The sequence below is a fragment of the Lolium perenne genome, chromosome 2 (assembly GCF_019359855.2).
Source record: "Lolium perenne isolate Kyuss_39 chromosome 2, Kyuss_2.0, whole genome shotgun sequence".
In the NCBI taxonomy this organism is placed as follows: Eukaryota; Viridiplantae; Streptophyta; class Magnoliopsida; order Poales; family Poaceae; genus Lolium; species Lolium perenne.
Genome location: NC_067245.2, coordinates 125,661,114 through 125,733,202, shown reverse-complemented (window position 1 = coordinate 125,733,202; position 72,089 = coordinate 125,661,114). Strand labels below are relative to the sequence as shown.

The 72,089-nt window shown below is 45.0% G+C and overlaps 2 protein-coding genes and 1 pseudogene across 32 annotated transcripts; all 3 read right to left on the bottom strand.

Annotated features, from left to right (window-relative positions):
- Positions 1-21,389: 21,389 nt before the first annotated feature.
- On the bottom strand, positions 21,390-27,747 carry LOC127333494 (uncharacterized). 24 transcript variants are annotated; one of them, XM_071826231.1, is made up of 15 exons: positions 27,724-27,747; positions 27,535-27,635; positions 27,360-27,411; positions 27,140-27,257; positions 26,773-26,841; positions 26,519-26,625; positions 25,733-25,795; positions 25,416-25,581; positions 24,029-24,270; positions 23,893-23,950; positions 23,680-23,709; positions 23,411-23,546; positions 23,155-23,187; positions 22,900-23,022; positions 21,390-22,424 (listed from the first exon to the last, which is right to left on the bottom strand). In XM_071826231.1, exons 9-14 carry the CDS (start codon positions 24,211-24,213, stop codon positions 22,961-22,963), a joined length of 504 nt encoding a protein of 167 aa, XP_071682332.1. In that variant the 5' UTR covers positions 24,214-24,270; positions 25,416-25,581; positions 25,733-25,795; positions 26,519-26,625; positions 26,773-26,841; positions 27,140-27,257; positions 27,360-27,411; positions 27,535-27,635; positions 27,724-27,747; the 3' UTR covers positions 21,390-22,424; positions 22,900-22,960. The 24 variants fall into 24 exon arrangements, 22 of the variants coding, with proteins under 22 accessions (XP_071682332.1, XP_071682330.1, XP_071682329.1 ...); XM_071826229.1 differs by lacking the exon at positions 26,519-26,625 and having other exon boundaries at positions 21,390-21,638; positions 22,180-22,424; XM_071826228.1 differs by lacking the exon at positions 26,519-26,625 and having other exon boundaries at positions 21,390-21,638; positions 22,198-22,424.
- Positions 27,736-34,136, bottom strand: LOC127333495 (uncharacterized). 8 transcript variants are annotated; one of them, XM_071826243.1, is made up of 8 exons: positions 32,156-34,136; positions 29,347-32,049; positions 28,686-29,260; positions 28,576-28,614; positions 28,427-28,503; positions 28,274-28,353; positions 27,929-28,038; positions 27,736-27,794 (listed from the first exon to the last, which is right to left on the bottom strand). In XM_071826243.1, exons 3-5 carry the CDS (start codon positions 29,076-29,078, stop codon positions 28,480-28,482), a joined length of 456 nt encoding a protein of 151 aa, XP_071682344.1. In that variant the 5' UTR covers positions 29,079-29,260; positions 29,347-32,049; positions 32,156-34,136; the 3' UTR covers positions 27,736-27,794; positions 27,929-28,038; positions 28,274-28,353; positions 28,427-28,479. The 8 variants fall into 8 exon arrangements, with proteins under 8 accessions (XP_071682344.1, XP_071682345.1, XP_071682346.1 ...); XM_071826244.1 differs by having other exon boundaries at positions 28,686-29,487; positions 31,761-32,049; XM_071826245.1 differs by having other exon boundaries at positions 31,761-32,049.
- Positions 34,137-45,627: 11,491 nt separating this feature from the next.
- On the bottom strand, positions 45,628-48,709 carry LOC127330173 (glycolipid transfer protein 1-like; annotated as a pseudogene).
- Between the last annotated feature and the right edge of the window lie 23,380 nt (positions 48,710-72,089).

Below are 72,089 nucleotides of genomic sequence, written 5' to 3'. Positions count from 1 at the left end.
TGCTGCAACCTCGGACGGCGTTGCTGCCGGCTGCAGGCGATGTCTCCGTTGATGTCTGAGAGGATTTGCAGCATATGAATAAAAAAAATTGCTACAATTTATTTGCGGTTTTGCTACATCTGCGTAATATGTTTGCTACGTGGTCTCCGGCGAGGTCTCCGGCAAGCCCAGCCTTTTTATTTTCATTTCTGAACGGACCGTTTTTTGCTTCAGTCATTTGCTGCCGGGGGCGATTTTTTGCTGCCGGAGATGTTTTTTTGCTACATGCAAATCTAACCGTCAAAATGGTTGATCCGACGGCTGGGGACCCGGGGGCTGGGGAATCAGATCCCCCGGGGGACGCCCAGCTGTTTCCTTTACAGATATACCAAGTTATCTACTTCTTCATTGATGCGTGTGTTAGCTTCTGCAAAAGATGGTTTCAGTAAGCCTAGCTCCATCCGGGCACAAGAGCATCAGTGGCACCAACATCGGTTTTGAGAAGTTACCTGATCAACTGAATCATTTGAAAGTAAGAGACGATAAGGTCAGTTAAGATTTACTTGAACAAGATGACCCGTTGCGCTATCGCGCAAGTGCAAATGAAAGCGTATTAATATGCCAATAAATGCTGACATATAGGACGGTAATTTAATAAGTAATTTATTTTTGTGCTTAAATCTATATTTTTGGTGATGGTTTATGTCTTGAGTTGCTATATACGCATCAAATATGTCGTTTATTTCTTGTTCCTTTAAATTTTACAGAATTATACAGGGATGTTTCATACCAAAATAGTTGTAAGACGATCTTTCATGTATTGGTCATTCGAAGTTAATGCGGAGAGTATCCACGGTTCTATTAGATTCGCCTTCCATTTTTGCCATGAGATTTTGTTTTCCCATTTTATGCTATTTTCCATTGATATTAAATATTTCACAATTTCTATAACTTATCAGGCTTTACCGGAACCACATTGGTAAGCACCATATGGTATATAACTAAATCATCAATATATCGTGTGGATGTCTGCACAAGTGAACCGAAACACTTGCTGGAAGTAGATGCATCTGTTCTGAACTTTTGATATGATCCATTCACATAATCCAGGGTTAGAAATAAACCGAAATAAACAATGACCAAACCAAAATAAACAATAAATTTCCGTAGTTTGAAAACCGTGCATCTTCCTCAAATCACGCAGGGAAATATACATTGGCAAGAACACAAAACTCGGCATTAGAAATCTTGTTTAGTGAAGATCCTAAATAGTGCCTTTGATATGTTTGTAACTGCAGCCCTAAACTAAATAATCACATGATCGTGTGAACAAAGCAAGAACAAAAAAGAAATATTAGCCTATAATATCCCAAAATTTGGAACCAATACACTCCAGCCTAGTGAGTATGTTAACATGCCAACGTACTATGCAAGATGAAACTATAAAACAGGAGAACCAAGTTCCTAAAAAGGAGATCGAACGCAATAAACAGAACTACCAGAGTGTGCATATATCATATGTGCATTACATCCGATGACACTTACAATTATATAGTTGTTACATAGCAAGAAAAAAATAGATGCATGTGATGTTCAGTTGCTGCAGCTATTTAAACGGACACACACACTGTAGTTGACCGCATATACAACGCCTGCAATACTTGCATACATTATGTAACCAGGTTCCAAACATACCATTCGAATTTTTTTTTTTTTTGAAAGTCATACCATTCGAAATTGAGTGCCTTTAGCAGACACAATTACAGTAACATGTACCTTTGCAATGAGGCTCTGCCACTCATCAACTCCAACAGGATCACATGCAGATGGCGCACGGACGTGGTCCGAGCTGGCCGTGGATGCTGACATATTTCATGAAGAATTTGATGTCAAAAATAAACCTCTTTCAGTTAGATGTCCTCAACAAAACTCTCACTATTTGTAAACATGATGGTTTATACTGAATTTTAATTTGATGTCAGTGTCATATAATCTACAAAGATTAATCTAAGGCCTAAAACCAACAAACGATTCTAGCTCTAGTAATATAGCACAAGTCATCGTTTTCTCTTGCCACTCGCTTGGAGGCGATTGCTGAGCTCAGTTCCTTCAAGATATATACACAAGATGTTAGTCAAGTGGCAATCAAGTACTACCACCCAACAAACATTATTTTCAGTCAGCCAGCAAACTAATTTTTGAAATCATGGTCGTAGCCTGATTAGATTAGTGGTGTAGAGACACAAGTTTGCATCACACTATGTGACCGATGATAATTAGCACAAATCCCTATTGTGTCACCTGGAGCCTGGGATAAACAGCCATGTCAAGATGTACATGCCAAGCTAGGTACATCCCACTTTCAAAACCAAAATCTCAGCCAAAAATGGACCCGTAGTAGTTAATTTTCCACACAGGGGAAATTGTGACAGTGTTGCCTACCAAAACCCACCGGCGAGCAGCGACGAGCAACACGAAGAGCCGGGAGGCTCCCAGGACTGCTGGTGGGCCCTGGTCCCTCGGGCAACGGCCCGCAATGCTCTGGCACACGTCCTGACGGTCGCAAGGGCGTGCCACCTGACCTATACCTGGTCAGGAAGGTGTTGGATCGCTTCGATTAGTTTCCTGCATGGTAGACACGTAAACATTAAATGAGCCTCGATCGGCTCTCAGGTTACCCTGCTAATCGGCTCAAAGAGCCGATTGACCCATGGTTCAATTGGATCTTGCAATAACATGGGTATCCTGCTTCATCAATACTAAGTTAAATCGATCTACGATAGTTTAGGGTTTTCACCGCACAACCGGAACATCCTACACGAAGTTGAGCCTGGCAGATACGTAAGATAACAGAAAACTAACCCTAAAAGAGGCCTAAAAACCAACACGGAGTCGATTCCCGGAACATCCCTTCTAGGATCGGCAAACCATACCTTACGCGCTACTGGATCGTTCAACCCGTTTGCAAGGCCTAACCATACGGTTATTAAACTAATCCTTGAAGAACGAGGAACAACTATAACAGATCGAAACTACTAAATAAAGACAAAGCAAGACGCTGCCCTTACACCTAAGATAGGTGTAAAGGCAGCTAGATATTAAGGGACGGCATAGCTAAGAAAATATATCAGAAAAGCATCAATGCAAGTCCCAAAACATCTACGATAAGTAGTGTTACTCGCCATCAACAAGGCTTCAGTACGAGCAACACCAGATAACGAATAAACCTATACTGCCTAGATCGCAAGATGCGATCTAGGCAGCATGATGCTTACCCGGAAGAAACCCTCGAAACAAGGGGTGGTGATGCGCCTAGATTGTGTTTGTTGTGAACGTGGTCGTCCTCCTTTCTCAATAACCCTAGGTACATATTTATAGTCCGTGGACTTTCTAATTCGGGAATAAACCTAACCGTGTACGAGCTAAACTCTAACTCTTGATTCTAACAAAATCTACCATAATATACAGATACACGGGCAATCTAGCCCAAACTCTCGTACAAGGCCGATTCAGAGATATTTTACGTGCACATCCTCTAAGCTCATCCCAATCACGGCCCATCTCTTGATCCGGTTAAAATCTGGTGATAACACATGCCCCCTGGTTTTGGTAATGATAATTTCAAAACCACTCTGTTTTTTTCTTCGTAGGGTCACGTCTTGGCAGAGCAGAACCGTCACAGTATCCTTTGATCATGATGCCTTGCCTTCTCAACTTCTCTGCACGATTTGACAGTTTTGGCACCATGTCCTCGGAAACCGCCGTAGCATTAAATCTCCACTATATCCCCTTTATTTAACCGCGTCGAGCAGTTCGCTTCTTCATCCCCCTGCTCCATACTAGCCATCGGAAAACCCTCCTTCGTCCCATGGACTCCTCCTCCTCCTCCTCTGCCTCCTCAGGTCTTTCCTCCCTATCCTCTCCCTCTCGTGAGCCGACGCCGGAGTGGGACTCGATGGCGGTGTACGATGTCCTCGCCCCAACGAAGTGGGACGAGGAGGATCATGACTCCTCCGTCTGGTCCGAGGATGACAAGTCCTTGACCGACGGAGAAGACAACTTCCAGTTCCTCGTCGATGGGGAGCTGGAGGCGGAGAGCGAGGACGACTTCTTCTCCTGGGACGACTTCACCTCCTCCAACGAGGAGGAGGAAGAGGAGGATGACACCTCCTCCGACGAGTATCCGCCGGCAAAGTGCTTCCGCGCTGGGTCGGATGACGACGACGACGACGACGACGACGAGGAGGAAGAAGCCCCTGCCGAGGGCTACGGCAGCAGCAACGAGGAGCTCGCCGGAAGCAGCGCCGACGGCAGCTACGACGGCGACGACGAGGGCAGCGATGGCCCTTAGATTAGGGACTACTAGCATAGGACTAGTAGTAGTAATCGGCTCTTCTTTTGTTCTTCCCTTCCTGAGCAATCGGCTCTTCTCTGTACAAGCCCTCTTTATTAATGAAGAAAATGTTTCTATGTCGATTTTGCTTTCATATCAATTTTGCCGATTGTCAAAACAAGTCAACGTGCAAAGAGCCGATGGCAGCGCATCGGCCTTTACCATAAAACACGAGTAAGGCCAAATCAGTTGCCTATTTCAAACGGTAACCTGCAACCCTTGTCTGAAAGAGTAAACTCAGATCCCCAAATCGCCGTTCGAACAGATCCAACTTACAGCCACGCGAATCTCAGATCTCAATCGCGCAGACTCAACTCCGCAGCGAATCCAATGCAGAATCATCCAACGCCAACACTACGGTCTCTGGCCTGAAGGTAATCCTCAACCGCTCCTTTCTATCCGAGCAAAGTGTTAGAATTAATAGCAAACATCTGAATTAATGTCTCATTCCATCATTAATTTTTAGGTATCAGACATTCTGCTGCCGCATCCTTCTCTTCCAAATTCTCTCTGTCTTGGCCCTCGTTCTACCGAGAGTCTTGCCCATTTGATTTCATGCGAGGCCAATAGAATTCCCTTCGTGAACCAGAATTTAGATCTAACTTCTTGGGCCGACTGCTTACGAGCCTGACCTAATCCTCCTGAAAATTGGGTTTCATGGTACAATAGAATATCCAAAACTCACCAAACCACCTGGGAAACCACGGGAATAGCCGATGCTTTAGCTTTATCATTGTCTCCGCTTGAGAAACATGAAAACCTTCTGAAAACCATCGGCTACTTTTGGTCTGATGCTTTGAATTGCTTCATGTTTGGCCATGGCTCCATGACACCAACCCTACTAGACGTGGCCATGATCACTGGTCTAGACATTGCATCCCCAAGCCCCTCTGCTTTTATGTTGCCAAAGGTCCCTTTCACACTCTCTTCCAAAACAGAGTGCACAAACTGGGGTGCTTATCTTCGGCGCCACATGAAAAACAAAGGCCCTGTAACAGAGAAAGAACACACGGCCTTCCTGAATTTCTGGTTGGAACACTTCATATTCTGTGGCCCTTCACTTGCTCCAACCAAGAATTACCTTTCCTTGGCCTATGAACTTGCCAGAGGCACCCAACTTGGCATTGGCAAACTGTTCCTTGGAGAGGTCTATCGATATCTCCAACTAATGTCTGTCAAACTGTTTTCCCAAAAGACAGTCAAAACAGGAGGTCCCTGGTGGTTTATTCAACTATGGGCTCAGCTGTATTTCCAGAACCATGTCCCAAACTTTCCACCTTTGGCCACTTGCACCTTTCCAGATATTAACGGGAAGCCAATCCGGTGCACTAGCTACGGCCAAGCTCTATATAGCCTTCCAGGTAGTAAACTGACCCTCAAGGAGGCATTGGAGTGGTTCAGAATTTTCTACCAAGGTCTGGACAATCCTCTCTTCTTTCCTTATACGGAGTGTGAAAACTTTGAAAATCCAGTTTCCTTCAGGCTAGACAGCTTTGCCGATGACGCCAGCACCCGGCAATTGTATTCCATCATGATCCGTCCCTGCTTCCTTCCAGTTGGCATGAGCACCTCAAACAGGATCATCAAACCTGGTTACGAGTCTTATCAGCCGGTCGTAGCAGCCCGGCAGCTTGGTCTTGGGCAGGTATCTCCCCATTTCTTCCTCCACCACTTAACAGAGAGTAGAGCTGAACTTCCCGATGTCCTCACCGGTCAGAGGTGTTACTCTTTCTTCGATGCTCTAGACATCCCAATTCCTCACAACCTCTCTTTTACCTCATCAACCGATGGTTTTGAGACCTGGTGGTCAATGTGGAAGACTCATGCCTTCAGGAGAGCTCTGGGACCATTGCTGAAACAACTTGATGCTGAATATGATATCCCTGCAGAACAGGTACCACTACTCACGAATTATCTTGAAGTGGCTTACAATGATTTCTTTCTTTTTATAACCCTGCTCTGTCTTCTTGCAGCAACAAGATAGTCCAGAACCTATACATGATGACGGCTCCCCTTTCAAATTCCTCCCACCAGCTCCGGTGGTCCTCTTCTGCAAAAACACACAACCCTTGAAAAAGGTTGTGATGCAGAGCCAGCCGATTTCACCAAAATCGGCTTCCAAGAGCAGAGTATCTTCTGGTCCAGCTGCCCCCCGAGCCTCAGCCAAGGCGAGAACAGCGATGAGGAAAGTAGCTGCCAGGAAGACCTTGAAGCGCCAAAACCCTACTCCAGCTCAAGAAAGTTTGCACGTAAGCTGATCCATGCCTGGGCTGATTTCATCTATCCTCCTAGGCTTCTGCAACATGCTTGTGTTTCTTTTACAGACCTCTACTGAAGAAAACTCCAGCGAGGAGACAAAGTCCAGTCGAAGGGACTCGAGCTCGGGCAACTCTGGGAAAACCACCACGCAGAGCCAGCCAGACTTGCCACCGTCGGCTTCCAAGAAAAGGTCAGCTCCTGAACCTGCTGCTTCCCAAGCTCCAATCAAAGCAGGGCAGGGCAGGTTACACACAAAGAGCCGATGCGTCAAGAGATCTCGCAAGGAACCGCAAACCTCTTCATTAAACCAGGAGATTTCGAATGTAATTACCCTCCATACTCTCCTTGGCTCATATTTCATGCTAACCTACTGCTGTTCTCATCGGCTAACCACTTCCTTTGCAGACTGATGACACCTCTAGTGGGGAAGTCGAGGAAGTACTGGTGCCATCCGCCACCCTGGACCTAGCACCTTCTAAAAGCATAGCTGACAAGGTTGCCAACTTGGCCAAGCCCACAGCAGAAACACAAGAGCCGATCACCTCTTCATCGGTTGTTCCTCTGGTCTTAGGAGAGGTACACTCCCTTTCCTTAGCTCTACCTTTCTCTTTCGCTGTATTCTGACGTTGCTCTTGTTATTTGTCAGGGTTATGACCTCTCACGCTTGCTAACGTTCGACCCTGAATCCATCGAACCAGCTACGTCTAAAGCAAGTGAAGAATCAGGACCCAGCGCTACACATGGTCAACTCCAGCATCTCAAGGCCCTACTCTCCTCCTCAATTGAGACATTAGTTGAAGACCCCGAAGAAGTGAAGAGCATTCTTGAAGACATCCAGCCTCATCTCCCGGTGACGCTGCAGGTGAAACTCTGGCCAGTTGTAACTCTGTCTGCCTACAGGTCAAGGGTGAAATTGGCTCGTCAGAGAATCGGCCTACGCCACGCCCAGCTTCCGTTGAAAGCCGATATTGCAGACAAATGTCAGCGGCTTAATGAGAAAAAGGCAGCTTTGGACACCAAAACTGACACCTCTGTCAGCACTGCTGAACTTGAGACCCTGCGAAAGGAGTTAGAGGACCTTGAAGAGAGGGTCCGGGCAACCAAACAGCTCATCCAAGATAAGGAAGCTCTTATTGCCCACTCCCACGAGGAAGCAGAAGGCCTCAAAGCTGAACTGAAGACTGATCTGGCCAAAATACGTGCCCTGAACAAGCAGCTGGTGACAGGCAAGGACGAAGATGATGAGGCCGAGATCGCCGAGGTGGATCGTGTTCGTGCTAACGCCCTCCAAGCCCTTGAGGCATTCCTTCAATAGAGCCTCTTTATGTAACCTGATAACCTGATCGTAACAGTTTGTACCTTGAGTCGATGGCTGCGCATCGGCTTTTTATTCTAAAGTCGATGTCTGTGCATCGGCTGTACTTTGCCTCCTGTTTGTTTTATATATTTTTTTTTATTGGCCAATTTCGTGCATCGGCCCCCATGTTTCACTGTCCATCATCCCTCATACTTGGGAAATATTTCTCTTGAGATGCTGGCCACTGACAACCACTGGGAACATACTTCATGGCCTCGTATCTTATCCGTTTAGGTGCCCCCCGATCCGAATCTTTCAAGTAATTGAAGATATCGGCTCTTCAGTCATCCGATTCCAGGAACTGTATCTGCAAATTGGCTCCACCTGCTAGCTCGATGTTGTGCTCTACTATGACTACGTAACATGCTTGAAGTGAGATCATTACTTTTTAATTTTTGGGGCTGATCGCAAGGATCGGCCTTGCCACGTACGCCCATTGATTTTGGTCTTGCTACTCTGTCAGGCCGGTGGATAAGACCAGCCTCACCCCGTTTTTTGAAGCTTCGATGCGCTCACAGCCGTCTAAACTGATTCCAGAGATCGGCTCTCGTCTGCATCCGAAATATTCATGCCAGCTAGTGAGATCTCGATCGAGTCGTCTGCATGAACGACCTCCACTTCATCTCCATCCCACTGTATCAGGCATTGGTGCATTGTAGATGGAATGCAGCAGTTAGCGTGAATCCAATCCCTCCCTAGCAGGACAGCATAGGTGCTCTTGCTATCGACGATGAAGAATGACGTAGGGATGGTTTTCCGGCCCACGGTTAGATCTACGTTCAGAACGCCTTGCGCTTCTGATGCCTGGCCGTTGAAATCGCTTAGTGTGACGTTGGTCTTGATCAGATCTGCGTTAGAGCGTCCCAAACGCCGTAGCATGGAGTATGGCATTATATTGACTTCCGCTCCCGTGTCAACCAACATCTTGTTGACAGGCTGCCCATTGACATAACCTCTTAGGTACAGGGCCTTCAAGTGCCTGTAGCTCCTCTCTCGTGGCTTTTCAAAGATAACCGGCCGTGGACCGTAGTCAAACTTTGCTACTGGCACTTCTTCAGTTCTTGGAGCACAAAACTCTGACGGGAGTATGAACACCATGTTTGTATCAGCCGATGTCTTTGCATCGGCTTTTGTCTGCTTGGGGCGCCATTCTTTCTTGTGCGGACGCAACTCCGTTTCCAACGTTTGCTGAATTTTCAAGGCCAGATCGGGCCGTGCCTTCCTCAACGTGTACAGGTACTGCGCCTCGGCTTCCTCCAAGTTACGTAGCCTCTGAACCCTCCGCTTTTGGGAATGACTGAGTCCATCAGGGCACCACCTTGGCCGGTGGTATCTATCTTCTTCTTCTTCTGACTCCTCGAAGTCTTCCTCTCGAGATGGCTCAGCTCGTCGGTTCTGAGGTGGGAGAGGCCCTAGACGCTTGAACACTGAAACCTCACTTGCGCCCTTCTTCTGCCGTCTACATTCTGGGCAGTTGTCGATGGTAGGCAATCGGCTCATTCCTGAGTCCCAGCAGTGTTTGAAGAAAGGACAATCCCAGTGTCTGTCCATGTCTTCCTGCTCTCTCGACTTCTCCTTAGCGTAGTGCTCATATCTTTCGTCGTTTCTATCATACCGACGATATTTTCTGCCGTCACCATCAGACCGACGATATCTTTCGTCATCCATGTCGTACCTCTGGCGTCGGTCGTACTAATGCTCATATTTGTTAAGGAGATGCGCGGAGAGTGGTCGTTGGTACCGCACGCTTCTCACTTGTTCCTCGGTGAGGTACCGTCTGTCATCATATTGGGGCCGGTCGCGTGGATCGGCCTCTGATACGTCTCCTACGTATCGATAATTTCTTATGTTCCATGCCACATTATTGATGATATCTACATGTTTTATGCATACTTTATGTCATATTTATGCATTTTCCGGCACTAACCTATTAACAAGATGCCGAAGAGCCAGTTGCTATTTTATGCTGTTTTTGGTTTCAGAAATCCTACAAAGGAAATATTCTCGGAATTGGACGAAATCAACGCCCAGGGGCCTATTTTTGCACGAAGCTTCCAGAAGTCCGATGGAGAGACGAAGTGGGGCCACGAGGCGCCGCCACAACAGGGCGGCGCGGCCCAGGCCCTGGCCGCGCGGCCCTGCTGTGTGGGTCCCCCGTGACGCCTCCTGACCTGCCCTTTCGCCTACTTAAAGCCTCCGTCGCGAAACCCCCAGTACCGAGAGCCACGATACGGAAAACCTTACTGAGGCACCGCCGCCGCCAATCCCATCTCGGGGGATTCAGGAGATCGCCTCCGGCACCCTGCCGGAGAGGGGAATCATCTCCCGGAGGACTCTTCACCGCCATGGTCGCCTCCGGATTGATGAGTGAGTAGTTCACCCCTGGACTATGGGTCCATAGCAGTAGCTAGATGGTCGTCTTCTCCTTATGTGCTTCATTGTCGGATCTTGTGAGCTGCCTAACATGATCAAGATCATCTATCTGTAATGCTATATGTTGTGTTTGTCGGGATCCGATGGATAGAGAATACTATGTTATGTTGATTATCAATCTATTACCTATGTGTTGTTTATGATCTTGCATGCTCTCCGTTATTAGTAGAGGCTCTGGCCAAGTTTTTGCTCTTAACTCCAAGAGGGAGTATTTATGCTCGATAGTGGGTTCATGCCTCCATTAAATCTGGGACAGTGACAGAAAGTTCTAAGGTTGTGGATGTGCTGTTGCCACTAGGGATAAAACATTGATGCTATGTCCGAGGATATAGTTATTGATTACATTACGCACCATACTTAATGCAATTGTCTGTTGTTTGCAACTTAATAGTGGAAGGGGTTCGGATGATAACCTGAAGGTGGACTTTTTAGGCATAGATGCATGCTGGATAGCGGTCTATGTACTTTGTCGTAATGCCCAATTAAATCTCACTATACTTATCATATCATGTATGTGCATTGTCATGCCCTCTCTATTTGTCAATTGCCCGACTGTAATTTGTTCACCCAACATGCTATTTATCTTATGGGAGAGACACCTCTAGTGAACTGTGGACCCCGGTCCATTCTTTTACATTAAATACAATCTACTGCAATACTTGTTCTATTGTTTTCTGCAAACAATCATCATCCACACTATACATCTAATCCTTTGTTACAGCAAGCCGGTGAGATTGACAACCTCACTGTTTCGTTGGGGCAAAGTACTTTGGTTGTGTTGTGCAGGTTCCACGTTGGCGCCGGAATCCCTGGTGTTGCGCCGCACTACATCCCGCCGCCATCAACCTTCGACGTGCTTCTTGACTCCTACTGGTTCGATAAACCTTGGTTTCTTACTGAGGGAAATTTGCTGCTGTACGCATCACACCTTCCACTTGGGGTTCCCAACGAGCTTGTGCTTTACGCGTCATCAAGCTAAATTTCTGGCGCCGTTGCCGGGGAGATCAAGACACGCTGCAAGGGGAGTCTCCACAATCCAATCTCTTTACTTTGTTTTTGTCTTGCTTTATTTTATTTACTACTTTGTTTGCTGCATTATATCAAAACACAAAAAAAAGTAGTTGCTAGCTTTACTTTATTTACTGCCTTGTTCTCTATATCAAAAACACAAAAAAATTAGTTACTTGCATTTACTTTATCTAGTTTGCTTTATTTACTACTGTTAAAATGGGTACTCCTGAAAATACTAAGTTGTGTGACTTCACAACCACAAATAATAATGATTTCTTATGCACACCTATTGCTCCACCTGCTACTACAGCAGAATTCTTTGAAATTAAACCTGCTTTACTGAATCTTGTTATGAGAGAGCAATTTTCTGGTGTTAGTTCTGATGATGCTACTGCCCATCTTAATAATTTTGTTGAATTATGTGAAATGCAAAAGTATAAGGATGTAGATGGTGACATTATAAAATTAAAATTGTTTCCTTTCTCATTAAGAGGAAGAGCTAAAGATTGGTTGCTATCTCTACCTAGAAATAGTATTGATTCATGGACTAAATGTAAGGATGCTTTTATTGGTAGATATTATCCTCCTGCTAAAATTATATCTTTGAGGAGTAGCATAATGAATTTTAAACAATTAGATAATGAACATGTTGCTCAAGCGTGGGAGAGAATGAAATCTTTGGTAAAGAACTGCCCAACCCATGGACTGACTACTTGGATGATCATCCAAACCTTTTATGCAGGACTGAACTTTTCTTCGCGGAACCTATTGGATTCAGCTGCTGGAGGTACCTTTATGTCCATCACTCTTGGTGAAGCAACAAAGCTTCTTGATAATATGATGATTAATTACTCTGAATGGCACACGGAAAGAGCTCCACATGGTAAGAAGGTAAATTCTGTCGAAGAAACCTCTTCCTTGAGTGATAAGATTGATGCTATTATGTCTATGCTTGTGAATGATAGGACTAATGTTGATCCTAATATTGTTCCATTAGCTTCATTGGTTGCTCAAGAAGAACATGTTGATGTAATCTTCATTAAAAATAATAATTTCAACAACAATGCTTATAGGAATAATTCTGGTAACAACTATAGGCCATATCCTTCTGCTAATGGTAATGGTTATGGTAATTCTTATGGTAATTCTTACAACAATAATAGGAGTGTACCCCCTGGTCTTGAAGCCATGCTTAAAGAATTTATTAGTACACAAACTGCTTTTAACAAATCTGTTGAGGAAAAGCTTGATAAAATTGATATTCTTGCTTCTAGAGTTGATAGACTTGCCTCTGATGTTGATCTTTTAAAATTGAAAGTTATGCCTAATAAGGATATTGAAAATAAAATTGTTACTACAGAAAATGCCATCCAAGTTATAATTAATGAGAATATAAGATTAATGGCTGAACTGCATGCTAGGTGGGAAAGAGAAGAAAATGAAAAACTTGCTAAAGAGAATAATGTAGCTAAAGTTTGGACTATTACCACCACTAGTAATGTTAATGCTCCACATGTTGCTGAACCTCCTACTAATAATGGTGAAATAATTGGTGTTGGCAATGTTTCCACTTCTAATGCAAAGCCTGCAAAACTGCAAAGCTAAAATCGTGATAAAACTGCTGAAATTTTTTCCAACATTGGGGATGATGATCCCATTGCTTTAGATTATAATGGTTTGGATTTTGATGATTGCCACATCTCTGAAGTTATAAAGTTCTTACAAAAACTTGCTAAGAGTCCCAACGCTAGTGCTATAAATTTGGCCTTTACAAAACATATTACAAATGCTCTCATAAAAGCTAGAGAGGATAAACTTAAACTTGAAACTTCTATTCCTAGGAAGTTAGAAGATGGTTGGGAGCCCATCATTAAGATGAGGGTCAATGATTTTGATTGTAATGCTCTAGGTGATCTTGGTGCAAGTATTTCTGTTATGCCTAAGAAAATTTATGATATGCTTAACTTGCCACCATTGAAAAACTGTTATTTGGATGTTAATCTTGTTGATAATGCTACAAAGAAACCTTTGGGGAGAGTTGATAATGTTCGTATTATGGTTAACAATAACCTTGTCCCCATTGATTTTGTTGTCTTGGATATTGAATGCAATGCATCTTGTCCCATTATATTGGGAAGACCTTTTCTTCGAACTGTTGGAGCTGTCATTGATATGAAGGAAGGTAATATTAAATATCAATTTCCTCTCAAGAAAGGTATGGAACACTTCCCTAGAAAGAGAATGAAATTACCTTTTGATTCTATTATTAGAACAAATTATGATGTCGATGCTTCATCTCTTGATACCACTTGATATACACTTTCTGCGCCTAGCTGAAAGGCGTTAAAGAAAAGCGCTTATGGGAGACAACCCATGTTTTTACTACAGTACTTTTATTTTATATTTGAGTCTTGGAAGTTGTTTACTACTGTAGCAACCTCTCCTTATCTTAGTTTTGTGCATTGTTGTGCCAAGTAAAGTCGTTGATAGTAAGGTTCATACTAGATTTGGATTACTGCGCAGAAACAGATTTCTTTGCTGTCACGAATCTGGGCCTAATTCTCTGTAGGTAACTCAGAAAATTATGCCAATTTACGTGAGTGATCCGAAGATATGTACGCAACTTTCATTCAATTTGGGCATTTTCATCTGAGCAAGTCTGGCGCCACTTTAAAATTCGTCTTTACAAACTGTTCTGTTTTGACAGATTCTGCCTTTTATTTCGCATTGCCTCTTTTGCTATGTTGGATGAATTTCTTTGATCCATTAATGTACAGTAGCTTTATGCAATGTCCAGAAGTGTTAAGAATGATTATGTCACCTCTGATCATGTAAATTTTTATTGTGCACTAACCCTCTAATGAGTTGTTTCGAGTTTGGTGTGGAGGAAGTTTTCAAGTATCAAGAGAGGGAAATGATGCAATATGATCAAGGAGAGTGAAAGCTCTAAGCTTGGGGATACCCCGGTGGTTCACCCCTGCATATTTTAAGAAGACTCAAGCGTCTAAGATTGGGGATGCCCAAGGCATCCCCTTCTTCATCGACAACATTATCAGGTTCCTCCCCTGAAACTATATTTTTATTCCGTCACATCTTATGTTCTTTGCTTGGAGCGTCGGTTTGTTTTTGTTTTTGTTTGAATAAAATGGATCCTAGCATTCATTGTGTGGGAGAGAGACACGCTCCGCTGTTGCATATGGACAAATATGTCCTTAGGCTTTACTCATAGTATTCATGGCGAAGGTTGAATCTTCTTCGTTAAATTGTTATATGGTTGGAATCGGGAAATGCTACATGTAGTAATTCTAAAATGTCTTGAATAATTTGATACTTGGCAATTGTTGTGCTCATGTTTAAGCTCTTGCATCATATACTTTGCACCCATTAATGAAGAAATACATAGAGCTTGCTAAAATTTGGTTTGCATATTTGGTCTCTCTAAAGTCTAGATAATTTCTAGTATTGAGTTTTGAACAACAAGGAAGACGGTGTAGAGTCTTATAATGTTTACAATATGTCTTTTATGTGAGTTTTGCTGCACCGGTTCATCCTTGTGTTTGTTTCAAATAACCTTGCTAGCCTAAACCTTGTATCGAGAGGGAATACTTCTCATGCATCCAAAAAATCCTTGAGCCAACCACTATGCCATTTGTGTCCACCATACCTACCTACTACATGGTATTTCTCCGCCATTCCAAAGTAAATTGCTTGAGTGCTACCTTTAAATTTCCATCATTCGCCTTTGCAATATATAGCTCATGGGACAAAATAGCCTTAAAAACTATTGTGGTATTGAATATGTACTTATGCACTTTATCTCTTAGTAAGTTGCTTGTTGTGCGATAACCATGTTCCTGGGGACGCCATCAACTCTTTGTTGAATATCATGTGAGTTGCTATGCATGTTCGTCTTGTCTGAAGTAAGGGCAGTTTTCACAATCAAATGGTTTGAGTATGCATACTGTTAGAGAAGAATATTGGGCCGCTAACTAAAGCCATGAATCATGGTGGAAGTTTCAGTTTGGACATAAAACCTCAATCTCTTATGAGAATATTATCTGTTGCTGAATGCTTAAGCATTAAAAGAGGAGTCCATTATCTGTTGTCTATGTTGTCCCGGTATGGGTGTCTAAGTTGAAGAATGATCAAAAGCGAGAAGTCCAAATGTGAACTTTCTCCTTAGACCCTTGTACAGGCGGCATAGAGGTACCCCTTTGTGACACTTGGTTGAAACATATGTTATGCAATGATAATCCGTGTTAATCCGAGCTAATTAGGACAAGGTGCGGGCACTATTAGTACACTATGCATGAGGCTTGCAACTTGTAAGATATAATTTACATGATACATATGCTTTATTACTACCGTTGACAAAATTGTTCCATGTTTTCAAAATAAAAGCTCTAGCGCAAATATAGCAATCGATGCTTTCCTCTTTGAATGACCTTTCTTTTACTTTTATGTTGAGTCAGTTCACCTATCTCTTTCCACCTCAAGAAGCAAACACTTGTGTGAACTGTGCATTGATTCCTACATACTTGCATATTGCACTTGTTATATTACTTTACATTGACACTATCCATGAGATATACATGTTATAAGTTGAAAGCAACCGCTGAAACTTAATCTTCCTTTGTGTTGCTTCAACACCTTTACTTTGATTTATTGCTTTATGAGTTAACTCTTATGCAAGACTTATTGATGCTTGTCTTGAAGTACTATTCATGAAAAGTCTTTGCTTTATGATTCATTTGTTTACTCATGTCATTACCATTGTTTTGATCGCTGCATTCATTACATATGCTTACAATAGTATGATCAAGGTTATGATGGCATGTCACTCCAGAAATTATGTTTGTTATCGTTTACCTGCTCGGGACGAGTAGGAACTAAGCTTGGGGATGCTGATACGTCTCCGACGTATCGATAATTTCTTATGTTCCATGCCACATTATTGATGATATCTACATGTTTTATGCATACTTTATGTCATATTTATGCATTTTCCGGCACTAACCTATTAACAAGATGCCGAAGAGCCAGTTGCTGTTTTATGCTGTTTTTGGTTTCAGAAATCCTACAAAGGAAATATTCTCGGAATTGGACGAAATCAACGCCCAGGGGCCTATTTTTGCACGAAGCTTCCAGAAGTCCGATGGAGAGACGAAGTGGGGCCACGAGGCGCCGCCACAACAGGGCGGCACGGCCCAGGCCCTGGCCGCGCGGCCCTGCTGTGTGGGTCCCCCGTGACGCCTCCTGACCTACCCTTCCGCCTACTTAAAGCCTCCGTCGCGAAACACCCAGTACCGAGAGCCACGATACGGAAAACCTTACTGAGGCGCCGCCGCCGCCAATCCCATCTCGGGGGATTCAGGAGATCGCCTCCGGCACCCTGCCAGAGAGGGGAATCATCTCCCGGAGGACTCTTCACCGCCATGGTCGCCTCCGGATTGATGAGTGAGTAGTTCACCCCTGGACTATGGGTCCATAGCAGTAGCTAGATGGTCGTCTTCTCCTTATGTGCTTCATTGTCGGATCTTGTGAGCTGCCTAACATGATCAAGATCATCTATCTGTAATGCTATATGTTGTGTTTGTCAGGATCCGATGGATAGAGAATACTATGTTATGTTGATTATCAATCTATTACCTATGTGTTGTTTATGATCTTGCATGCTCTCCGTTATTAGTAGAGGCTCTGGCCAAGTTTTTGCTCTTAACTCCAAGAGGGAGTATTTATGCTCGATAGTGGGTTCATGCCTCCATTAAATCTGGGACAGTGACAGAAAGTTCTAAGGTTGTGGATGTGCTGTTGCCACTAGGGATAAAACATTGATGCTATGTCCGAGGATGTAGTTATTGATTACATTACGCACCATACTTAATGCAATTGTCTGTTGTTTGCAACTTAATACTGGAAGGGGTTCGGATGATAACCTGAAGGTGGACTTTTTAGGCATAGATGCATGCTGGATAGCGGTCTATGTACTTTGTCATCATGCCCAATTAAATCTCACTATACTTATCATATCATGTATGTGCATTGTCATGCCCTCTCTATTTGTCAATTGCCCGACTGTAATTTGTTCACCCAACATGCTATTTATCTTATTGGAGAGACACCTCTAGTGAACTGTGGACCCCGGTCCATTCTTTTACATTAAATACAATCTACTGCAATACTTGTTCTACCGTTTTCTGCAAACAATCATCATCCACACTATACATCTAATCCTTTGTTACAGCAAGCCAGTGAGATTGACAACCTCACTGTTTCGTTGGGGCAAAGTACTTTGGTTGTGTTGTGCAGGTTCCACGTTGGCGCCGGAATCCCTGGTGTTGCGCCGCACTACATCCCGCCGCCATCAACCTTCGACGTGCTTCTTGACTCCTAATGGTTCGATAAACCTTGGTTTCTTACTGAGGGAAACTTGCTGCTGTACGCATCACACCTTCCACTTGGGGTTCCCAACGAGCGTGTGCTTTACGCGTCATCAGCCTCCTTCTTATCCTTGCCACGGGAGTGACTGCTCTCTTCTTTATCTTTGCCATGGCGGTCTACAGGCCCTGCCATGTTGATATCGAAAGAGAAACCTGGCTGACGCCTCGCGGAGTGGTTGAGCTCCACCATGTTGACGCCAGGAAACGGGTGTGTGTCCACTTTCATGGCAGACTGACCGAAGATCAATCGGCCTTGTTCTATCGCCATTTGGATCTGCCGACGCAACTCTTTGCAGTCGTTGGTGACATGGGTGAACGTGTGATGCCATTTGCAGTATGGTCTCCCGTTCATCTCTTGCACCGTGGGTATTTTATGGCCTTCGGGTAACCTCGGCTATTTTTCCTTCAGCAGCAAATCGAAAATCTGCTCAGCTTTGCTTATATCAAAGTCAAACCCTTTTGCAGGCCCTGGTTGTTTCACCCATTTGCAGGACACGGGGACTGCCCCCCGAGTCCATTCAGCCACGGCGACTTCCTGGTCTTCTGCAAAGTCTTCAACTTCATCTGCCCCGACCAGGCCTATCGGGCGCTTGAACTTGTCTTGGTACAATTCTGGGTGGCGTTGCTCATACAATGTTAATTTCTGGACCATGTGTGCCAGTGAATGTATTCCACTTGGAAAGCCAGATCTTTGATCGGCGCTGCGAGGCCTACCACTGCCAGATCGACCGCTTCTTTCTCAGTCAAACGAACCGAATAGCATCGGTTCTTGACAGTCCTGAAACGCTGAATGTAATCAGACACTGTCTCTCCCCGCTTCTGCCGCACCTGCATCAGATCGGCAATGCCAGCTTCGGTAGCTTCTGAGTGATATTGCACATGAAACTGCTCTTCCAGTTGCTTCCACGTCCGGACTGAATCCGGTGGCAACGAGGTGTACCACCCAAAAGCTGGTCCTGTGAGAGATTGCGCGAAAAACCTCACACGTAACTGGTCCGATGCTGAAATCATGCCCAATTGTGCTAGATATCGGCTCACATGCTCAATAGAGCTAGACCCTTCTGATCCACTGAACTTTGAGAACTCAGGGAGCTGGTACTTGGGCGACAGCGGGATTAGGTCATATTCGTTGGGATACGGCTTGGAATAGCTGATTGTTCTCCTCTTTGGCAGGATACCGAACTGGTCTCTCAAGATCGTGCTGATCTGTTCCATGGTATGAGCTGCAGGGGTTGAGCTTTCATGACTCGTTCCGGTGGCATATTTAGCTAGCCACGCCTGTTTATCGGCATCTGCTCCAGAAATTCCTCCTGCTCCAGAAATCCCTCCTGCTGTAATCTGGTTCGTGCGCGCCCAGTTATTGCAGTCCGGCACGTATGTGCACACGTATCCATGTGGGATCTCTTTGGGCGGCTCATACAGGAATTGGTAATCGCCAGGATCACCTCCAACCTTGTAGACGACATATGTCGGTGAACCCTGTGTCTCTGGAGCTGCAAGCGTGAATGGCAGTTGTGGTCTGGTGTGGAACGGCACTTCTCCCTGGTGAGTTCCTAGGACAGGTCCTGACGGGAAGTACTGATGCTTCATGATTTCTTGAACCACGCGAACCGCAATCCGCTCCAAAGTGTTCACCAAGCTCTCAGAATGGCGGTGTAGAGAATGAGCCACCATATAATTAAATTCCTGGCGTAAGGCTCTGGTGCGCTCCTCCGAAGGGAGAGATAGATCTACTCCATCGAGCACGCCTTCGGGTGTGAATCCTTTGAACCTAATGCCATGTGTACGGGTCCTTTCGAAAGAGCCGATGAGATCGGCTTCGAAGAGAGTTTTAAGCTCATCATACTTCTTCTTGTGATCTTCAGGCAGATCTTCGTACTTGACTGGTTCGTCCGACATCTCAGCTGCAGATGTTGACGTGGTTGCTGCAGATTGTCCCACTGGGCGTGCCAGAATGTGTTGTCTGCCAAAACCCACCGGCGAGCAGCGACGAGCAACACGAAGAGCCGGGAGGCTCCCAGGATTGCTGGTGGGCCCTGGTCCCTCGGGCGACGGCCCGCAATGCTATGGCACACGTCCTGACGGTCGCAAGGGCGTGCCACCTGACCTATACCTGGTCAGGAAGGTGTTGGATCGCTTCGATTAGTTTCCTTCATGGTAGACACGTAAACATTAAATGAGCCTCGATCGGCTCTCAGGTTACCCTGCTAATCGGCTCAAAGAGCCGATTGACCCATGGTTCAATTGGATCTTGCAATAACATGGGTATCCTGCTTCATCAATACTAAGTTAAATCGATCTACGACAGTTTAGGGTTTTCACCGCACAACCGGAACATCCTACACGTAGTTGAGCCTGGCAGATACGTAAGATAACAGAAAACTAATCCTAAAAGAGGCCTAAAAACCAACACGGAGTCGATTCCCAGAACATCCCTTCTAGGATCGGCAAACCATACCGTACGCGCTACTGGATCGTTCAACCCGTTTGCAAGGTCTAACCATACGGATATTAAACTAATCCTTGAAGAACAAGGAACAACTATAACAGATCGAAACTACTAAATAAAGACAAAGCAAGGCGCTGCCCTTACACCTAAGATAGGTGTAAAGGCAGCTAGATATTAAGGGACGGCATAGCTAAGCAAATATATCAGAAAAGCATCGATGCAAGCCCCAAAACATCTACGATAAGTAGTGTTACTCGCCATCAACAAGGCTTCAGTACGAGCAACACCAGATAACGAATAAACCTATACTGCCTAGATCGCAAGATGCGATCTAGGCAGCATGATGCTTACCCGGAAGAAACCCTCGAAACAAGGGGTGGCGATGCGCCTAGATTGTGTTTGTTGTGAACGTGGTCGTCCTCCTTTTTCAATAACCCTAGGTACATATTTATAGTCCGTGGACTTTCTAATTCGGGAATAAACCTAACCGTGTACGAGCTAAACTCTAACTCTTGATTCTAACAAAATCTACCATAATATACAGATACACGGGCAATCTAGCCCAAACTCTCGTACAAGGCCGATTTAGAGATATTTTACGTGCACATCCTCTAAGCTCATCCCAATCACGGCCCATCTCTTGATCCGGTTAAAATCTGGTGATAACAGACAGTTATATTCTGCAAACAACATTTTTTACTAATGTGGTAAACCATAGAAGACAATACCTGAAACATCAGGAGATAGTTAAATCTGTGCTAATAAGAGAGAAATACAGTTTGGAGAATACCACATGCACAAACACATGGAATCCCTTTTCTTTATAGAGCATGGCAAGGGCATATACCATCTTGTTTATAGAAGGTTGGCCAGCAAAAATACTATCTGAAGATCTACAAGCAAAATCAAAAGGGACAATACATATGATAAGCTACCAAGCAAGCATCCATCTTCTCTAACTGAACACCATTCCATCTAGCAAGTCGATTAAGAAATACACAAAAACTTCAAACTACAGTGTAAAAGCTTGGGCACTGTAGTAGATGACAGGATAGTGCACAAAACTCATACATTTGCAGCGCTGAAACTCATACATTAGCAGCTTTGGGATAAAATTACAGTGGATATGGCCATATAATTCTGAAACTCGTACGAGTTTACATCTTCTCTGAAATTTAACGACTTGACAAGTTCTGATTACTGAACACTACAACTCGACTGACTACAAAATCCGGTCGATCTCGAGTGGAATCTCAAGCGCACGCCACCCTGCGCTGGTGACAGTATCAGCTCGGCCAAGGCTGAGCTCACCCAAGCCTGCATGCAAGTCAAGTGAGCATTAATTATGTTATAACATAATTAAAAACACAAGACCATATAAATTCTAGCACACGCTATTACCAAAGATAGTATTAGCAGTGATCGGTAATGTTATTAACATGTATATATGATTTCTGATTTGCATGAATGCGAAACAGGAATCCTGAGTATGGGAAATTAGAGAAGGATACTGCTAATTCATTTCATAATAAAACTGGCAAGATAATGGATATTGAACTATCAGGAACAGCAGAATTATACTTATATATGGAATTAAAAACGGTGCAGAGGTACTAACTGCAGAATGAAGGATGAGATGTTTCCTGATAAGAACTGTTGATTTGGAGGATGAGAGGGCGTGGAAGGGCAAAGTCAAGCCAGAACTAAAACCATAAGTCTTACTTATTTTATTCTACTGCTGATGCATGTCTTTACGTACTACAGACAAACCTACAAATCGGTTGCTTAGCTCCCCGGTTCCCACCGTCATTCAAAGGAATTTAGAAATGCTGAATCTACATATTTTGAAGAAACTTACCATACAAAGGCTACATACCTCTGCCTACAATTATTAATAGAATCATTGAATCAAGCAGCGAACCACATGGACAAATACCAACAATAGCTGTAAACAGGGGCACAAACTATCTCCAAGCTAACTCACAACAGAACTGAGAGGCACACACTATCTCCAGACTAACTCACAGCAGATATGGATGGCAGCTGCCACAACAACTCTTCTAACAATCTCAGCAGACTCCATCTTCCAATTTGTACCTGCCGCTAAGAAAATACGAAACTATCTAAACCATAATTCAGAAGTTAATGGGTTGCATTTATTCCCTCGTCGTCATATGAACCTGTAAGTAATCAAAATAAATTTCATTCTATTTTGCAAAATAACCACATTTGGATTCACAAAACAAAAAAAGTAGAAGGTAAATCTGGTAGGTGGTTGCTTGAGCAGATACGGAAACTAAATCACAGTGCACGACAACTTGAAATTATGAAACTATAAAAACCATAATTCAGAAGTGAATGGGTTGCATTTATTTGCTCGTTATATAAACCTGTAAGTAATCAAAATAAATTTCATTCTAGTTTGCAAAGTAACCACAATTGGATTCACAAAACAAAAAAGTAGAAGGTAAATCTGGTAGGTAGTTGCTTGAGTAGATAAGGAAACTAAATCAGCGTGCACCACAACAATTGAACCAGACCTTGGCAGAGAAAATGGGAAAATAACATGAACCATTACCTGCAGGCTGAATGTCGTAGTTGCTGAACCGTCTCACTGAAAGTAGTGGTTCCTGGCAAGGTCATTCTTCATGCTTTATACTAATCTCAGTAGGATCCCAACCACTGGCAGATTGCTTTAGCTCTGCAACCAAGGGATGTGAAATTAAAGAAGAGCATAAACCAGGAGATGGGTTTGTTAATTGAAGTTAAGAAAAGCACTCATTATGTCACCGAAGGAGACATGTCCAAAATCTAGGTGTGCAATAGAAATTACCTAGTCCATTAGCTTCCAAAATCAGAGATAGTCCTACGAAGAGAAAGAAAAGTAGGTCAGAGACATATGCCTTGTATGCTGCAACTAACCCAGCCAATTGCCTGTCCCTAGCTTTTATCAATAACCAGACTGGAAAAATGCTGCTTAGTCAACAAATAGAAACACACGAGGTCAGTAGGCTCTAAATTGTTGGTGGATAAGTATCATTTTCATATACCGGGTGGTCTAAATAGAGAATAATGGAATGTCCATTCACCTCTTCCGATATCCTCATGCGTTATCATTAAATTAAGACTCTGTTGTACTTCTTTTTGTGGGAGAGTAGAAACACGGTATTTGAAACACCGAAGAGGAAATTCACACAAGCCTTTGGAAGAATATCGACAGATGAACTGAAAAACCGAAGAGGAAATTCAAGAAACCTATTAGAGGCATAAGTATACCCATTCAAGGACACATATTGTAATTTCCAAAATCTGAATTACCAACATACCAACAAAGGTAAGTAAATGTACAGAGATCTACCTGCTTTAGGGTGAAGCCATCATTGACAATCTGAAAGCAAGATCAATATATCCAATGTCAATGTAAAGAAGAGGAGAGCAGAGCAAATACTTAATTAATCAATAGTTGAGATAAAGAAAATCCCATTAGTGGAGCCATACCAAGAGAATACAAAGAGAAAGGCGAGTAGATGGATGTCTATGGTTTCCAGATTGAAACTGAAGAGGAACAAACCTTGCACCTTTGCATAATACTTGCCCAGCTTGTGGTCCATGGGAGAAAACCGCAACAACTGCAGAGGTAGAAACATACACGGCATCAGGCTGCGGTTACCGGAGAGAGAAAGGAGGTATGGGCCACTGCACCTCACCGACAAAAGACGGAGGGAAGCATCAATTCAAGGCGGCCAGCGATGAGTGAGACAACTAGGACAGCTTGATCAACAGGGAGGAAAGAACCATCACATCGGCATCGAAGTAGCATACCAACATACACAACGGTTTCACCGATGCTCCAACCGACGCTGTGTGTTTTATTTGAATGCTTAGAATCCATGGCGGAAGCGGCATCCAAGACGGAGTGGTGGACCTCGCGGCTCTAGCGGGCTTCAATCTGAGAAGAATAGCTGACATGATCAAGCATTTCATTGAAGATGTGAAAGGCATGCACCAAAACAACAAAGCACCATAACAATAGCAGACAATAGCTAACCTTAGAAATAGCGATCTTGGCATTTTAACTAAAAAACGGAAGAAATTGGATACTTCACCGAACACAATACATGGTAAACACTATGCAAGTATGGAAACAGTTTGTTCACAGTAACAAGGTGTAAAAAACACCTAACATCTCAACCCTTTCGTGTCAGTCTTTGAAGTGGCTTGCATAGTTGCAATCTAACATGTGTGTGATGAACTGCATAGTGCATAGAAATTCAGGAGTTGCACTGAGGAATAGACACGTAATAAAGAATTGAGGACGGTTCGAAAATTAGACTAACGGTGTATAAGTGAGCAGAGCAGGTTTTATTTTTAGTAAGAAACAAAATGCAGAGAAATAGTAGTGGAGAAACTGATCAGAATCCTTCATATTCACCGACTCAGTTCTCCAAAAAAATAAAAATCAAAGCCTTTCGGAGGTGTTACTCTTCGGCTGGAACAAGATTCAAGCAAGCTTAAACCACAACATCCCATGATTACAGGTACCACTCTTCCATATGCTTTAGCATTCTCTTTAACTAATACCAAAGATCGCAAAACCATTCTCTGCAAATAAACTACAATGCAAAATAGAGCGCAGTTCAGAAATTATAAATCATCAAAATTTCATATTGTTATTCTGGATCAATCCAACTAAATCAACTTAAGTAAACCAGATTTTTTTTTGTCATGGTGAAGCACTGCATATATCAAGGGCAAAGTGAATCAAGAACATTAAGAAGTATTATGTTCTAGGTTATCAAACAAAAAGAACATAAGAGGCTAATATGCTACTTAATGGTGTATTATCAGTTAGGAGGAAAAAATTGAATAGAATGCTACCTAAAGAAAGAAACAGGAAACACAAACGATAGTCTGAAGGATAAATTTCAAGCTTAATATGTCATCCTTGCTATAGACACAAACAACCATCATCATCTTATACTACAACTCAGAATGATCAGGAAAAATAAAAGGAACTAAAATCTGACGCAAAAATGGGCAAAGAACATGAGAAATGACCTGAAGGCTACCTCGTCATTGTTGCTGGTCATTTACCTGCATGCCGTCGATGCCATCCGGAGCCACCAGCGGCAGAACGGAAGACCATGGCCGTGACACCTGCCTCCACCATCGAAGCACATCAACATATCATTCCTCCTCCCTTCAGGTTATATATCTCTGTGTGAGTTCCTCCATCTATTTTCTTCCTCTGCAGTGACCCCTATTTTGAAACGGAGAAAGTATTATGTAATCAAATTAAAAGGGCCATTGAAAATTAAATTAGCTAGGCTGCTCACAGCTCATAATACATGCACGTTGAAAAGGAAAGCTCAAAAGAACCATACAAACATTAGCTATGCTGCTCTCTATACCTAAATCATCCTTTACTGCTTCTTGAGATTTATTCAGTCCGAACAGTCTTGCTAACCATTTAGCTACAATGGGAGAAAACAACAGCGGTATAATCAATACAACTAAAAATAAAGGTCACATCCCTGTGCAGGCCTACTAATTCACTGGCAAATGAATAAGGGAAATAATGATCACGTTTTTTCTAATCGGTGCTTTTCCATTCATGAACAGATAAAAATGAAACACCCGGAGAGGGAAACCAATTCCATATGCACCAGCGAGCTAATGTAATTATTTCCGTCGAGAACCTGCAAAGCCTCTTTGATATTGCCAATGGCTTGAAGCGTTGACTTATTGTGGTATCACTTAGGAAACAACACTGCCATGTTGTACGGTCAAATGATATACGGCTTAGCTATTTATTTATTTACAGGGATGTGGTCTTGGGGCAAATGGATATGATTTTGTTGTACCAATTACTTCTAATTGCACACATGATTTTGTAGTACCAATTGCATTTTTGTAGTACCTAAAGCAGCCTTATCATGTTCACTTGTGCCTTTCTGAGGCCTATGATCAAGATTATGAACACTGACCATCACCGATCCATTGAAACAAAAATGGCACACTATTATACTACACCCAATCATAACTTCAGTAAACAGTTGTCATTCTACGAACATAACACACCAAAGTATCTTCAAAATCTAAAAAATCAGGCAACCCTCCCCTAAATAAATCCAGATAATATGTGAAGTGTGTATAGTTGAACATAGCCATAGCCAGCAGACTGCATAGATGAGAACCTGGCATTAAGATTGCCAAAATGCAGCTGTTTTTTCCAGCACCGTTGCTTTGGTGCAGAATTATTCAGAGTGTGTCATGCATCACAATAAGATTTGAGGCCCTCTACCTAATTTAATTGAAAATACAAAGAGGAGAAACTGAATCAAACTACTCTACAAATAATGCTATACAAGAACTGGGTGAGAATGCTATAACATGTCATGCTAGAAAATACAAATCTGATATATCAATTACAGATAACACGAGCTCGTACCTTCTGCCAGTCGCTCGGCGGCCACCGTCTTCCATCTACTAAGGCCACCGTCATCCAGCCACTGCCGTCCTGGTGGAAAATATAAAAGAATTCTCTTATTTATTTTTCAGTAATAGATAATATTTATAGAGTAAACAACCAACAAACTTGTTTGAAATATTCCTTTAACCTTCTTCACTTTACATACACAATATGAATGAGCATGGGAGATATTCACAAATGAAGCTTGTCTGCCCACACCAATAGGGTATTATTTTTCGGAGTACCAATAAAGTATTATAAATTGAAATCTAAATACTTCCATGACAATACGGTACAAAAATTAGCAGGTTGCAGGGTACAACAAAATGAATTATAATAGTAATACCTTGCTTTCAGCCCTGCTCATGCCTGTCTTGGTAATGCTACTCCTTTTTTGGAGAGTTGTAAAGCTACTCCATGCATAGCAGAAACCATTATCAGTTTTCTATACTGACACTGAAAATCTGGGATTGAGCACAGATATTATTTAGCACCCATAAACCCAAGAGAAAAACAGGGAAAAATGGGCTCATGACAGACCTATAGACATGCCAATAAAACAATACCTAAAGTATCGGCTCTCTGAATCCCTGATTCCATGAACATTAATTTCCTGTGCTGATATTTAGAAGCAAAGAGCTAAAAAGTCATTATGGAAAGTGGAGATTTTTTTCATATAGCATTGCTTCAGGATAAACTAATGTAATTTTGCATCCACCTAGACAAATCAGTTTCACCAACCTGCGATGCATCAACAAAATTAAAACAAAAGGGCCTTTCATCTGTACATTTGGTTGCAATCAGCGAATGGCAGCGTTCTTGACAGTAATTACATGATCCTGCTATAGGTAGAAATAAGCATTATGTCACACTTATAAAACATCAAAGGATTAGTGGAAGAGAAAAAAATGCATGTATACTATTAATCACCTCACCATGCCATCGCAAGAACTCACGCCAAGCTCCGGCAGCAACCCTGCACTGTATTTCCCGTCTGCAGCCTAAAGAGAGGAGATATACATATATACATATTGAAGAAAAATTATTGTGTGGAGAAAACAGAGTACAAAAGATGGGGAAATATAGGTGTGGAAGATGCTATTGCTTGTACCAGCCACGGAAAATATGAACTCACATGTTGCCTATTATCACCATTGGTAAGAATCTTTTGTACACCAAAAATCTTGATGCAAGTTAGAAGATCCAAATTCATGTGACTCTTCTTTTGCTCAAATCCATACAAAGCTGAAAAACAGCAGCGGACCATCATCAACATCAACAGTTTTAATGAATGCATTTATGGAGAATATCACCAAATTTTTTAGAAATAGTCAATACACATCCAAATATATATGCAGATCTAGAGCACATGAGCATGGCCTGGCTCCAATCTGTCTGCAATTCCTGAAATTTCTTGAAGGGGGAGAAAAAGAATGGAAGCAGGGCAGGAGTTCGTCATGTAAATAAGAAAAATCTGTACCTTTTTGACTATGGATGTGGTCGAGTCTTCCCTCCTCGGCCTGCCACACCTGCTTTCCCTCCTGCCGTCTCAAGTGTCGCCTGATATGAGGTGAGAAAGTGAAAGAGGGATTTGAGAGAGGGAAAATGCATTGAGAGGAAAAGGAGGCCTCACTCGTCGAGCCGTGGAGGAGTCCCTCGTCTCCCTTACTCGCCTGCTTGGTAGCTTTACCCCACCTGTGGTCGCATCTGCTGAAAATGGAGAAACCCAAATACGTGAGAGGGAAAGGAAATCTGAGAGAAAGAGAGGAAGACGACGATGACCTCGCCGACCGTGCTGACGGACTCCTCCGGGACGCGCTCCTGCAGCACTTGCATGAGAAGGCAGCCAAAGATCAATGACCAGACACCCTCTGGATGAGCCCGTCGAGTACCTTGAACCGCCTCTCGAGCTTGACGACGTGCGAGGCCTCCTTGCACTGCTGCACCGTGGCACACCTGGCCTCCCACAGCATGGCGAGGAGATCCCCGGGAACCCCGTCCTCCGCCGCCGCCTCCTCCCGCCAGACCTCAGCCAGGCGCGCCTCCTCCTTCGCGTCCGTCGCGGCCAGCACCACCGTCGCTGCCTCGACCTCAACCTCCTGCTGCGTCACGAGAAGCTCCCCGGGGACCACGTCCGCCGCCCGCTGCCGCGCCGCCTCCTCCCGTCCGACCTCGGCCAGGCGCGCCTCCTCCTTCGCGTTCGCGCCGCGCGGCCAGCACCGCCTCCTATTCTTCACCTGGGCAAGCCGGCGCAGCTCCGCCTCCCTCTTCCTCCTGCTCGCCATCGTCGCCGCCACACACCAGAGAGAACCAGAACTGGGGGGATTTTTTCACCACGGGGCCGATCTAGGGTTTTCACCCACCAGCACGCGCACAGAAAAACAAGGGAAGAAAGACGACCTGAACGAGCGCTCTCGCTACCTCTGCTCGCCGACCCCAGGCACGCAAGGGCCCATCCGTCATCGACCTATTCAGACAACCAAGAAGTGAAAAAAAAATTACTGCATCCGACGGCTGAGGAGAAAAGTGGGTTTCAGAATTTACTGTGCATACGTGATTGGACGAACGAGATTGATTTGCCCCTTTCAGATGGCCTGGTTGGCCGGGTAGTCTTGGAGCTTTTATAGGAGAAATGGGTCTAATACACTCTGTGCTAAGTCACGTAGCAGCTCCCTTTCAAACAGCCTCGGCCAGCTTCAAATCAATTTGATTTGGTTTTTTCATGAATCAGTAAAATATTTATTTTTTGTGGCAAATATGTACGGAATTAATATTACATTCATGGCAGTATTGGAGTTTGTCGCACAGATATCAAGCCATCCCGGTGCACTGCAACCTGCGCTCTGAGTATGGTACACACACGAGCAATCTGCTAATTGTTATCGGATCAATTTGTTGTCACTTTTTTCAAATTATTTGTTTTTTTTGCGGGAGCAAATTATTTGTTCCTTAATCGCTCGACACTGAATACTCCCTTTATTTCATATTAATTGTCACATATTTGGGTGTATCTAAACATATAAATACATCCAAATCTTCGACAACTAATATAGAATGTAGGGAGTACATATTTATTCTATTGAACTAACTGTGATCTTGGACATCTCTTAGAAAAAATTTAAAATGTACTTCCTCTTTTTTAATAATATAAGATGTTATTAAACCAATCAAGGATCAAGGAAATAAAGACTATTATGTATCGACGGGAGTACACATTAAGCAATAAAATGCCAACCGACTATGTGTCGGTGCAGTGGTGCAATGAAAACAGGGAGCAAAACGAGGATGATTGATTGATTTGCCCCGTAGCAACGCACGAGCACTTTTGCTAGTATATATATACATGCATTTTATCAATCATAGATCAAAGGATGAAGTTGTTAACCTTGATGGAGAAGAAAAAAGCAAGTTAAGTGTGGCTTGATTTGTGTGAACTCAAGTGGCAAATCCTCTTAAGCATTTCATCGAACACCTCTTGTGCATGTGAAGAGAGCAAAGCAATACACCCCTCTTGTGATAAGAAAGTGAAAAAATGGCTAAGTGTGGCTCACACTTGGGCAGTGGTAAGATTATATAGGCAGATGGGGACTTTTGTGCCGGTTTGTAATAAAAACCGGATCCAAAGGGTGGGCCTATGGTCCCGGTTTGTACTACGAACCGGAACTAAAGGGTTTCCAGGCCTGACACGGCCTGCCGCGCCCTGCCGCCGCCCCTTTAGTCCCGGTTTGTACTACAAACCGGGACCATAGGCCGCTAACGGACAGGCGCCAGCGGATGGAGTCGCCCAGCGCGAAACGAACCGGGACCAGTGCCCCCCATTGATCCCGGTTTGGTTCATAACGGGAACATTTGCTCCTAGGGGCTTGGGATCAAAGGCCTCTTCTCCACTATTGGCTGCTAAGCGCACCAGCTAGCTTTGTGTTCGTTTCTTTTCCAAATAATGCTATCTGGAGAAAACATGTTCAGAGCGAGCAACTGAAATCGTTTGCATCAACCAAGCGGTGCTACGATTGATATGGTTCATCATGGCTCCACTGCTCACCTACGTTAAGGAACAATCTGTCACTTGTTGTCAGTTCAACTGCGTCCGCCTGTTCCGATAACCTCTGTGGCTTCAAACGTATCTACTGCTGCACTCATATGCTATGAATTTCGTATATGCGGTAAGTGCCCATGTTTTCTCTTATTTTGGATACAAGAGTTCTTGTAGGAAGGTCTCATACCCGAGTTCCAATTTCAGAGCACTAATTATAAGTTTAATTCAGCGATTATTCAGTTGTAGAGCTGTCACAAAAAGCTTATTTAGTTATGAGGATGTGTAGATTTAGTTTCAGCTTATAAGGATCGTAATATACATATTCTATTTTCAGTTCACTATATCAGTCCAAACTAAAGAACGAAGCTTGCTCCTCCCCATGTGTGCATCGTTCTCCAATCATGGATGTACATGGACATAGTAAGTTGGTTAATTTCCTTACAACTGGATATCAGTTTGGGCAGATGTTCGAGCATTGTGGACGCTAAATATAGGTCATATTTGACCTACCTGAATGGGAGACCATTAAGGTCTTTAACTTTCAATCTGGTAAAGAAAAACTCTCAGAATCCCCTAACCATCTCAACATATGTTCCGCGTTTTTTTTATTATTATGGTCTTGAATTCATTTTTTACAAATATGACTATTTTCCATTGCAACGCATGGGCATTTTTCCTAGTTAATACCTAAAACCATAAATCATCTTATATTCATCTCATATTCATGCTAGGGTTTCTCCATTTCCCCAAGAACTAATGGGACTACTCACACATGGAAGCAATCAAGAACATCATCATAATCTTATGGAGGGGATTAAAGGAATGGAATGAATTCAAATACAAATCAACAATAGCAATCAAGATTACAACTATGGTTGGAGGTGGATGATGATGGTGATGCAGCGGTTGATGATGATGAAGGGGATGATACCTTATCCTCCGAGGATCCACGTAGCAGACCGGATGATGTCTTCTCCAAAGTTCCTTCTCTAGATCTGATCTGGGGCGGTGTTTCTCTGTTGTGCGGAGCTGTGTGTCTCGGATCTCTGCGCCGTCTGCACCTGGTGAAAGTATTTGACGATGCGGTGTTTTTGGCAGGTCGTACGGGCGGACCTTGCACGTACCTATGCCCGTTAAAGTTACTGGAAGTTGTCCTCGCATTCTCCTTTCGCCCAGGTGCATAATTAAGTGCTAAAATAATTTGTATCACGTCAAAATGCCTGAAAAATGACAGTTTTCATTTATATTTCATCATTTCCTTATTATTTCAAGATCTTTTGTAGACAAGCATAAAAGGGCACGGTAGCGCGGTGAAATATAAAATACCTCCCCGAGTCCGCAGTTGGGGCCGCCCACCTCCCGCGACGATCATTTCTGGACAATCGTTGACGTTTAGAGCTCGCCCGTCACGATTTTTCCGGGTCGACCGGCCCAAAACGCCACCTGTAACGCGAAAACGCGGTATCGTCACAGAAAAAGACATTCGCTGACGGATTTATCAAACGTCAGCCATGTACCATCATTGATGCCCCAGCTGTTTGTAGTGCGACTACTACTTAGATGGTGATTCTACGCTTCTGCCTCCTCGTTGATCTCCTCCGTTCCATATTCTACCAGGTAAACCACCCCTTCGACGCCTCCCGACAGATCTGGCACCTCGTAGTAGACGTCCTCCGTGGCCTTAGCTCCTTCGTGGGTCTTCTCCGTGTTGTTCCGGCAGTCTAAGCAGGGGATTCAAAGAAAGGTGAGTACGAGCGTACTCAACAGGTTCATTATAGGGAGAGGTGTTTGATGCACTAGCTACAACCATGGACCATAAAGTCATAAGCAATGCATGTTTTTGTAAACATTTCTTCAAAGGTTGCTTTTATTCTAAAAACTATGTCTATCAGCCTTCACCGGGTGTCCAGAATTTCATGGAGTTCCTTTCCGGCTGCGTTCGCAGTTCCAAACCCGGAACAGGGAGTGAAAAGCCACAATTTGATACAATCTACAGAGGTGTGTTACTTTACCCATAAGATATCTTATCCTTGTTGCCAATTGGGCTCGAGATTCCGCCAACACTTCATTGGTGTGAGGCCAGGTGTAAGATCCTAGCCAATCACTCAATCACTGTGCTTTCCCGCGTATACCCACCCGTTTATTATAGCCATGATGAGTTTAGGTACCGACTTCACCTTGGTCACTTACCCCTCGGCACATGACCCTCAGACACACCCTACAACCCCTAAATACACCAAACCGTGGGAACAATACCCCTTGCCAGTCTCTGCTGGCCTCCGGTAAGGTGTACCCGTTGATATGTGAGAGGGAAAAGAATAGCTGACTACGCTATCCCATTTCAGATCGTATGGTAAACACAAGTATTACGGCGCAAGAATCACTGGACAGCATTTTTTTTTAAGTCCTAGGTGAGTAACCCAGTGCAATGGAACCTCCACCAAACTCATACCATAGTTCCACTGCCCACCACATAGCCATATTCATAATTGTAAAAGTAATACTTTGCTTTTAAATGCAGGAGTGATAAGTATAGTACTTTGCAAATAATTTGATAACAAATAATCAAGGTGACATTAGTAAGTGATGAACTTGCCTGACGACTGCAAGATATTGCAGTTGGATGGTGTGGACTGACCCAGGTCCTCGGTTTCTGGAAATTAGCATCAATGTCTGATAAGGGCAATAGTTAAAGATCCAAATGATGCATCCTTTCGAGTTTTAGTTGTGATTACTCCCCATTTGTATATTAGGTTTTTTTACTTTTGAACTTCAAAGTTATGGAATTAGAAAAGGTTAAGTTTAAATTTTATTTATCCTCCATAAGAGTTATAAAATACTATTTGAAGTTTTAAAGAAATTATTTTCAAAGAAAATATTTATGTTTCTTTTGCTTAATTGTCAAGAAAATAAGAAATGGTTTAGTAAATTATTTTGGGTCAAAGAATTGAATGTTTCTAATAAAAGGTTCCCTTATGTTTTTCTTTAATAGTTATTCTTTTGAATTTTGTTTAAAAGTTTCTTGAAAGTATTTTCTGAACATAGAATAATTTTTAGAGTATTATTCATATTTTTCTTTAATTTTTAGAGTTTTTATAAGGCTTTAAAAAGGTTTTCTGAATTTCCTAAAAAATCTCTTGGTCAAATGACCAAAAGGGCCCCAGGCCCACTGGTCAGGTCAACCCGCCGGTTAGACCGAACCAGCACGCCCCAGCTCGGCCCATCGGCCGTCAGTCGCCTCTCTCTCTCTATCTATCTCTCTCTCTCTCTCTCCCTCTCTCCCCTAACCCTAATCCCCTTCCGCTCTCGCGATCCCCAAATCGCCTCCGCCATCGCCGGCTTGCTCCGTCCAACTCTGGTGGTCCTAGACCTCGCCGTTGGTCGCGTTCGAAGCGCCGCTCTACGCTTCCTATTCATGTCAGCGTCGATTTGACTGACGCGCCCTCCTCCACTCGTGTGCGACCCTCTCTGCAACTAGGGTTTCGGTGGTCGCGGCAATTTTCGTCGAGCTGACGTCCCTGGACGCGCTGGTGATGCTCGATGACTTGATGCTAGTGGTGGCGCTTGGCATGATACCGGCTTGGTCGCAGTTTGGCGCCGCCATGACCGGCCTGTGCCACCGTGCCGCCATGGATGTCGCCAGGGTGCTCCAACAGGTATTTGGCTTCTCCCCTTCTCTGCTCTCTCCTATTCTTCTTCTCTTGGCTCTATTCACTGGCCTGAACCAACTCTCGCCCTTCTAATGGTCACTGGCTTTTCTATGCCGCTCCTCGGAATCCTAGGCATATTGCTGATGCTCATGATTCTATGATATGGTTATCTACTTGCTATTACTGTTGGTTCTAGCTTGTTCATGCCTCTGTAATTTCCTCTAGTGCTCATCTGGACACTTACTACTAGTAAATAGCTCTATGTGCTAGTAACTATGGATGTTGTTGTGTGCTAATGTGAGATTCATATGCTACGAGTGATCTATTTGGATCTCTATTGCTAGTGGCTATCTTGCTGGCATGTTGGCTATGTACTGTTGCTGATTTCCCTATGCTACTGTGACTATTCATGCCTCTTTGTAGCTGCATACCATGTACTGGTAAGTTATTGATGCTTATAAAAGCATGACAATCCATAAATAGGGACTGTGGTGCCCCTGTTACTTTACTGGTGGCATTTATGTATTGTTGCTGCCTACTTGCGCTATGGTTTCTTATCATGTATTACTTTGGAAGGATCCCTATACTTAAATACTTATAGATTATTGATGAACTGCTTAGGCAGTGATGATTCAATTGAATAAATCCTAAGTTGTATCATCTCCATGATCCATTTGGAGATTAAGAGATAGTCTGGACCCTTTTTGGGTGATGATGACTTGTTTTATTGCTATTGGATGTACTTGTGGTTGATGTGATCACAACATTGATTCGCCGCTGCTTCTGGTTGCTCTCACATTTATGGAAAAGTGCGGCTTTGGTGTGGATGAACAATTTCATACTAGGTGATCATTTCTATGACTGCCAGTATGAAATTAATCTGCAAAATATAACAGACATCAATAGATCTGTTTTATTCTTATGGTTTTAGGATCTAGCTAGTCTAGGTGCTCTCCTGGTTATCTAAGGGACTTGTGCTAATTTGATTTGGTCTAGGCTGTGCTCTGCCATTTTCTTCTTCTCTAGAGATGCACCTTGTACCAGTAATTAGTACAATATCATCTGTCAGCTATTTGAGTGTCAGGATAGTAGATGCTAGCCAAATGATGATATTCCATTTTTATTGCCCTAATCTTTGGTGAGATATGCTTAGAATGAAATGATCGAGTGGATCATTCCTGGTACTGGTATACCTCACTCCACCTCCTAGAAATTGTTATTGATGTAGAGGTTTTGCTTCATGTGCTTGTTGTTGTTGAGCCTGCCCTTCTCCTCCTAGCTGATGTTGCTACTTGTTCTTGCTCTAACCCCCGTTTGGTTCTACTGCTTATGTTCTTGGTGAAGAACAACTTGAACAGCTGATGATGTTCTTGATGGTTTGATTTTGATGGTGTGTGTTGATGGATGATTTAGCTCTAGCTGTTTCTGCCTATTTATAGCCAATTCACTGTGTTGCCTGGCTTGACACACAAGTATGTGATTCACCTAGTGACTAGGCTTGGTGTGTGTGTTGGAAGGCATGCAATGAGCCTGATGAGCTGTGTGTGTTTCCAGGTTGGGACTTGAACCAAAGGGATCAGCTCGGCTGATTTTAAGATTATCCTCCACCATTTGAATTGTTTTGACACTGACCAGTGGTATTAGCCACTTGTTTTCTCTCATGTTTCCTTGTTGTATTTTTTAGGGATTCGAAGACTAAAAAAATGAGAAGGTTTAGAAGATCAAGGGCATTTGGAAGATCAATGCGGGGAATTGTAGTTTAGGATTTTAGACTAGGGCTTATTTTTGTAACTTTGTAATTTCTGTTTTTTTATTTACTTATTCATTTCAGAATTCCTATTGTAATATTATTGAATATTGTAAAGACAATGTATTTGTGTGTGCTGATCAATAAAGCTCAAGGTTTTTCCTAATGAGTTATTTTTAATTATTTATTCATATTCTTTTATTATTTGAATTCCAATTATATTTCTACTTATGTAATGATTTAAATATTCATGAGCTTATTCAAATTCAATTTTCAAATTTGAATATCAATTCAAATTCATCCCCCTTTAAAAACCCTAATTTCAAAAGAGGTAATGTCGAATTTTATCGCACTCTCGAAACCCTAAACCCTAGTGGCATCGAGAGATAAACTTCGATCCCTCTTAGGTGCTATGCAATTAAGCGCGAATTTTTTTCAGTTTTGTGATGCAATGCACATCCCTTTTCTAGATCTATCCCGCAATTGTCTGAAACCTGGGGTGTTACAATCTCCGACCGCGCTGCCGCCAGCTCCGCCCTAGCCTCGGCGAGATCCACCTTGAGTTCCGCCATGGCCACCGCCCTTTGACGCTCACCCTGACGCTCTAGCATCATGGTGAATGCGCGCCCAACCGCCTCCCCGTCCAGCTGCTCCAGCGTCATGGTGAGAGCTGCTCCTCATCGAACGCCTCCATCGCGTGGAGCGCGGCGAGGTCTGCATCATCGGGGTAGACGTGGCAGGCCATCTCAACAAGGCGAGCCTAGGTGTGGGTGTGCTCGGCCATGGATGAAGGCTAGGGTTTAGGTTGAGGTGTGCCCGTCTCGCCGGCTGGCGTCCACCATATATTGCCATGGCGGGGCGGGAAACGGCGTTCTTCCTGCACGCGTGAAACGCCGGCGAAACACGCCAAACTGTTGGCCGCGTGCGGGAACCGGTAATCGCCGGCTGCATGCCTCGATGGGATGTTAAACCACCATTACCGAGCGTCACGATGTCAGTGGGAAAAAATGCGTCTGCACCACTGGAAATACCCGACGCAAACGGTCACCATGACCCCTATGGTGTCCGCGGGCTGACGCAAACGTACGCAGGTGGTCAATTTGAGCGTCCGTTTTACGTCGGCCCGCAGGAGATGCCCTAAACACATTTGGTACTTTTTGAAAACCAGGTTGTCACTCTCTAAATCAGAATAAGATTTACATTGGTTTGTTTCTAAAAAACAACTGTCCAGTTTATCTTAGAATGCAATATCAAAAACAACCATTAGTTTTTCTAACATAGCTACCAGAATCGTTGTTAAGTGTTATGAAACAACTCTCGATTTGTTAAAAAGCAGCAACCACATTCTTTCACGCAGCTACAAAGATTATTTTTTGCACAACTGCTAGATTTGTCGTAAGCAACTACCATATTCTCTAATATAATTGTCAGTTTGGTTTTTTTAAAGTAGCTAGCACATTATATTGTGCATCTACCAGATTGTTTTGACACAGAATCCATATTTGTTGAAAGCAACTACTAGTTCCTCTGTTATAACTGTCATTTTGGTTTCTAGAAAGCTGCTACCACATTCTTTCACGTGGCAACCTGATTGTTTGGATACAGTCCCAGATTATCGAAAGCAATTACCAAGTTCTCTAATATAATTATCAGTTTGGTTTCTTGAATATAGCTACCACATTCTTTCATGCAGCTACTAGTTTGTTTTGATACAATTGCCCGATTTTTCCAACTATCAGGCTCTCTCATACAACTTGTCATTTTGGTTTCTCGAAAGCAGCTACAACATTTATCATGCAACTAGCGAATTTTAAGTCCTTCGAACAATTGCCAGGTTCTCAGAATATTGCATTATAAATGCTTGATGTGAAAAAGCATAGAAGATATCTAGTTATCCACTACTAGCTACCCCTTCTGTTTATGTATATAATTTCTCCGTTGTTGAAAACCTCGTGCCCATTTGTCCAATTTTGTAATCCACTCACCCATAAATATTTGTCGCGAACTAAGAAATTTAGATATATTTTAACCTATATTTTGCCTAAATTTGTGACCAATATTTCGTGCCGAAGGGATTAATTTTTAGCAACATTCTAAACATTTGTTACACTTAATAATATAATAGTCTCTAATCTGGAGCTGACTATGACCCAACAAACAAGATGTAAATGTTGCCTAAATGTGTCAAAATATCCCACTTCTTTCATCCTCAAATAAGTGTACTCTAAGTTCAAAATTTGTTCGAAAAAAAGTGTACATCCACACGGACGCGGCGTTTTGGCTCTCAGGACCAGATGGTCATATTATCTGTACCATGGAAATCGTAGTTGAGATCTGTGTGTGTCAGACGTTGGCAGTTGTTTCTGTCGTGCAGAAAATGCAGTACCGTGGCACTGTTTGTACAATCCTTGACATACGTAGCGGATTTAATGCGACAGTTGTGGCTTCCGTCCACGCATCTGACGATGATTTTCGTGTGCCGGTAGTACAGGAATACAAAAAAGGTCTAGGAAAATGCTCTTCCACTTGTGCTTGACATGAAGTGTGATAGTGGACTGCAATATTCCTGTTATGAAATTTCATTTGTAACTTGGTTCGAGAGTAGTATTATTTTGTTGGTATTATTAAGGTATCTCTAACGGGGCGACGTAAACGGACGCGGCTTGACATGAAGTGTGATAGTGGACTGCAATATTCATGTTATGGAATTTCATTTGTAACTTGGTTCGAGAGTAGTATTATTTTGTTGGTGTTATTAAGGTATCTCCAACGGGGCGACGCAAACGGTCGTTCCGCGCGGTCGAAAAATATGCATGCACCCCAGTCCAGTGGCCCGACCCATAGTGACTGGGATGTCCGCCTAGATGCGCCTAGATGCAAACACGGCCGAAATATGTGCCTCAGATGTGTCTGGGCGGACGATGCACGGACGCGACGCGTGACCGCTCGCTTCTCCCACGGGCCCGCCTAGCAGTGGGCGCACACCCGGCCTTTAAAAGGCCACCGGCATTGTCCCTGTCATCGCCCACACCACTGACACTTGCGCTCCCACCCTCACGAGCACGCACTGTTGTATCACCATGGGGAACAAGAAGCACGACTTTGAGGCATCCGATAGCGGGACGCGGACGAACAGGGTGCCGCTCCCCGTCAACCTGACGTGGCTCATGCACGACAACTCGACGCCGTGCCACCGCTGGGGGCCGTGCAGCCGCCGGGTGCCTATCCCACCGGTGCCTCATCGCGAACCGGAGAGGACTGCCGAGATCCGGCGCAGGCGGGAGTACCTACCGCCGGACCTCCGCGCCGATCCTACCTACGTCGTAGACTCCGATCTATGGCTCACATGGCGTGAGACCGAGACAGGTCGGAGGAGGCAGGCGGGGTTCCCCGTTGACTGGGACTGCCCGTTCGGTCAACTTCCGGCGCGCCCCCGCCCTGCCGCGCCTCGTCGACAACGTCAGGCGCCTTCGCCTTAGCCATCTTCTCCTGCGCCTCGCTAGGACGACGACACGCTGGCCTACCACAATGAGGAGACCAAGGACGACAACGACGAGTTCGTCTTCTACGAGTGGCAGAAGGCCATGGCGGAGGGCCGCGAGTTCCAGGTGCCGAACACGATGACCGATGATGAGATTGCGCGGCTCGGCGTCCTCGTGTCGGAGGTGGACCGACCGGTGCTTCCGCCGCTGCCTCGGTACGGTACCGACATCATGTCGTAGCGCCTCACGGAAGATGAGGCCCTCCAACAGGCGCTGCAGAACTCGACCCCGTACCCGCCACCGCATCCACCTCCGTCGTTCAACCCGTGGGCTGGTCCACCTCCACCTCCGTCGTTCAGCACCGGCGTACGCTCCGCCGGCTGCCAACTGGCCGTGGCCAATACCTGATTTCGTCGTGATCGACAACGAGGATGAGCAGTAGGCTAGGGTAGCAGGCGGTACATGCGCCTTTTAATTTAATTTTTTATTTTCCTCTATTCAATATGTAAATTATGTTTCTCTTCAAACAGTGCAAAAAACTGAAAAAAATTGCGTCGTGCGCTGAGGGCACCCCCGGCGCAAACGGACGCGCGGTTGAATTCGACCATTTGTGCCCACGCAAATAAACGCGCGCGGCCACTTTCGAGTGTCTATTTTACGTCGTCCCGTTGGAGATGCCCTAAGAAAAAAGCTTGAAGAACTACCACAGTTTGGTTCAGAGTGTACACGTGATGAAAAGGAACCAACACCTATCCACCAATTTGAATTTCTAGGCGGCACTTAACAAAAGCCAAAAAGCCTAAATTTGTTATCATCTGCAGGTCTACCACATCTACAACGCAATGTCAAAACATAATGCAAGCGGCGAGGCGAAACTCGTATGTCCACCTAGTGAGTTGTACCTATGTATAAGAAGACAGTCAATGGGGAGGGGGAGGCAATGTGCAGCATAGACAGTTCATAAACTTCATCACCTTCCAAAAAACCTAAGATGGCTTCCAACGCGAGCAGCAACACCATTGCTTTGATAGTATTGTGTGGCGATCGATTTGGACTGGTTTGTGGGCAGAGGAGGTACTACAACTTAACCGAGCTCGTATGTTTTGTAACTATATTTTTGCATTTTACCTCAGATATAGAAGTTTTTGTTTTGTTTAGCAAAAAGTTACATGAGGGTGAAGGTCTTGTACACGGTACAAGAAAAGTGCGCACGTCATGGTCTGTTTGGGCTCAAACGGTCGACTGGAATAAGACAGGTGGTGAGCATGTAGGACCGTGCACTGTTCAATGAGGGACTATATGCGTGAATACACACTAGAATACGAATACGTGGGACCAGCAGGGATCACGAGAAAGCTTGATGGTGGAGATAATATGATCATCTGGACCTCAGACCCAAAATGGATTTCCGACATCCACACTACCAATATAGTTAATTAATGCAATTAGCTCCTCGTAATCACTTCCTAACTTCATCCACCATCCTCATTTCTCTCCCCCACCTCAACCACCAATCATCGATCCTATTTTTTAATTAATAGAGTGGGGACTCATAAAAGATGAGAGGGAACTAAGTTTTCTCCTATTTCCTAGAAGTAGACTTATTCCGTGTAAAACAAAAGGCAAAAGCTATACATGTTTGCAGTCGGAGTAGGTCTTAGCATCACTTTGTTGTACAACCTTTTGGCATGCTACTCAATCCAGGACATTACAACATGCAACACATGTCCGACACAAGGGCAACACACGTGACTAAAATCGGAGGTGGCACATGGGCTAGCAAGCGACCAACACTTGAATTTGTAGGTGGGCCCAAGACGTGTTGCACGATGCTATATATGGCTCGCAGGAGCGTCTGTACGATACAGACGTAAACATTGTGCGGCACCTATATATAGAATTTCTCTTGATTGATTATTTGTTTGCATAGCCTACCCTATTAGAGCTAACGGGGGATTTATTTTGGCAAGTAAAGATTTTATTTGCTAGCCCAAACGAGGGAAGGGAGGGGGTAATGCTCGCCTGAAAATTATCTAAAAGGACATCGGACCGTACAAGTTGGTTAGTCGTGTTAGTGAGGGTGATTGGACAGAAAAGATGCTTCCAATGATAACCACCAAATGTGTTGATGACCAACAACCGACTTCAATATAATAGTACGTAGTTATATTTCAAGCTTTTAATAGAAGGTAGAAAATCAAACCTTATTTATCGGTCTAACTCCGTCTTAACTACTCCATCCATACCGATATATTATGGTAATACTAGTGGTTTTGGAGTAATTTATTTATTAATTGCCACAATTAACTCATACAAACACTTCCAGCCGATCCATCTTCCCACGTTTTTCTCTCTTTCCAGAAATTGACCAATGCATACGACTACTCATAGTGCAAGTAACTGCAGGAGTAACTTCGTGTCCAAAATTTGATTATTTGGCAGTGAGTTAATGAGGAGACAGGAGGATGAAGTAACATAGCTAGTTACTATAACATCACACTTTTCAAGGTACAATGAGTCTACAAACTAATAAATGATGCCATCTATGAAGGACTTTGCTACACAGCGGCGCCGCACGGAGCTGCCTTTCGTGCGACGGCCCACATTCTCTCTTGGACTTTGCTACACAGCGGCGCCGCACGGAGCTGCCTTTCGTGCGATGGCCCACATTCTCTCTTTGTTCCATTCGGTGATAGCCCAACGTGTCAGAACCTAGGGTGATTTTCTCATCATGCTACCCACATGCGCCGCTCCACATATTTAACGAGACTGTCAATTCTGAGATAAAAAAAATATCTCGTAGTAGTACACTATACGGAGTCTTAGTAATTGGTAGATGGTTATCAAGATCTGATTGCCAGGCTGTTAATTACCAGATTAATAGGATTTAGCTGCCAGATTAATTGTGTTTTGCTTCCAGATTTAATCGGCACTTAAATGGTACTACAGTAATTTGCCAGGTTACTACTGATGAGTTTAATTGGGCATAGTTGACAGATTACTTAGACTTATTTGCCACATTCATTTTGCTAAGCTGCCAGATTCAGCCATGGCGTATTACTAGTTATCTTCTATTGCCAGATTAACTAAGCCTAATTAACATATTAACTAAGCCTAATTGCCAGATTCACGCTACTACTACTAAATCCCGGATTAATAATCCCTCGTAGACTTTAGAATCGTTGGTTGCAGTAGGAGGAATTCATCGTCCTCCAAAAAATATCCAGGCACAGGCAAAACTAGATGAGCATCTTCGCAAACACTTCAAGAGCGAGTCAGAGCAAAAAGGAAAATGATTGCTTTCCCCCGGGGATTGACGCGCTAGCAACCTCCTGTTCCCGGGTCGTTGGATCGAACGCATCGTGCGGACACTAATCCTCCAGCGTATCCCACGTGGAAGCAGCTCCACCACATCCTGGCGAGAAAAACGTGTGGAAGACAACTACCTTATCTCTTCTCGCTCACAAAATCAACGCCGCCTGCTCGATGCGCCGCCGCACGCTACCATGGCCGGCGACACTGGATGAGTTCCTCCCCGTCGACGGCCACCGCACCCTACCCGCCGACGGCCACCGCGCCACCCCCGTCGATGGCCACCGCGCCACCCCCGTCGATGGCCACCGCGCCTTCCCGCTGCGTCAAGCTTCTCGCCTCGCCGCCGGCCCGCCTCCCCCGACCTCCTCCCCCAGCAGTCTCTCCGCCCTCGCCACCGGCCGCAGCACCCGACCTCCTCCTCCTTCAGGCGCCGTGCCGCGTCCTCATCGGAGCCCAGGCAGAGCCTCCCCTGCGCGCGGCCGCGTTGCATCCTTTGTCGGTGCCCGCGCCGAGCCTCCCGTGTGCCGGCCGCCTCCACGGGCCTCCTCCACCATCGCCGGCGCTGCCGGCTGCGACGTGTCGCGGCCGTAGAGGCCCTCTGCGCCGCGTGTGGCTGCCGGCGTCTGCAGGCGACTCCGTTCCTCACGGGCGTCATCCGGCGAGCCGTCCCGCCGCGGGCCTGCAGATATGCGAGCGCACTGCCCCTGCCCCTCCCTCTCCCTGCCTCCTCGTTCTGCGGCGAGGACGCCATGTGCCGCCCCAACCTCTCCATCTTCTTTCCTCCTCCATGCGGTGTTGCGAGCGGCAGCTGGCGGTGCTACCATGAGCGAGCCAAGTTGCTGCCCACGGCGGCCCTCGTTGCTGCTGACGGCGGGCCAAGTTGCTGCCCACGGCGGCCATCCTTGCTGCCGACGGCTTGCGATATGCATTACGTGAATTTTGCTGTAATATCTAGATTTTTTTTGCTACAACCGTTCTATATTTTTGCTATGTTAGTATATATATTTTGCTACTAAGTATTTTCGGTGATGTATGGGACGAAGTCTGTTTTGATACAATAGCAATGATCTTGCCAGAGACCTTGTAAAAAATGATGTGATGCTATTTTTTTTGCTATAATTTTTTTGTTGTTTTGCTACTTTCGTATAGAAATTTTGCTACGAGCGTCTCCGGCGAGGTCTCCGTCAATATTTCTGATGATATTGGTTTTTGCTACATTTAGCATTTTTTTGCTATAATAGCATAATTTTTTGCTACGAGCTCTCCGGCGAGATCTCCGGCGAGCTCAGTTGTTTTCGTGACTGAACCGTTTTTTACTACATTGTAGCAAAAGCGGGGTTATTTTTTGCTGCTGGGAGGTGTTTTTTTGCTACATTCAGTAAAAGCAGATCTGACCGTCTAAGATGGCCGATCCGACGGTTGGCGACCCGGGGGCTGGGAAATCAGATCCCCCGGGGGACGCCCAGCAGTTTCCGAGCAAAAATGCAGGGGAAGAGGAAAACTCCGGCAAGCAACGCCGTGGTCGGCGGACTCCACCTCTCGCGCTCGTCAACGACTGCCTCCCCACAGCGTCCTCATCGGCGGCCCCACGCTACGGACGAACACCTCCTTCTCGCGTTCGTCGGTAGCGACCTGGTAGAGTCTTTCCTGTGCTGGCGAAGCTCCTCCTCCACGCGCTCGTCGGAGGTGCTTGCGGAGCGCTCCCTGCGTTGGCGAGAGGCGCCTCCTCCTCACGCTCGCCGGAGGCGTGCTTGCGGAGCCGTCCCCGCGCTCGTCGGAGGCGTGCTTGCGGAGCCCTCCTCGCGCTCGTCGGAGGCGTTCTTGTGAAGCCGTCCCCGCGCTCGTCGGAGGCGCACTTGCAGAGTCCTCCCGCCCAAGTTGGTGCGCGCCGAACCTTGTAGTGGTCATCGATGGGGGCCTTCCCACGTCGAGCTCGGCGGCGGCGGCCACCTCCTCTCGAACATCACCGGAGCTGTGCTCCTCAGCCTTCGCCGGGATGCTGTTTCGTGCGATTTATTTGTGTGAGAGAGAGAGCGAGATTGTGCGGCGAGGAAGGCTTGTGAGGTGAGGGGATAAGAAGATAAGAGCCGAAGAGGTACCAGCGTCGCGGCTCCTATAGGGGCACGATGCCGTTTCATCGATCGCGACAACCGCCGCACAGGGAGCGGAACGTGCGGCGCATCCCAGTATCTTTTTCCATCTATGAATTATGATGCTAGTTTGATGTTACTAACCACTATGTCGCAAAAATATATCATTGAACTTTTTAAAAAATATGAATCTCACAATATAGCTATTGTAGACATATAATTCATATTTAGTTGATCAAATTAACTGTCAACGTTTATCTTGAGCGGTGTGTGCGCCTGTTAAACGGTAACGGAGGGAGTACCTAGGTCACAGCACAAAACGGTTCTACCCATCTACGCTAGTATGGAGGGAGTAGCAACGTGAGACTAGCCCAAATAATTTCAAACTAACCTTATTCATTCTTCCAACTGAATCGTCGACCTTGGTCCCAAATTTTCTCAAGAGTGTTGCCTATTTGGTGATTGTGCGAATGGCCAAGTTCAACACTAGTGGAAAACTGGAAAACTGGAAAAAGGAAAAGAAAGTTATCTCCTTCTACATGCATATGTTCCTTAGGTAATGCCTTCTTCAATATCCAGTACTTCAATTTGCTTGTTTCTCTCACAAAGGTAAACGACCGTTTGTGATACAAATGCAACAATACAAAAATAACAAATTTTACAAGTGCTGGCAATCCCCAGTTTGAGTGTAAGCTGAGTTGTAGCAGCAATAGATAATAGCGTGCGAAGTATATCAAGATGCTCTAAGATCATCCATGCCGACGCTAGCCTGCAAGTACATAGTTATACTAGTATAAAATTTTCGGCTGGAGAATATGGAATATGTCCGGCACCAAAAGCACGAGTAATTTGGAGTAAAACTTACCAGAAACTTGTGGTTTTCTGCCAGTAAAGGGGATAACGCTGCACAGAACCTCTCAATATCTGCATTTATATCACCTGTGCCACAAATGATATCCATGAACTTCTTCCTGTCTGGAGCAAGCTTTATGGCAACCTGACAGGCATAAGGACATGTAATATACACACTAAGAGCAAGAACAATAGTAAAGTTGAATGATGGCTTTAGTATATTGAGATGTCATCTATGGTTAACCTTATAGCCAATATGTACAATAGTGAGTTTAAAAAAAGAACTACTTTAGTGGTACATGGTCGACAATCTACTCTCACAAAGTGCCTAGAAGCACGTGTTAGATCTAGCTCTTGCATTACAGCCCACTTACATTCTCTCTTCTCTTCTCTCTCCTCTAACTCAGCTAGAATATAATATTTAATATCTTAGAACCAGTTGACTAAGATCTATTGTACATGCTCTAAGAGTAGTATAGCCAACAGCCGGCTATAAGACATTGTGATGTCATCTGTAACCAATCTTATAGCTAACAGGTACAATAGTTAGGTAGAAAGATATATTATTTTAGTAATATATGACTCATTTTTCACTCTCACAAAGTGTCTAGGAGCACGAGCGAACTCTTGAATAAGAGCCCACTTACCTTCTCTCTCATACTCTCTCATCCAACTAGATATAAATATAATATTTAAATCTTTAAAGCCTGCTGACTAAGCCTTATTGTACTTGCTCTAAGGCGTTTACGAGTTTATTTCCACGGCACTTACTGCAACACACATCAGATCATAAAATCCAATGATTCAGATTCTAGGGATCGATCAAAAAGTATTGTCTACCTAATAAAATCATTGTAACTAGAGCATCCCGAGAGTGTGGAACAAATGTATTTTTTTTTGGAACGTGACCAGAACATTTGATAGATGGAAATTCAATTACTGACATGAGATGACTATTTTGTCCTTCCTAATGATTATTTTAAACACTCTTTATTTTAATTTGTAACCCTGTATAGTTTTTCTTGAAAGTTTCACTTCTATAAGTAAGTCCTCTACAAATCAGTACTGGACCTACGTATAGACCAAACTTTCAAGAAGAACAATATAGGAGTACCCTATCAGTTTAGAGTTGTTCCCAACATGTGCATCAAAATATAGTAGTACTAGCCTGCTAGACTGATAACATAATGTGTGGCTTTCGGTTTTTGCCCGGTTTCCCTCCAATAAACCGAGCTGTTTGTGTCTCTGTACCTTTTTTCCTCTATTGCAATGAACACAGCATTTCTCCTGCTGTTATTCAAAAAAAAAAAAATAGCAATGCCCGAATAGTTCAGCTTATTTGCTTCGGTCAACAAGTCCAATCAAAGCTTCACATTGAGTAACTCACGGGAAACTGAGCACTTCCAAGCTAAAAGCATTGTACATACGTAGTACATCACGGCAGAAGATAATTAATTAGCATCTGTGATCTGACAATGACCTTGGGAGCTGTGCAACCATATAAGAGCAAGAACAATAGTAGAGTCAATCGTTGGCTATAACACATTGCCATGTCACATATAGCCAATCTTATAGCCAACATATACAATAGTGAGCTACATAAAAGTACTATTTTAGTGGTACATGGCCCACCATTCACTCTCAAATATATAATGTTCTACATGCTGAAACACATAAAGAAATGTTCATATTGTCTCATCATTGAGAGTTTGTGTAAACCAGATAGTTAACTATAAATGCAACTTTAATTGAAAGTTTAAGCAAAGAATAATACCGAGAAGCTCGAACTCCCCAGCCAACCATGCCATTTCCTGAGAGTATTTCTATAAGCATCGCTGCAGACTTGTGGCACTGCCAATCGGGGTGCTGTACCAAGTTATGGAACAGCGCAACCAAGAAGTCCATGGCTCTGAAAAGTGAAGGCAGAGAATATTAACACTACAAATTGTACTCCTGTAAATACTCCAGCGGGTGATTTGTGTGCGCAAAATACAAAGTTACAAGTTTGCATGAATTAGTTTAGTCACCTTGTCAACCATAAAAGCCCATTGGTACAACTACTAGAGCTTTTGGCTGTCTTAGAGGCCACTTCCACTTGCACCATGTTGTGCAGCTGCTCGTACTTTGTAGGATCAGATGCATATTTGGCCTCCAGCCTCTGCAATAAGTTGACAGGTAGGCGGCGAAACCTTTAATCATAGGTAGCATGTTGCGTTAACTCCAATTTCTTGTAAATCATTATAGTGAGAAGAGCATAAAGAATCTTTCAAAGGGGGAAAAGGATTCCTCTTACTGAAATATTGCCACCAATGTCGCTCTTCACGATGGACATGGCAGATCCAAATTTATCTGTGTATAGCCATCCGTTGAAACGAAAATGTCATTACCTGAATAATTTCTCGCAGTCGCAAGGATGCAAAAATTCCTTACCTAGCACAGGGAGAATGTGCTTGCAGACTTCAAGAAACGCCTTGGTTAGAATGACGCCGCTGTCTGACTTGACGTGCTTCATCCCTTGGAGGGAGGGTGCGAACACGGTCCCCTCCATCTGCAATCCAAGCAAGAACAGGCGCTTAGCTGCGGCCATCGAGTCACCATAGCTGGCTGACCAGGCGCCAATACCAACCAAGGCACCCCTTACCGACAAAACTGGTCGCTTTCGGATGGAGCTTGAGGAGGCGGACGAAGGAAGAACTTCCTATCGCTTTTGGTGGAAGGAGGACTTGCAAGCGGGCGGCGGCTGGCAATCAGTATTCAGAATTCATGTACGTACTAGATGCAAATTTATAAGTGGGGACACGATTGCACGACCAGGGGAACCCCGGCTGACAGCGAAATAGTTCGCAAAAAAAAGATAAACTATAAAATTTTCGAGACGAATTTCGACCAAATGGTTTAAGCAACATTATCTCAATCATACAGTACACATGTGATATTGTTAGATTCATATTTACAACACTTTCTAATGATATTAATTTTATACGAAATATTTGTTATACAGATGGATTAATTCATGGCCAAACATGAACCTTAAAATGTGTGAACTCCTTATTCGTTGGAACGGAGAGTAATGTAGAGGGTAGACAGATACTCCCTCCATTCTCTTTTAGTCTATATTTTACAGATTTTAAAACCACTTAGCAAGTCATTTAGTACTACTACTTTGATGTGTAAACAACTAATTTAAGCTACATTAAAATTAATGATATCTTTTTTGCGATTTTTTTGATGATATCTAATACAGAAATTGTGGGTTTTCTATATCGTTATTGATTACAAAGCTAAAATGTAGAATAATATAAAATAAAATTTAACTCTAAGACATATATAAAGGAGAACCGATGAAGTACATATTTACACCATCGCATTATCCACTCACATAACGACTTTTGCAGACAAAAGTAGAAGTCATCGGAAACGTTTTACAGACAACGGGAATGCAATCTTCCGTACTCCCTCTTTGCCACAATGTGAACCTAAGATTTTTTTTTTTCGAGAATATGCCAAAGGCGTACCATATCTTTATAGAAGGCAGAAGTTTGAGTACAAGAACGGCACCACTCGCTACAAGCAACGAGCGTAACCCTACACAACACTGGCTACAAACCAAACAACCACAACACAAAGAACCTGCCCTAAGCAACAAACCAAGCCGCGTCTCGACCGACGCCAAGCACCTCCAAAGAGGAACAGCTCCCAAAGGAACTTCCTTGTCAACGCACCATCCGAAGGAGATCAATGGCGGGACTTGGACGGATCCCAGAAGCTGTCCTCCAGAACATGCCAGCAGTGACGTACATAGCGCCTTGGAGAACTGCCATGGACCGCTCCGTCGCCGGATTAAAGCCGCCAAGGACCTCTGCGCCGTGTCTTCCTACCCGATGCTCCCAACAGAGTTACGACGTCAAAGACGCCGCCATCAAGCCGATCCGCAAATCGAGGCTTTCGCCTGAAGACAACATCCAACTCCAAGCAGGTTAGGGAGATTCCGACACTCCTGGGCGGCGCCTCCAAGGAGGGGAACGACACCCGCGGGCGCCGTCGCCGCCGGCCCGACTGAGCCAAGCTAGACTTTCGTCCGAAGCGTCGCAAGCCTCCCCCACCTCCGGAACTGGGGCCATACCGTCCGTGAGGCCTCGCACTGCCGCCGTCGCAGCCCCTCGTCGATGAAGTCGCAAAAACCGCAGAACTCCGAAACATCCACCGCATGGCTCAAGGCAAGGCGAAGACTCCAACTCCAACTCCATCCCGACGAGGCACCGCAGCCTTCACACCCGCCGGCATGAAGCACTGCAGCCATCACTCCCGCTCCTCTGGCTTTTCAAAAGTCTAAAGATGTAAATTTAACCAAATTTATTTAGAAAATTATCTGTATCAACTATACCAAATGTATACCATATAAAAATATACATTATGATAAATCTAATGATGTTGATTTGATATTTTAGATGTTCATCTTTTTTTACATACTTAACCAAACTTTACCATTTTTTGACTTTTCAAAAAAACTTATATGCACAACATTTTGTAAAGAGGGAGTAAACAAATTAATCACCTGAAATTTAATCCTGCATGTGATCTGGGTACAACCGTGGTTCTAGCAAACCCCAACCAGCAGTTGTACAACCACGGTGTTTGTAAACATTGGCTAAGTAAGGGCTGTAGCAACTGTTTGTCCCTCTGCTGCAATTACCTCTTCTCCTCAATCATCATCATCGTCATCATCGTCATTATCATCATCATCGATACGGAGAGAGAAAAGGTCATGGACAAAAAATTTGTGATGAAGGCTTGATAGGAGCACAACTCGGATGGCCGCCCGTGTTCCCGATTCTTAAAGCGTAGTGTGACTTGCAAAGCAGAGTTATCATCACGATAACCTACATTTCATTCCAAGTAATCACATCATATGGCCTAGCTAGGGGGATCGACCCTGCCCTACCAGTGCTCCCCTTTTGGCAAGGAGAGGTGATCGGCTCTATCATTGTTCATCATTATTAAGAGCATCTCCAGCCGTCTCCCCGATGAGGCTCCCAGGACGCCTTTTTTTCATCCGGATGGACGAAAACGGCCTAGCCGCGTTCCCAGCTCCTCGTTTTCTCCCGGATTAGGCCTTTCATCCGTTCGAAGAGCACATGCCATCCCCGTGTTCCCGAGGCCCGGTCGGGGACTCCGGATGAAACAAAATCGCGCGAAAAGTCGAGCGGGCCCGCGTTGTCGGTGACACAACTGGTAGTTCCCTCCATTAATTTCGTTTTCCCTCCAAATTACGCCGCATAGAACCATTTTCCCCGCCGAAATTCGGAGGAGCTACCGCCATTCTCCCCCACAGTTGCAGCTCCTCCTCTTCCCTTCCACCACCATGCCGCCGAAGAAGCTCGCCGCCGATGGCGCACCGAAGGCGAGGAAGCCGCGGGCGCCAAAACGGAGGCCGCCGGGCATCTCAAACGCGTAGTGGGCGCGGATGTGGAGTGGAGGCGGAGCGAAACTCGCGGTCGGGCGGAGAGGGAGAAGAAGTGCAACACGAAGAGGGTGGCAGCGGCGACGGTGGAGGAACAGGCGAGGCTGCTCTCCATCAACTTCGGCCAACCGCGCATCGCCCAATTCCCCGGGCCATGGCCTACCCAAGGTATGGTCGGCTCTCCTTCCTTCTCGCCGGCGTCGTCGCCGGCCACGGCCATGTTCCATGACACCTACGCCGCCAGCATGGCCGGGTTTACGCCGTCACTGCCGGTGTACGACGGTGCGATGTACGAGGGCATCTCGCCTTCCCTGAGACATGGGCCGCTCTCCTTCTCCAACCCCGGGATGCCGCCGCCAAATGAGCCTGTGATGCACGAGATGATCACGTCGGGCTCCATGGCCGCCGCGTCGAGCCCGAGCTTCACACAAGAGGAGGCAAGGGCGACGGAAGTCGTCGTGTCGCGGGGCGGCTTCAACATCAACCTCGACCAGGGAGATCACCACGATGAGAATGACGGTACCCAATACGTCGACGAAGAAGATGAGCAGACGTACGTCGACCAGGACGTCGACGAAGAGGAAGCACCCGAAGCCACGGAGGCGCCGTCCAAGGGGAAGAAGAAGAGAAGGAAGAAGAACTCGCCGCCAGCCGATCCGCGGATCAAATGGACGGGCAAAGAAGAGGAGTGCCTCGCCAAAACTTGGAAGACGGTGTCTATGAACGGCATCACCGGCGCGAATCAGAACTATGACACGTACTGGCAGCGTGTCAAGGTGGCGTTCCACGAGCGCAAACTCGTCGATCCATACTTCAACAAGACGGTGATGGAACGCGGCGACAAGGCAATGGACACCCATTGGGGGATCATCCAGGCAGCGTGCAGCAAGTGGCACGGCGTACAGGAGGAGATCGACAAACATGTCATCTCCGGCGAGGACTTTGAAGCAAAGGTATACTCACTCGCCGTGGCTCCTCCGTCGACCCTACATCGCCGCCGAATAATCTTGAATCGCCGGCCAGTTTTTGCAGGTTCGGCGGGCGTTCGACATGTACGCGGACGACAACGACGGCCAGATGTTCAAGTACCTCAACGTGTTCGCCCGCATCTCGGAGTGCGACAAGTGGAAAGCGGTGCGCAAGAATCTCGCCAACAACAAGGGTGAGCAGTACAACCCCGACGATCCAGCACCTGCCGCGTCGGCAGGCCGCCCCGAGCACGGCCAGAAGAAGCTGAAAGAGCAGAAGAAGGCCGTCCATCCAGCCGATAGGTTGCAGGCGTCTTTCGACAAGTGTTGGGCCGATGCGAGGGCGCACGCCGCCGGGAGGGACGACAAGCATGACGTGCGGTGGAAGGCGATGCTTGCCAACCAGGGCGTCCGGATTGCCTTGCTCAAGGAAACAGCCGCGGCGAAGAAGAGAAACACCGACCTGGCATTCCTGATCGGCAGCAAATACGCCAACATGGATGAGGAGACGAGGGCTTGGTACGACGACCATCGCCAAGAAATCCTCCGGCCACCGTCGGCTCATTCGTCCTCCGCTTCGACGTCTACTCCCGCCGCTTCGACAACTCCAGACGCCGATGCCGCGCCAGACGCCGATGCAACGCCCGATGCCTTGCCAGACGCCTTTGCTCAGGACGGGACCGCCGATGAGCCTGTAATCGTCTAGTTTCGATCGCCGGAATGTGGCTGATCCGATGGCCGGACATTGGCGTTTTTTTGTGTAGCAGGAAGACAATATTTTAAATATATCGCCGCTGATGGGCGAAAGCCGGGGGTGCGACTGGGAAATGTTGCCCCGTACGCCCTTTTTACATCAAATCCGGCGTGTGTTAAATCCGGATTTTCGCCGGGGGGGTCGAACGGCTGGAGATGCTCTAAGGGCATCTCCAACGCGGCGACCCATCCCACACCCGCGCGTCCGGATGGGTCCAACCGGACAAAAACGCGGCCCAGCGCGCGGACCCATCCAAAAAACGGATGGCCGCAGCGTCCGGGACGACCCAAACCCGGCCCAAATCTGGACCGCATTTGCGTGGCCGCAGACGCCGATGGCTGGCCGCTCGCGTCCGCCCCTTGTCCGCCCCTGGCCCGCGTGTCATAGGAAGATAAATTTTTTCTTTATTAAAGTTAACCGTTACTTTTTTTTAAATCTACTACTACTAGTCTAGCTACGTACGGGGCCGGCAGTGGATTTCACTCGACGAGGGCGGCCTGTACGCGTGAGGATTCCACTCCAGCTTAACAGCTGGGTGGCTCGGCGGTGGCCCTCTTGCGGCGTTCCTCCGCGGTCGACCTCCTCCTTTCCGTCCTCGCAGCTTGGGCGCGCATCCGCCTCCCGCACAACTCGAGCTCCTGCGCGGCGGCGCGGTCCACAGCGGTCCGTGCCTCCAGGCGGACGCGGCCGGCGGCCTGGGCCTCGTGGTTCTCCCCCCGACGGCGCATGCGCTCTTGGCGGCCGCGCTCCGCCGACGCAGCAGCCTCCCGGGCGCGGCGCTCGGGCGAGGGCAGCTAGATGAGGTGGCGGGCTGCTTGCATAGCGAGGAGCTGGTTCTTCTGGCCGAGGAGGTTGCCTAAACGGCGGCGGCCGGCCCGGCAGGTGGCCTCTTGCTCGTTCGTCACGCACGTGGGGTCGGCGAGACGCTCCTCGATGGCGACGTTGATGTTCGCCAGCGCGAGGTCGTCGAAGAAGTCCTCCGCGTCGACGGGCTCCTCCTCCGCGGCCTCGTACCAGCCATTCGCGGTCTCGTGCCAGCCGTCCGCGGCCGCCTCCACCAGCTCCACGTCTTCTTCCTTCTTCGCCGCCCCCTCGGTAGCGACGCGGAGTAACTCGTCGTCGGCGACCCAACGCGCGTCCGCCCGCTCCTCCTCCTCCGTCCGCGGGAACCTTGCCCGGGCGGCGAGGGAGAGCTTGGCCCACGTGGCCTGGAGGGTACGCGGCATGGCGATGGACGTGTAGAGGGCGCCGGAGAAGGAAGAGGGGGAGAGGACGGCGGAGCGGGTGTGAGGTCTGTGAGGCCGCCGCCATCATTTATAGCCGGCGACATTGGGCGGGAAACGTGGGCGCGAGCGCGCGCCCATGGCCTTTTCGCGCGTGCGGGAAGGCTGGTGCGCGGGAACTTTCTCGCGCGTTCTCCCGCCCGCTATTGCTGTCCCGTCGAGGCCTGCCATGGCGCAGCGCCGCGCAGGGAAGATGAACCACGTGGCGGCTTTTTAGGTCACCGCGTTGAGCGCAGCGTGCGACCCAAACGGACACGCAGACGCGGGCCGCTGTCCAAGGATCCGTGCGGCGAACCAAATGACCAAAACGGATGGCCCAACGCGTCGCAGGTTTGGATGCCCTGACTCGTGTATTCCCGTCGACGTAAACAAGGCCCCGTAGTGGGGTCACTGAAACAGGTAACATGTACACATACAAGGGGACCGGAACGTGTCCACCACTCATCAGTCTGAAACTCTGAATATGGTGACTAACTGACTGAATGACTGACTGCTGTGCACGATGTGCCACCCGGTTACATACATAGATACATACATGTGCAGATGTGCAAGTATCCACATGACGATGCGTCGTGCCTGGCAAGTTTGGTGGTTGCCTGTATTGTCGCCGATCTTGACCGCCGAAAACTCACAACATCATGGCAGGGAGGAACGTTCGATCGATCGTTCCGGCACTTGGGCCCGTTGATCTCTTTGCAGTTGCAGACGGAGCAACCAAAAACATGGCCCCGCTGTCTGCACAGCGACCTCGCTGCAAGCGCGATTTCGTCTCTTTATTTAATATAGGTTGTGACAGAATAAGCAGCTGTTCTCTCATGTTCGTACTCTGCATCTCATCGATTTCCAGGCGTTGTCTTGATGGGAATCCAAAGCGCTCCAATGTTTTCGTCTACTTCTTTGCTCTCGTTTTTCTCTTTCCATAAGACCCCTTGCACTGCCGAGTATTTAGATGATCATCCTTACATTTATATATACGGCATCGGTTCTTTTCGGACACGTTCATGTAAAAGAGGTATTCGTGTAGTGGTGATGATTGGATTCAGATCTCGAGTGAGACTACTCAGACTGCTTATTGTGGGATGTAAGTTAGATCGCGTCCCAAAACGTTCCCCAAAGCTATTTGGGGCGCGCCGGACAAAAAAATCGTTCCAGCTACGTCCTCCAAAGCCCAATTTTATCCAGCGTGGCACGATACGGTGTCCGGCCCCGAGCCCGTCCCCGTCCCACAGGGGACGCATCGGGCACGCCGGACACAACGAAAAGCGAGGCGAAGCGACGCAGGCCCGACGCGTCAGCGGCTCGGAAGGCTTAAACCCATCGCCTACCTTTGGTCAAGCGACGTTAATGACGTCCCTGGTTTCCGAGGCGACGCAGGGACGCGTCTCGTCGTGCATGGCCGCGTGGCCGTCTGCGCCGGCGTTATTGCGTGCAACTACCCGCTGTCGCCGCTGTACATTAAGACGCCATGCGGTTCGTCCCAATCTCTCACCGCTCCCAAACCTTCTTGTCGCCACCGCCTCCCCCCTCCCAGATATTCTCCTCGCCGCTTCAAACAATGTCGACCTCGTCCTCCCGCAAGATCGCCGTGGAGAACGGCTTCGGCCGCGGCAGCCTAACCGTGGCGGAGGTGTGGGCGCTGTACCACGCCCGATATCCAGTCCCGCCGGACATGCGGCTGCCAAGCAGCGGCGGCTGGAAGATGGCCGTGAACGGCATTGGCGTCCCGCCGCCGCCGAAACCGGGCACGGACCAATGGAGGGACGGCATCAAGGCCCGGCGGGCTCAACTCACCGCCGAGGAGCGGGCGGATCCGACATGGGCGGCGAACGACAACGACGACTGGTGGGCGACATACTTCAAGGAGAAGTACGACATCGAGATGTACAGCACCACCGGCGTCGTCTGTGGGCCCACCAACTAGAACAAGGACGGTTGCGCCCTGTTCTGGGGCGTTCCGGGGCGCACCCTCGACAACACCTTCCGCGGCATCCGCAACGGCGCTCCAAAGTTGGAGACGCCACCGTCACCGCCACCGTCTCCTCGAGGAGGACCACCGCAATGGCAGCCGAGGAGGACGACGTACTCGTCCTCCTCGAACTCTTCTTCCTCAGGACCGGCCCGATCGATGCCGTCCTCGTCGTACCGCTCGGCGCCCTACAGCGTCCCCAAACGCGCGGTGAAGGAGGAGCCAGCGACGCCCGTCAACACGAGGCGTGGCGGCAGCGGCAGCCGGCGGCAGCAAGAGAGGCGTGGCGGCGCCCTCCTCATCCCGAAGCCGGACGTGAAGGAGGAGCCGGAGGAAGCGTCGCAGGAGGCGCTGCTGGCGGAGTACGAGCGGTAGCAGCGGCTCATCGCCAGCAGCGACGATCCCGAGGACTGCCCAGGGCTGCGGGCGGCGTCCTTGGCATCGATGAACGACAAGGACGCCTGGAGGGGCGACCTCGACATGGCGATCGCCATGTCCATCCACGACTCCGGCAAGCCGCTCGTGGACCTCGCCGACGACGGTGAGGCAGGACCAAGCGGCTTGGTGAAGGACGAGCCCGTCGGCGAGCGCGTCAAGCAGGAGGTCATCACCGACGACATGTACAACTTCCACTAGTACTACGATGCCTCCAGCCACCGCAAGTACTTCTAGATTAGGTTTAGTTTAAATTTAGTCAAATTTCGTTCGAATCTATGTAAATTTGGACGAATCTAATGGAATCTCGCTTAAGTTTAAAATTTCCGAAATTTTGTTTGGGGGACGCGACTGGGAAGCGACGTCCCCCAAACGCGGCACGAACGAAACACGTCCCCCAAACGCTCAATCCAGCGCGGTTTGGGGAAGGTTTGGGGGAAGCGACTGGAGAAGCTCTTATGTTACTAATTTAAGTTACTAGACGTGGTTTCATGCATTATGTCATTTATTACGTTCTTCCTAGTAAACGGGGATCCGGAGCAATAGGTCCAATTTGTAGACTCATATTGCCTTGAAAGGTGTGATGTTATGGTAACATAGCTAGTTACCAGCTCACTCTCTTTCTTCAATTATTGCCATGTCATGTCATCAAAATATATTGGGATGTGTGATGTTACCACCTATGTTACCCCCACTATGAGCAGTCTCATAGTGCAAGTAACTTCAGTAGTAACTTAGGAGCCAACTCAGCAAATTTGCTTATGTGGCACTGAGTTGATGATGAGAAATGAGGATAGAGTAACATAGCTAGTTACTGTAGCATCACACTTTTCAAGACATAATGAGTCTACAAGCTAATTAATGGAGTACTAACTTGATGTTACTTTGCACTATGAAGGTAGTAACATAAACTAGTGTCACGTGCATGTTTGCATGTTACTAGTTGAAGTTACTATGCACTATGACCAGCCTGATGCATCATGCATCCGCATGGAAATCACCGGGCATCTCTAGCGGGTCCACCTAAATGGTCCTGGGTCCGTCCGAAACAGTCCGTGCGAACAAGCGGACAGCCTGCGCACATTTTAGCGGGGCGACAGAAACGGATCGACCTGTCCGCCTCGATCCATCCGTTCATTAAATTTGGGAAACAGATGCGTCGGCGCGGACAACAAGCGTGTCCTCCCGTGTCCGTCCGCGTGCACCTAGGGCCGACATGGAAGCAACCCGACGGCTCAAAGGCTGACGGCGGCAGCAAGGGAAGCCACCTGACGGCTGAAAGGCTAACTGGCAGCAGCGACGGACATGACCTGGGGACTGAAAGGTTAACCGACGCTATCTAATAGGGCAAAGTTGTCCAATCTTTTGATGAGAGTATGATAGTGTCGATTTGTTGGCGGAGTCCGTGCTTGACGATCCGACTACACATGCAAAGCTCGTGCGCCAATGCAATCGCTAGGACAATCTCGGGGAGTTACTGATCTTGCGGATGCATGATCAGCCTGACCAGCGAGGGTCTTAATTCCTACCTAAAATCGAGAACAAGTAAGAACTAATATTGCAATCAGAATATTTCGGATGAAAGATGAAAGCTTTAATGAATAAGGTGGGATTCCGAATAGTCGGTCTTGTTCTGGGCGTTGGCATCAAAAGAAGTACACGAGAGTTGCAACAATGGCTAACTTTTTAATCTAATCAAAATCTGAGTCTAAACGTGATGGCTATGGGGGTATTTAAAGGAGGAAAAGGTGGGGTTTCGGCCAGCCATGTGTATGGTGGCCGAACCAAACCCTAGAAGGCCTTTCCCCCTTCAATACAGACTCTAAAAAGTGGTTGACTTAATTCTTGCGAAAATTACATGGGCATGGTCTCAAAACTAATGGTGTCGCAGCACCATGTACTCATATGGACGAAATTATGAAGTGGAAAACTCTATATTTTATCCATGTCTTCATCTCCAATTATGGTGGCTTCAAAGTTCTGAAATCTCCACTCGCAGCATCCTCTTCAATCCTCACATGTTTGTTGTCATCTCCTCCATGTGTGATCAAGCTCCAATGCTTGTCCCTCTCATCCATCCTAGGTCCATCATTCTTAAGAGTAACAAACACATCTGATTTAGGCAGCATCATATTCTCATGTATGTGAGGAATAGTTCCAAGAAACGAAAGTACCTGATAGTTAAGTTGTTTGGCACGAGCTGGAGTGATTGGTCCTTGTATTTGTGTGGCTGTAAGTACAGCGGTTGTATCAACAGATAGGATGTCCTCATCATGCTCCCCTTCTTGAATTGAAGTCGTCCTCGACGCAAGCTCATCTTCTTCACCAAAGTAAGGCTTCAAATCTGCAATGTTAAATGTAGGACTAACCGGACCCAATTCTGCAGGAAGCTCAAGTTTATATGCATTATCATTTATTTTCTCTAACACCTTAAAAGGACCAACGACATGTGGTATTAGCTTAGACTTGCGCAATTCAGGAAAACAATCTTTGCGCAAATGCAACCAAACAAGATCACCAACATAAAACACAACATGCTTTCTTCCTCTATCCCCAGCAATTTTATACTTAGCATTCATGCGCTCTATGTTGTCTTTAGTAGTCTCATGCAATTTTAATATCAATTCTGCGCGTTGTGTAGCATCCAAAAAAATTTGCACCGAAGATGGTAAAGGCAATAAATCAATAGGTGCACGTGGAACAAAACCATACACAATCTCAAAAGGGTACATCTTAGTGGTAGAATGCAGCAAACGATTGTAAGCAAATTCAATATGAGGTAAACATTCTTCCCACAATTTTAAGTTATTTTTCAAAACAGCCCGCAACATAGTAGACAATGTTCTATTCACTTCTTCAGTTTGTCCATCAGTTTGGGAATGACATGTAGTACTAAACAGCAATTTAGTCCCCAACTTAGCCCAGAAACAACTCCAAAAATGGCTAAGAAACTTAGTATCACGATCAGAAACAATAGTATTTGGCACACCATGTAAGCGAACAATTTCACGAAAGAACAAATCAACAACATGTGTAGCATCATCAGTCTTGTGACATGGAATAAAGTGTGCCATCTTAGAAAACAGATCCACAACAACAAAGATATTATCCCTCCCCTTCTGTGTACAAGGCAATCTTAAAACGAAATCCATAGAAATATCCTCCCAAGGTACACTAGGAACAGGAAGAGGCATATATAAGCCATATGGATTAAGTCGAGACTTAGCTTTTCGACATGTAGTGCAGCGTGCCACTAATCTCTCAACATCTCGACGCATACGTGGCCAAAAAAGTGTGCAGCAAGTACATCCTCCGTCTTCTTCACACTAAAGTGACCCATCAATCCTCCTCCATGCGCCTCCTACAACAACAAAAGATAACTATATGGGATGCATAGCTTGTTAGAACAGAACACAAATCCATCATTGAGGACGAATTTGTTCCATGTTCTACCATCTCTACAATTCAGCAACACATCTTTAAAATCAGCATCATGCAAGTATTGTTCCTTTATAGTTTCTAATCCAAAAATCTTGAAGTCAAATTGAGATAGCATAGTATAACGGCGCGACAAAGCATCAGCAATAACATTATCTTTACCTTTTTGTGTTTGATAACATAAGGAAAAGACTCAATAAATTCAACCCACTTTGCATGGCGGCGATTCAACTTAGCTCGAATATGAATATGCTTCAAAGATTCATGATCAGAATGTATAACAAATTCTTTAGGCCATAAATAATGTTGCCAAGTTTCTAATGTCCGAACCAGCGCATATAATTCTTTATCATAAGTAGAATAGTTCAGACTAGGCCCACTCAATTTCTCACTAAAATATGCAACAGGTTTGCCCTCTTGTAATAACACACCCCTCAAACCAATTCCACTTGCATCACATTCAATCTCAAAAGTCTTATTGAAATCAGGAAGTTGGAGTAATGGAGCATGTGTTAACTTATCTTTCAGTATCATGAAGGCTTCTTGTTGTGCATCGCCCCACACAAAGGGCACATCCTTCTTTGTAAGCTCATTCAGCGGCGCAGCAATGGATCCAAAATCTTTGACAAAGCGCCTATAGAAACCAGCAAGGCCAAAAAAACTCCTCACTTGTGTGACCGTGTTTGCCTGCGGCCAACTCTCAATTGCCTCAATCTTGGCTGGATCAACTTCAATACCCTACGCATTAACAACATAGCCAAGAAATGCAACTCGATTGGTGCGAAAGGTGCACTTCTCAAGATTACCATACAAACGTGTATCACGTAAAACATTGAAAAAAGCACGTTAATGATCCAAATGATCCTCCAAAGATTTGCTATAAATCAGAATATCATCAAAGTATACCACCATAAAATGATGGGTTCGTTGCATGGAAAACAAAATATTTCTACCGTTAACAAAAACCAAGATCCAATCTAGGAAGAAGCAAGATCTAATCTATGAAGATCTAAGAAACGAGATGTATGAGAGACTAACCCTCGAAGATCCAAAGCCTTACGAGATCAGATCGCGTTGTTGATGTAGTCGATCATCCCGTGCTGCAATCTGGCGGCACTTTCGTACTCGGTCGTGCGTACGGTGTCGATGAAGTCCGTCCTCTCCCCATTCCAGCGGGCAGCGGAGGTGTGGTAGCTCTCCTCGGAATCCCAGCAGGACGACGGTGTGGTGGTGGTGGAGGAGAAAAACTGCAGGGCTTCGCCAAGCCGGAGCAGAATTATGGTGGAGGGAGAGAGGGGGCAGCCAGACTTTGGTGTGAAGGGGCAAGGGGTCGGCTGCCCCTCTCCTCTATTTATAGAGGGAGGGGTGGCCAAGGCATCCCCTTGGGCCCCACCAGCGCATGGAAGGAAAGGGGGGGAATAGAAATCATCCCCTTCCAAGTTTGCTTTCCCTTCCAAAATTGCTCCCTCGATTTTAGGGATTTGATCTTATCCTCCGGGATTTGATCTTATCCCTAGGGGGGCTGGCCAGCTGGGCCTTGAGGGCTTGGTGCCCCTGGCCCATTAGGCCAGGCTGCACTCCCTTGGCCCATGTGGTCCCTCCCGGGGTGGTGGGCCCACCGGTGGCCCTCTAGAACCTTCTAGAAGCTCCGGTCAAACACCAAAACTTTTTCCGAACCCTGGAAAATAACTTCCCTTATATGAATATTATTCTCCGGACCATTCCGGACCTCCTCGTGATGTCCTGGATCCCATCCGAGACTCCGAACAACATTTGGTCTCCATCTCATATTTTGAAGCTACTATACAACATCGAACCTTAAGCGCGTCACCCTACGGTTCGTGAACTATGCGGACATGATCGAGACTCCTCTCCGACCAATAACCAATAGCGGGACCTAGAGATCCATAATGGTTCCCACACATTCAGTGAGAACTCAGTGATCGATTGAACCATTAACATATGATACCGATTTCCTTTGTCACGCGATACTTTACTTGTCCGAGGTTCGATCATCGGTATCTCCATACCTAGTTCAACCTCGTTACCGACAAGTACTCTTTACTCGTACCATGGTATGTCATCTCTTGTGACCTAGTCACATGCTTGCAAGCTAATTAGACGACATTCCACCGAGAGGGCCCAGAGTATATCTATCCGTCATAGGGATGGAAAAATCCCACTCTTTATCCATATGCCTCAGCTCATACTTTCTGAATACTTAATCCCATCTTTATAACCACCCATTTACGCAATGGTGTTTGATGTAATCAAAGTATCCTTCCGGTGTAAGTGATTTACATGATCTCATGGTCGAAGGACTAGGTAATTATGTATCGAAAGCTTATAGCAAGATAAACTTAATGACTTGATCTTATGCTACGCTTATTTGGGTGTGTGTCCATTATATAATTCACCCAATGACATAACCTTGTTATTAACAACATCCAATGTTCATGATCACGAAACCACGATCATCTATTAATTAACAAGCTAGTTATACAAGAGGCTTGCTAGGGACTCCTTGTTGTTTACATAACACAAATGTATCAATGTTTCGGTTAATACAATTATAGCATGGGATGCAAACATTTATCATAAACACAAAGATATAATAATAACCATTTTATTATTGCCTCTTGGGCATATCTCCAACAGTCTCCCACTTGCACTAGAGTCAATAATCTAGTTTACATTTGTAAAGATATAACACCTTGGCCTTCTGGTGCTTATCATGTTTTGCTCACGGGAGAGGTTTCAGTCAACGAATCTGACATGCTCAGAAACATATGTATTTTTCAATTCATTTTCATCTCCACGCATCACTCGTTTTCCAAATGAGTCGGCATTTATCGTATATGTTCGGTCTTTTGGTGGAACCTTAATTCCGTGGTCTGAAATATGTCAATAATATTGTCACACACAATATAGCTTCAAAGTTCTGACACTATCAGAACTACACCAAGTTCTCAAAGAACTCCTCAACTCAAACACTCTCGGTCATTGTTAAAACAATGCCATACTCTGCCTTCGTTTGCAGAATCCGTCACAATATTTAGAACTCATCTAAATCTAGCATAGACTTCTTCTAGCTCATTGTGCTACCTTTTAATCAACACTTATCCTAATTGAGATTTTATATGTGACCAAACTAATATCGGTGCAACACCTTACAGCGATTTGTTTGTCATTACCCCATACAAAACTATATATATCCTTGGTTCTTCTAAATCACTCAGGGATATTCTTACTGTTGTCCAATGATCATTACATGAATTATTCTGGTATATGCTCATAACACTTTAGAGCACAGGACATCTGATTTTATACATATTATTCGTGATCTAAAATCACTCATGTGTTTTTACTCATTGAGTGTCAGATACACTCAACTCTTGTTAAACCTTCACATGGAAAAGAACAGCTTCTTAACATTTGCGTATTGAGCTGTTTCAATATTCATTCTATGTACTTTGACTTAAACTTACTATGCGATTCAATCTATCTTCATAAGTCTTATTGCTAAATATGTTTTAGTCCATATTCTTTCATTAAAGTTAATTCTCAATGAAACCTTTTATTCACATCAAGTACATAATTGCATCATTTATAATCTATGATATGTCATCCACATATAATATTATAACTATGTCTCGGCGCTCCCACTTAATTTCTTGCAAATGCAAGCATCTTCATCGTTTCTGATGAAATCAAAAACTCTTTGACTATTTCATCCGGTGAAGATTCCAACTCTGCGATACTCACTTCATCGAATTGAAGTTTGTATACCTATCTAGTATTCCACGGACCAGCAAAACTCTTGGTTGTATCTAGTATACATCCTTAATACACACTTCTGGAAGGAATGTATTTCTGCCATCCTATTAACATATCTCATAAAAGAAATATGTAGTGACTACTAGAATAATCCATATAGACTATAAGCATTGCTACGGAAGATCTAATCTTATCGTAGTCAACTCTTTGAACTTTGTCGTAAACAACTTTTCGACAAGTCGAGCTTCTTTAAGGATATTGCATCCAAGTCCATCAATTTTATAGATCTTTTTACTTTCAAAAAGTATTCACCTACCTTGGATTTCATGGCACTTAGCCGTTTTAACGGAGTCACCCATCGTAACTTCTTTGTATGTAGTTGGTTCATTATTGTTCATAATCAATCCTTTGTCCGCAAATCATTTATTTGATCACAAAGTAAACCATACCTACAAGGTTCAATGGGTACTTCGATCTCCATGACTATAACTCTTTGTAGACATGGGAGCTATGATCGTCGTGGCCGCTTCCGGAACCATTTTTGATGTTGCGCTACTCTGATCATCATGCTCAGGTTCATAAACCTTATCAAGTTCCATTGTCCTCCCACTCAAATACTTCGGTAGAAAAAATTTCTTGGAAATAAGTAAGAAACATCGACAAACACTTTTGTCTTTGACTTCATAGTGGAAAGAATTCCCAATTTGTTCTTTGGGACAACAACAAAGACATTCATCCGGTTTTGGTTGTAAACTCATTTACTTATGCTATGCATACCAAAATTTAAGAAAGGACTATTAGGGCTTATACCCATGCCATAACTCGTATCGTGTCATTTCAACGGATTATGATGATGCTCTATTTAGTGTAAAAGCGGTAGTCTCTAAAGCATAATCCACAAAAATATAATGGCGTCATTTTATTTTATCTCATCATTAACCCAACAAGGTTTGTATACGTCTCTCGGATACTCCATCATCAGTATGATACTCCAAGAAACGTGAGTTGTAGAACAATTTCATAACTCTCTTAGATGTTCGCTAAAACTCATAATTCAAATATTTCCACCATGATCCAATCATACATATTTGACTTTTATATTACGAAGATTTCCACTTCATGTTGAACTTTATTTGAATGTATTCAAATGTTTCAAACTTCTTCCTTATTGAATATATCCTTATATATACACTCAATTCATTGTTGGAAGTTTTCATGAAGTAGAGGAATCTTCCGCACACAAATATGCCTAAGAACCATATACATCATCATGTATGTTTCCACTAGGCTAGTTACCCGTTCAATTCTTGGCCTATGAACGGTATTTCAGTCATTCTCTTTAGAAGAGATTTGCAAGCGCCGAACGATTCAAAAATCAAATGACTCCAAAACTCCATTTACATGGAGTTCCTTCTTGCGTTCCTTTCTAACATGACCTAAATGGCGGTTCCACTAATAAGTGGAATTCACATCATTTGCCTTATGGCATTTTAGCGTCAGTGTTATGCATGTGTGTGTCACCATAAAGATTTATAATAACTTATATCCATCATACATGGAATACTGTCATAATTTAAACAATTAATTTTATTTGACCAGAACAAAATAACAATTATAAGGTTCTTTATTATAATCTGAAGGGCTAGGTAGAATGCCAATGACGAACATAATAACTCTTTATTTTTGTTCCAGACGTGCATTATCACCACATTTCTTGTCAGTCACTTAGGCCATAATATTCTTTTATTTTGTTGTGTTGTATGACATTTCATACCAACCAATATGGTATAAATACCCAAGAATTTCATTATGTGGCCAAACAAAGAATACATTCATAACATGTATATCATCTATATACACCTGAGCTAGACTTTCTAGTCTTTTCTTTCTTTCTGCCAAAAACTTATGTAGTTTCTCTTTTGGCTTTCCTCATTTTCCAGAAAACACTTCAACATCAATAACTTCTAGGTTTGTTGGTCAAATACCAATAACCTTAAGGTTCTTACTTTGAAGTTGATCATCACATGACAAGTGTTCCGGATTTCACTATTAGTAACCTTTTAATGTGATGAACAGTTTCACTCATAATTTTTATCCATCAAATCATGACGTCTTTCCGAGACCATGTCTGTACATGCTTGGCTCGTAAAGTTTAACCTCAGTATTCACATGTGCAAATCTGGCTTGCACCCGTTGTATGCACACGTAGAATCTATAACACCCGATCATCACGTGATTCTTCGAAACGACGAGTCTTACCAATGGTGCATACTAAGGACGATCACTTCATGGATATGCGAATATCGTTAGTGCCCAACTAGTTGGAGGATCGGGAAGCCTAGCGTCTTCAACCTTCGAACATTCCCATAAAACTTATGAGTTTATGTAGTCTCACTAGATTATATTCTATCATCTTGCAATAAAGTCTTAGATATCACATATATCTCATACCTCGCTTATTTCTGAAAACAAAATTTCCAGCTCCTTACTTTTCAAATGGATTTGAACTTCAAGTTTTACGGAGACAAGATGATTTTAGGTACTAATTGAAACCATTGCTCTTTGAATCCGCAATGTGAGGTTTACCAAAAGTTTGCAATAGGACTTTAATCATTTCTTGATTCTTTAACTATACGGTACCAGTCCGTAAAGTTGCTTGTCAGACTTAACAGTGATTCTATCTCAATTACAAGACTAGCGCATGATAGATACCGGATGCCAATTCTACGAATTAATTCAAAATACTATTCAGACTATGTTCATGATAATTAGTTCAAGTTTTAATCTAATTACTAATGAACTCCCACTTAATACAACTTCCCTCATAGTTGTTTAGTGGCACACGATCCATTGTCACTACACCAAATCCGATCATCACGTGAGATGATGTAGCTTTAATGGTGACCATCAACATGTTGATCATATCATCCATATGACTCGTGTTTAACCTTTTGGTTTCCTGTGTTCCGAGGCCATGTCTGTACATGCTAGGCTCGTCAAGCAAACCCAAGTATTTCCGCGTGTGCAACATGGCTTACACCTGTTGTATGTGAACGTAGAATCTATCACATCCGATCATCACGAGATGCTTCAAAACAACAAACTTTAGCAACGATGCATACGAGGGGAGAACACTTTATTATCTTGATATTAAAGTGAGGGATCATCTTATAATGCTACCGTCGCAATCTAAGCAAGATAAGATGCATAAAGGATTAACATCACATGCAATTCATAATATGTGATATGATATGGCCTTTCTTCTTGTGCTTTTGATCTCCATCTCCAAAGCACACGAGCATGATCTCCATCATCACCAGCATTGCACCAAGGTCCATGGCGCCGCTTCATGGTTGTCCATCACTTATAGCTACTACAACAACTACTTGAAATAAAGCTATTACATGATGAATATAGACGCAGGTCTTAACAAACTTAAAGAAAACCATTAGGCTCATGCCGGTTGCCAAAATACAATAATGAATATCTCATACATCAAATATAATCATCATCACATCATGGCCATATCACATCACCAAACCCTGCAAAAACAAGTTAGATGCCTCTAATTTGGTTTGCATATTTTACGTGGTTTAGCGTTTTCGAGTAAGATCCAATCTACCTAAAAACATGAACCACAACGATGATACTAATGTTGTCAACTGAAAGAGTAAATTGAATCTTAACTATGTGAGAGAGACAGACACCCGCAAAGCCACTTATGCAATACAAGTTGCATGTCAAGCGTGGAGCAAGTCTCATGAAACGCGGTCATGTAAAGTTAGCCCGGGCCGCTGAATCCCACCATCCCGCAAGATCAAAGTACACATAACTAAAGACAACAAAAGCATCAACGCCCACAAACTCATTGTGTTCTACTCGTGCAACGGATCTATGCATAAACCTAACTCTGATACCACTGATGGATTCATTGCATGGAAAACAAAAAATTCTACCGTGAACATGAACAAAAACCAAGATCCAATCTAGGAAAAAGCAAGATCTAATCTATGAATATCTAAGCAACAAGATGTATGAGAGACTAACCCTCGAAGATCCAAAGCCTTACGAGATCACATCTCGTTGTTGATGTAGTCGATCGTCCCGTGCTGCAATCTGGCAGCACTTCCGTACTCGGTCATGCGTATGGTGTCGATGAAGTCCGTCCTCTCCCCGTTCCAGTGGGCAGTGAAGGTGTGGTAGGTCTCCTCGGAATCCCAGCAGCACGACGGCGTGGTGGTGGTGGTCGAGGAGAAAAATTGCAGGGCTTTGCCAAGCTGGAGTAGAATTAAGGTGGAGGGAGAGAGGGGGCAGCCAGACTTTGGTGTGAAGGGGCAAGGGGTCGGCTGCCCCTCTCCTCTATTTATAGAGGGAGGGGCAGCCAAGGCAGCCCCTTGGGCCCCACCAGCGCACAGAAGGAAAGGGGGAAACATAAATCATCCCCTTACAAGTTTGCTTTCCCTTCCAAAATTGCTCCCTCAATTTTAGGGATTTGATCTTATTATCCTCCAGGATTTGATCTTATCCCTAGGGGGGCTGGCCGGCTGGGCCTTGAGGGCTTGGTGCCCCTGGCTCATTAGGCCAGGCTGCACTCCCTTGGCCCATGTGGTCCCTCCCGGGGTGGTGGGCCCACCGGTGGTCCTCTAGAACCTTCTAGAAGCTCCGGTCAAACACCGAAACTTTTTCCGAACCCTGGAAAATAACTTCCCTTATATGAATCTTATTCTCCGACCATTCCGGACCTCCTCGTGATTCCCTGGATCCCATCCAAGACTCCAAACAACATTCAGTCTCCATCTCGTATTCCGAAGCTACTATACAACATCGAACCTTAAGCACGTGACCCTACGGTTCGTGAACTATGCAGACATGATGGAGACTCCTCTCCGACCAATTACCAATAGCGGGACCTGGAGATCCATAATGGCTCCCACACATTCAGCGATAACTCAGTTATCGATTGAACCATTAACATACGATACTGATTCCCTTTGTCACGCGATACTTTACTTGTCCGAGGTTTGATCATCGGTATCTCCATACCTAGTTCAACCTCGTTACCGACAAGTGCTCTCTCCAGCACTGTGAGACCCTTGACACAGCTTTTGAAGAAGGACAAGAAGTTTGAGTGCACCGAGAAATGTGAGGCCAGTTTTCAGGAGCCCAAGAAGAGATTAGTTACAGCCCCAGTGTTGACCATGCCTGATATCACCAAGGATTTTCATGTGTACTGTGATGCATCAAAACTGGGTTTGGGAAGTGTGCTGATGCAGGAAGGCAAGGTGATAGCCTATTTGTGAAGACAAATTCGACCGCACGAAATGAATAACCCCACACATGACTTAGAGCTTGCTGCTGTGGTTCATGCCCTGAAGACCTGGCACCATTATCTAGTTGGGAATCGCTGTGAAATCTACACCGATCACAAGAGTCTGAAGTACATCTTCGCTCAGCGGGAGTTGAATATGAGGCAAAGCCGGTGGATGGAGCTTATAAAAGACTATGATCTCGTCATTCATTATCATCCCGGTAATCCAATGTCGTAGCTGACGCCCTTAGTCGCGAGCCCTGTTCGTTGAACGCCCTGTTTAGGATTGCTCAACCCAAGTTGTATGAAGAGCTGGAGTAGTTCGGCCTCAAGTTGGTTAGCCATGGCTTTCTGGCCAACCTTGAGCTGAAGCCTACTGTATTCAATCAAATCAAGGAAGCTCAAGTGGGTCATGAAAGCGTTGAAGGAATCAAGCGTAGGATGGATAAGGAGGAAGTTCCTGGTTTTACGATTGATGCCAAAGGAGTTTTGTGGTACCATGGACAGCTGTGTGTGCCTAATGTTGAAGACATCACTAGTGGAAAACGGGGCTATAGGCCCGGTTCATTTGGGCCTTTAGTCCCGGTTTTCAAACCGGGACCAATTAGGCGGGACTAAAGGTCCCCCCCTTTAGTCCCGGTTGTAAAACAAACCGGGACTAAAGGTCCCGCCACGTGGGTTGCTGGCGCGCGTCGAGGAAAAAACCCTTTAGTCCCGGTTTGTAACACGAACCGGGACTAAAGGTTATTTCGTTATTTTTTTTATCTATTTGGTTCCCAATTATTTTTCGCTCCTCTTTTTTTTCCTATTTTTTCAGAATTTCTAGTATTTCAGTTATTTAACTAGTTTAGTTTCTAACTCCACTTAATCTCTAACTACCCTTAATCTCTAGTCAAATTACTTACTCGTGGTCCAACTTCCCGCTCGGTCACCCATCCTCCCACTACTCCAGCACTAGCACGCTTAACTTCCAAGTTCCTTTCCCATCCCGCTTCCAAGTGCTTCGCGCGCATGTTGTGATACTAGTATCATATCAATCCTATTAACATGTTGGTCGATGTCACACTTATTTATTATTCGAATTCCAAAAAATTATTTTAATAAACAAAACTAATAACGTACATGTTGTGGTAATGGTATTATAATTATAATTTTTTAAATTTGTATTATAATTGTTTTTTTTATTTATTATTTTTTAATATTTTTTTGCCAAACTTGAAAATTTGAAAATCTAAAAAATTGGCTAACTTTATGGTTAAGTAATAGTAATCTTTATGCATGATGTAATTATTATTTTAAAAAATTTAAAAAAATAAAATTCTGAATTTCTGGCAAAAACTAAAATCTTCCTGCTTTCATATTTTCATTTGGAATTTTGAGAATCTAAAAATTGGCTAACCGGGTAAACCCCGGTGAATTCGGATGTAACTTTTTCCCAGGATTTTTTTGATATATTATACGTTTTTTTTCGACGTCGTACGCAAAAGTTATTGCGGTTTTACCATTTTTCAAAACATTTTTGCAAAATAAGTGAAAATTCAAATTTGTTAATTTTCCCTAATAGTAGGTTGCATAACATACAAGAATCCGAAAACATTTTATTTTTTGAATTTTGTATCATTTTCTTTTCTATTTTACAGTGTTAAAAAAGGCGATCCACGGGGGGGGGGGTGTGGAGGTGCATGGGGAGGCAAAAAACCCTTTAGTCCCGGTTCGTAATACGAACCGGGACTAAAGGGTAGACCTTTAGTCCCGGTTGGTAATACGAACCGGGACTAAAGGGTTTTGCCCCATAGACCACCCTTTAGTCCCGGTTTGTATTACCAACCGGGACTAAAGGGTCCAAACGAACTGGGACTAAAGGGTTTTCATGATGAACCGGGACCAATACCCCCTATTGGTCCCGGTTTGGTTCAAAACGGGGACTAAAGGGTGGGACGAAAGGCCTCTTTTCCACTAGTGCATGAAACAACTCATCATGAAGGAAGCTCACGACACACCCTACTCAATCCACCCTGGAGGAACCACAATATATCAATACCTAAAGAAGCAATTCTGGTGGCACGGTATGAAGCGTGAGATAGCCTTTTTCATTGCCCGGTGCGATGTGTGCCGGAAAGTGAAGGCTGAGCATCGACGACCAGCTGGATTACTCCAACCCCTGAGAGTCCCTGAATGGAAATGGGAAGAAGTTGGAGTGGACTTCATTACTAGACTTCCTAAGTCTCAGCGTGGCCATGACTCCATCTGGGTCATTGTTGATCGACTCACTAAGGTCACCCATTTCATCCCAGTCAAGACCACTTTCCCCGGAACCCGGCTGGCCGATCTTTATATAGCCCGTATAGTGAGTCTCCATGGAGTTCCCAAGAGGATGGTGTCAGATCATGGTACTCAGTTCACCTCGAGATTTTGGAAAAAACCTACATGAAGCCCTCGGTACCAAGCTAGCCTTCAGCACTGCCTATCACTTGCAGACCGGTGGCCAAACCAAAAGAGTGAATCAGATCCTCGAAGATATGCTACGTGCTTGTGTCCTTGCCTATGGAGCAAAATGGGAAGACTGCCTACCTTTCGCGGAGTTATCGTACAACAACAGCTACCAAGCCAGTCTGCAGATGGCCCCCTTTGAAGCCTTATATGGTCGTCGTTGCCGAACCCCTCTCAATTGGTCTGAGACAGGAGATAGTCAAGTTTTTGGACCGCGACCACCTCCATGATGCTGAAGAGCAAG

What these genes read in the sequence shown, in the direction of transcription:
- LOC127333494 (XM_071826227.1), bottom strand. Translation starts at nt 24,213, where the DNA reads ATGGATTCTAAGCATTCAAATAAAACACACAGCGTCGGTTGGAGCATC. An exon ending in GTATTATGCAAAGGTGCAAG is followed by an intron (nt 23,710 to 23,892) that starts GTTTGTTCCTCT and finishes TCTTGCTTTCAG; the next exon opens with ATTGTCAATGATGGCTTCAC. An exon ending in ATGGCTTCACCCTAAAGCAG is followed by an intron (nt 23,547 to 23,679) that starts GTAGATCTCTGT and finishes TCGGTTTTTCAG; the next exon opens with TTCATCTGTCGATATTCTTC.
- LOC127333495 (XM_071826246.1), bottom strand. Translation starts at nt 29,078, where the DNA reads ATGGCGAGCAGGAGGAAGAGGGAGGCGGAGCTGCGCCGGCTTGCCCAG. An exon ending in AGCTCGAGAGGCGGTTCAAG is followed by an intron (nt 28,615 to 28,685) that starts GTACTCGACGGG and finishes CAAGTGCTGCAG; the next exon opens with GAGCGCGTCCCGGAGGAGTC. An exon ending in CCGTCAGCACGGTCGGCGAG is followed by an intron (nt 28,504 to 28,575) that starts GTCATCGTCGTC and finishes CTCCATTTTCAG; the next exon opens with CAGATGCGACCACAGGTGGG.